The sequence below is a fragment of the Hyperolius riggenbachi genome, chromosome 11 (genome assembly GCF_040937935.1).
Source record: "Hyperolius riggenbachi isolate aHypRig1 chromosome 11, aHypRig1.pri, whole genome shotgun sequence".
Lineage (NCBI taxonomy): Eukaryota > Metazoa > Chordata > Amphibia > Anura > Hyperoliidae > Hyperolius > Hyperolius riggenbachi.
The window spans coordinates 103,966,769-104,038,857 of record NC_090656.1 but is presented as its reverse complement, the minus strand read 5'-3'; the positions used below and the strand labels follow the sequence as shown (position 1 = coordinate 104,038,857).

Genomic DNA, 72,089 nt, shown 5'->3' with positions numbered 1-72,089 from the left:
GGGCCTTGCGTCTGTCCTCTCGTCCCCCCCCCCCGCTTCTACCGCTCATGTTAACTTATTGGCTGCCTAACGTTTCCTCTTGGAGATCGCCCTCTCCTCTAGAGGTGCTAATAGGGCAATCTAAAAACAAAAAAAGACTCCAGCTCATAAGGTAGATAGAACAGTGGTCTCAAACGGATTGTGCTGTACAGGGGTAACTACAATAGCTGTAGTTTGAAAACGATACTAGCTATAGTAGTTCAACTATACTATCAATACAGGTTATACTGTGTGATACTATACATAGTTACAGGAAACAGCCTGTCTAACTACCTATCCTTAGACACCAAATCTGTGTGGTCTACGTATGCTACCTCTAACACCCCCCATTATAAAGACAAACAATTATATAGCGCTTTTCTCCTGGCGGACTCAAAGCGCCAGAGCTGCAGCCACTAGTACGAGCTCTATAGGAATTATCAGTGTTAGGGATACTTGTCTACGGCCTCCTGCTGAATAGATGCTGGCTTACTGAACAGGCAGATCAGAGATTCGAGGCCTGGTCTCCTGTGTCATCTGATCATAAGCATGGAGCACTTTATCAAACTACTCATAATATATCTTTGATCCATCTATACAGTTCTTGCAATTGAAATATGTAGTGCGCTATTGGCGGAAGTGAAACATGTTCACTTGGATTAGCAAACACCTTATTTCAAACAAAAATTACTTATCTGGTGATTTCCATTACTTTGTTTCTGTATTTTTTAATTAGAGAAATGTAATTTAAAAAATGAAAATGTTTCCTTCTTTTCAGGTCGAGTTATTACATGCGGAGATGAGGCGTAGAAGTGGCCAGGATCAGGAAAGTTACAGTTTTCCTGAGAATCCAATGCGTGACCCAACAGACCCAGATGACCAAGATGACTACGACAGACATAGAATCGGTCATACTTGTTGGTGCAAATGTAACAATTGTGTGCCGATGCCCACAGGAATTGAGTCCATCTGTTGTTGCGAGATCTCAAATGTACAAACTGTAATGGAAGATCTACCCTGCGTGTTGGATCATCCAATGATGCCACAGTTATGTGGAAATGAGGATTGGGCACGCATTTTCCTGTTTTTATCAAATGGATTCACTAGAATAAATCCTGCAGATTCCAATATTAACAGGTAGGAAAAAATGTATTCTACACAATTTATATTATTTTACATCAAATCATATCTTTTTTAAAGGGAACCAGAGGCCCCAGAAAAAAGATTCTATACATACCTTGGGCTTCATCCAGCCCCATACGCACGGATCGCTCCCACGCCACCGTCCTCCGCTTCCCGGATCCGCTGGGACCGGGTCCCGTCACTTCCGGCGGCCAAGGCCAATTGTCCGCATGAGCAGGGTCTCCCTCCATAACCTTACGCGTGCGGTTGCGCAGTAGGCAGCCGCATGCGTAAGGGTATGCCGGGAGCCCTCACCATGTGGACAATTGGCCGCGTGCTGCCACCGACTGTCCTACTGTTCAAAACTACGGGACCCGGTACCGCCGGATACAGGAAGCGTACTACGGCGGCGTGGGAGCGATCCGTGCGTATGGGGCTGGAGGAAGCCCCAGGTGTGTATAGAATCTTTTTTTTGGGGCCTCTGGTTCTCTTTAATAAGACACCCTTGTTTACACACCCGTCCCTAGCTACGACCAATCACTTTGAACGATTGTACCAATCCATAGGCACAATCACATGGCAAGCTAGGAACAATCACTTTCAACGATTGTACCAGTCCTTAGGCACAATCACATGGCAAGATAGGAACAATCACTTTGAGCGATTGGACCAATCCATAGGCAAAATCACATGTTAAATTCTGTAATATAACGCATATTTTTTTTACATTTACAGATCTTACCGAAAGGCAGTTTATCGTGCCTTTACCGCCTGGGTACATGGAGTGTTGGGTCGCAGAGATCGAAGGCCTATACCTGCATGTGTTGTAACCAAAGTACGAGAAGCTTTCCCTGACCCTGTTGGTGTTTATATGGGATACAGAGAACATAGAGATGGTGCAGCTGAGCACATGGTTACTGAATAATTTATATTCTTCTTAAAAGATGTTTTGTAATAGTTAGCTGGTTTTGTAAATTTTCTCAACAGTTTTTATATATATATATTTTGGGTAATTTTTCAGTTATTTAAATAAAAAGTGTTATTATTGATCAAGTTTGATTCTATTATTTTTTATTGAAATATACAATGTTTATTTATAAGTTATAAAAATCATGATTATTGATGTGTATTGTTTTAGAAATGGACAAATTACATTATGTATAATTGTAGAATGGGTTCAGTAAGCCACATAACATACTACTTTTCCGCAGGTATTCTAGGCATCTGTGTCATGTGCAATGCTGGCTCTTCTCCACCATGTGCCTAATATCATAAACTGTGTATCACTTAGGGTACATTGGGCATCCGACTTCTATATTGCATGCCTGTGGAAATTACAGACATTTGCAAGTATGGCTCTGCAAAAATGGTTGTAGTGAAAGGCTTATACTTTAGACTGTATCATTCAAAACCTTTCAATAAAGGCAGACTTGTATGTACGACCGATTTTTGCAATCCACGAGTAGAAATCCTTACTGTATGGATGACTAATATGAACAAGGGGACCGGATACACAATACAGAGAGTGGATACGTGGTATAGAAAAGCCAGCAATTCTACAGGAGACAGATGCCTACAATCCCGTTGTCCTTGGGGTATATAATCCAGCTGCAACATACACCTTCTACTATTGATGCAGGCAGGGTCGCCTTCAGGGCATAACGGGGGGGGGGGGGGGGGGGCTACTGTATGGGGCCCTAGTGAATCTGGGGACCAATAAACAGTGCCACACATCCAGGATTTACCTTAGTCAGTTAAAGATTAAAGTAAACCTGCAACAAATGGGAAAAACGGATTGTTACTTACCTGGTGTTCTTTCCAGCCCCCTGTAGTCCACCGTGCTTGTATTGGTCCATGGCTGTGTGGCTCTTCCATCATGCTCCCATAGCTTAATTAACTGAGCATATGCGGAACACCCAGGCATGGAAGCATATGAAAAGTGGTCACAAAGACATTAGTGTGTTCATGCCTTTCAATATAGTGATTTGTCATGTGGGCTAGAGGGGAGTGGGGGAATCCAGGAGGTTTGGACAGTATGGGCAGAAGGGAATGAGGGGGGCCCATTAGTTTTGCATAGTATGGGGTCCAAAAATTTGAGATGGCAGCCCTGGATGCAGGTGGTATGGATACATAGAGGATAGAGTGGCAGATCATTAGAAAAAAAGGATAAAAGGGCACATAGGAGTTGACATAATGCAACAGAGTAGGGCACATAAGGGATAAATCAAAGGAACATAAGTGAAACTGGTGCTGACATAAGGCACAATGGAGTGAGCACAATATTGGTTCATAAAATGTACAAGATCATACAAGCATCTTGATTCATCAGGGTGTGTGTGTGTGTGTGTGTGTGTGTGTGTGTGTGTGTGTGTGTGTGTGTGTGTGTGTGTGTGTGTGTGTTTGTGTGTGTGTTTGTGTGTTTGTGTGTGTGGTGTGTGTGTGTGTGTGTGTGTGTGTTATTTGAAACTCTACTTAGATTTGTTCCTGAACTGCATATCATAGCTCCTCTTCTCCTCAAAGCAAAACAATGAAGTAATGCAAGTACATTGGGTTTCAATGAGAAAGAGACAATCTGCGTTAAACAGAGCAGAAAAGCTAAAGGAATAGGTGAGTGATTACTTCCTTGCTCACTGCCAGGCACACATGCTGTTCACATAGCTGGAGGGAGACAGTTTATAGGGGGGAACCTAGTTATGGAGTCTGTGGATATGACCCACCTCTATCCACCACTTTTTCCACTACACCCTCCAGCTCAAAGTGGTTTGCCATATGTACTGGCAAGAGGATGTCATCTTGGTGGTTGCAGAACAGGCACAATCCCTTGTATATCACTGGCTTCACAAGAAGACATCTCAGTTTGCATAATAGATTTGACATGCCTTAGCCTATGAAGGTGCATACTTGCACCGGATGGTAGGACGATTGTTTACAAACAATAAATTTGTATAGACAACTTAACATTTTTTTGTTAATCATATAACTTTATTTTTTTTTAAAACAAATTAATAATATATTTAATAAAAATTGTTAAACGGAATAACATGAGAATAACAAGTCAATGTATAAAATGGAAAAGTAATGGTTCGGACTACCAGATCAATCAAATTTCAAACATATTTTTTTTTTTAATGAGAGGATTGGTACAAATAAATTGTCTATTCACTCCTGTGGAGAGTTTGAAAAACGCAGATTCAAATTACAATTACATTACAATGTGCTCATCATCATCAGCAGTGTAAGATACACCCTTTTTAAAAAATTCTATGCTGTTCATCCACTCTGGCAGTCCTCCTGGCTCTATTGCACGGCATACATCCTGGTTCATGGATGTCTCAAAACATACATGAAGTAGGCCGTGCACAACACCGTGTAGGAGACAGATTGGAGAGACAGGCCTCGGTAGAATTGAGGATGAATGTAGGGTCTGCGTTAGCGCTGCATAGTGGACAATGGGCACATACAAACAAAAGGTCAACAAGGAGAGAAATAAAGTGGACCCAGATATTCAGAAAGAGGGAGCACAAAGAAAGACACTGAGAGGAAACATAGAAAGGGGCCATCATTAGAGAGGCAAACAGACACCGAATGGGTACAAACAGATACATGTGGAAATTTACGCACAGAAGGGTGGGGACTTGACTTTCTAATAGTAGCAAAATATGAGTTCAGTTAACAATGACAGATAAAAAAAAATAAAAGATCTAAAGCATTTATGTATGAAATTGTTCATTGCTAATATCTGTTAGTTCTTTAAAAAAATGTAATAATAAAAACATATGAAAACATAAAAACTACAAAAATTGTCTTGTAGTTAAAATTAGAAAAAATACACCATTTAAAAGTTTTTGAATGTACAGAGCTGTCAGACATAAAATTGAAAAACATAATCTGTTAAGATGAGGTTCCAAATCGAGATTTTTTTTTTGCTAAGTAGTTCCTTTTTTTCTGGCATTGGTATTTTAGCAATATTTTCAGGTAAACTGTCTGACATGGACACCTATGATGAAGTAACTGATCCATCATGTATTTGTAATGTATCAATTAGAATGTCAGGTAGATAATCAAATGTACGTTCTTCATAGACATTCCTTGTTGTCCACTTCCCTTTACCTTTTGGTGCAACGTAACTGACACGTTTAGTTCCAACTTCTCCACTGCGTTTAGATTTCTTCTTTATAACTGCTTGTTCTTTGTTAGTATTGTAGTTGTTTGAAAGAACTGCTAGAATAGTTCTTGCTTCCATGTCGTCATAACCGAAATGAATGCGTTTTGTACGGTATTTCAAAACCGAGCTGTGAAACACCTCCAATGCCCCAGTGTGACATGACCACGTTAGATGTTTGAGGTCCATGATAATGTCATTGCTCTCAACAATACTGACAAGTTTATCGTAAGCTGTGGTGCTTGTATGAAGCCAGTTTCCATTTTCAATTTCTTGTTGTGATAGAGGCAGATGTGCACATTTGTGAAGAACTCCATCCTCATACCACTCATTGGGCAGCACGGTGGCATAGTGGTTAGCGCTCTCGCCTTGCAGCGCTGGGAACCTGGTTCGAATCCCAGCCAGGGCACTATCTGCAAAGAGTTTGTATGTTCTCTCCGTGTCTGCGTGGGTTTCCTCCGGGCACTCCGGTTTCCTCCCACATTCCAAAAACATACGGATAAGTTAATTGGCTGCCCCCTAAAAATTGGCCCTAGACCACGGTACTTACACTACATAATATAGACATATGGCAATGGTAGGGATTAGATTGTGAGCTCCTTTGAGGGACAGTTAGTGACAAGACAATATATATATATATATACACTGTACAGCGCTGCGTAATATGTCGGCGCTATATAAATACTTAATAATAATAATAAAAAAAAATGTTCATTACGAACATGATGAAGTACCGACAGCCAATTTTTTTTTGAGTTCATCGTTTCTGCAATTTTGCACACTCCACCAGAAGTGGTTGTTTATCTTGTCTATCCACTTTTTTAAATTACTACATCCTCCTTTCCTGCTTCCTTCACGAATTTTTTTGGAAACATTTTTTGCAAAATGCCAGACATCGAACTGATGATCGATGTCTGTGTAGTTTTCCCTCATGTATTTTCGAATGCTTACATGTCGGTCAGTAGCCAGATGTTCAATGTCAATGTTATTCTCCACTACTCGACTCATCATTTTTCAAAACCATATTTTTCCATGGCTACTGAAGATTTACACTGCGTGACTTGAACAACTTCAAAGTCAACGATTTTGTTGGACATTAGATCCATCATTGTATACACGCAATATTTTGCATTGTGCCCTGGGCTGTCACACTGCCCATCTCCTCCAATTGTGACTGGTCTTCTTGCAATTTGTTGTACTACAGAGTTTCTTTCCTTTTCCCAAGCAATATGAATTGCAGGAAAACAAAGTGTTTTTTGATAGTGATGAAATGTTATCTCAGAAAAAAAATGTAAACCAAATACTTTACAGAAATGAGCAATTTTTGAAAAATTAGAACCTGAACATATCACAGAAGCTGATAATAAAATGTTTTCGGCATAGCTTTTTTTGACCTTGGGTTGTGACTCAAAAATTTTAAACCTATGTCCGTCTTCACACACTCCACGAACAATAATTGCGGACCCTTGAAATTGTTTGTTGACACTTGTTACAGTTTTTTGACATGACTGATCATATTGACATTTAACCTTTCTCAAAAGGTCATCCAAACATGAAAACTATAAAATTTCGCATATCAACGTAATTTTTGAAGCTATCAGATTCGGATTCTGCTCTATCTAAATAAAGATCTTGATCATCTTCAATGATGGTTATCATTTCTGAATCTGTTTGAGTTTCATCTAAAGGATCATACTCCTCTCCACTAGATGCTTTTTTTGGTTCTGAAATTGCAGAAATGTCTGTAGACATCATTTCGGAGTCATCATGTTCAGTAGTAGGTGGATTTACTGTTGGAGTTTGATCATGTTGAGTAGTAGGCTGATTTATTGTTGTAGTTTGTGCTCCTACTTCTCTATCACCTTGCTGTTCCTGTAGTAACGGTGTATGCTGTAAATGGAATTGTGGTGGTCCAAAAGAGATTGGACTTTCTTGGAGTGAGGACAAAACAAAGGGGGAAGGTCCAGAAACCACAGTTGCATCCTTCAATGGTGTGGAGAAAGATTCTAAAGAAAGTGTATACGGTTGATTTAAATTTTCACTCTGGCTTACTGATTGCCCTTGATTAGCAAAATCCATTTGGAAATCTTCAGTTTGTGTGCTTGATTCCACTAATGTTACACCGGATGTCAGCGATTTTTGACATTTTTTACATATTTGTGAACTTTCTCCTGTCTCTAATGGCTTTTTTTTTGGAGGAGGCCTTTTTTTCCCAGATAACACCCATTGTTCATCGATAACTATATTATTTTCAACTTGAGGAAAAACTGATGGTAAAGCAAGTCACTTTAGTACTTTTCGAGTGCCTTTGTGTTCATAACTGTCGATTGTAAAGTGGCTTAACAAATCTGGAATGAGTCATTCTTCTTCCCTTCGACTATTTTATCTATGACACTCTCAATGTTATTGAAAAATTGTCCTGTACTCTCCAACCAACGTCTTATTGCAATCGGTTCACTTGGAAAGACATGTAGAATTATTCCTTGTTGTGTCAAATTTTGGCCAGATGTGTGAGGACAACCATTGATTATGCAGCTCGGCATGATTTGTATAACTGTGAAAATAATAATTGAATATAATGAATGTACAATTCAATATAAATCAATAATTTTTACAATTAACTTTTAATATCATAAGAGTATTTTAAAATATTTTGTTGTATAAGTTAATACAGCTTTACAGGGCAGGTAGAAGGAAATGTACTGAATGATGAGTGTAGACGTGTGGTGGGGGGTAGTTCATTGTGAATGAATGTGGTAAGAGTTGTAGTTGATCGGACAGGCAGTGCTGTGCTGTACTAAAAATGATGAGAAGTCAGCTTGATAGTAACCTTTTTTTTTATTTTGGTGAGTATCACACTGCCTGGACGAATGCCTAAAACTTTTACCAAATTTCTTTGCATTACAGATAGAAAAAATGGTGAAAACTACCTGCTGGAAAAGGGGCATAATCCTGGGAACACACTATGAGATTTTATCGCTGATTTATTGTCAGATCAATTATTTCCAACATGTTCGATTTGCTTTCCGATCGATTTCCGAGTATTTTCTGATCGATTTCCTATTCAAGTTAACAGAAATCGATCGGAAAATACTTGGAAATCGATCGGAAAGCAAATCGAACTTGTTGGAAATAATCGATCTGACAGTAAATCTAACATAAAATCTCATAGTGTGTACCCAGCATAACATCCATGGTTTAAAAATACAATATACAAATGTTTAAAAATACAGTAGATTGCGCTCAACTGTTTAAAATCCCCCCAGACAGGAAGAAGTGAAGCATGCCGGAGACCATACCAGAGCTAATAAGAAGACAGCGGAGAACTGTGGAGTGGCGCCGGCGGAGCAGGTAATGTATAGATGTAAATAGGGCTATCACTTTAGGAGTACTCCTGATATTACTGTACACCAATACAACTGTGATCACACTCTGAATAAAATACTGACTACTGATCTGATTGATCAAGATCTGAACAAATGTTACGCCACTGATCATTAAAATTTCCTATTAAGACTGTGTGTTTGATGTCAAACATGCACCCTTACCAGTAAACAACGTTCAGAGGAATGAAAGAAGCCAGTAGGGGGCAAGCAAAAAATGAGGATAGGTTATGTATACTTTGCACACGAGAAAGAAAAGTAACACTGCATTGAAGGGCACAGACCTTCTGGGGTACCTGGGCCCTACAAAAGCGCTTGAAGTGCCGCATGTAATTGCTGAGGGCCTTTGGCTTTCTAACCAGCACAACGCATCACAGCACTAATACAATATTAACATCAGCGTTTGAACGGTGGGAGTAAATGAGTGAGCCCACTACAGCGCACTTTGAATACTGCTGTACTAACTACATTATATGTAGCTAACAGACTACCTATACTGGGAATGGAACCACCTATACCTACATAAGTATACTGTGGCTGAAACCACATAGACCTAGCTACCGATAGTGTGGATGTAAAGTACTATACAAAGATAACTATAATGGTGCTTGAACCACCTAGACCTGGATATCTATACTCGTGCACAACCAATACTTGGCAACCTATACTGGTGAATAACATGTACCCGGCTACCTCTACTGGGGTACCACCTGTACTTGGCTACTTATACAGGGGTACCTATAGCTTTCTACCTATACTAGGAGCACCTGGCTAAACTATACTGGTGAAACCACCCATACCAGGCTACCTATACTGCGGAACTGTAGTACTCCTAAAAAGGTACCCTGTAGTCCAGGCTTTCTCAACCAGGGTTCCCTGGAACCCCAGGGTTCTTTGAGTACTCTGCAAGGGTTCCTTGGCATTTCCCCCTATCGTGAGGGTAGTATAATAGAGCACATTATAATAGGTGATACTTCAACAAGAAGCACTAAATTGGGGGGTCAGGAGACAGTATGAGTGGTAGTGTAATAGGGGTAGTGAAATAAACAGCCACACATACTTTTAAAGACCATATCTCCTCCAAAATAAATGCAGGGGTTCCTCGAGATCAAAAAATTGTTTGCAGGGGTTCCCTGATATCCCAAAGTTATTTGCAGGGTTCCTCCAGGGTAGAAAGGTTGAGAAAGGCTGCTGTAGTCTGATATGTGTAATTATATGTATGCTGTCAATCTTATTTATGTTCCTGTCCACGAAGGTTTGTGCACTGTAGTGCAAACAACAATTCCTTGTATGATCATGTACTTCGCGAATAAAATCTATTATTTTAAGAATCTGATTCTGGTTCAAAAGTGAGAGTAATAAAGAGGGTGCCATTTTACTTCCGTTAGAAATAATCTCAATATGACACTATTGTATTTATAACAGAATGAAGGTGGGAGCCTCTGCATTCTTCTCACTTCCCTTTCAATTCATTTGCTGGGCCTGGACTACAGAGATGAGATGTGGACATGCAGCTGCAGCATTTATACTTCCGCTGCGATTGGATTTGCATTTAGGGACTGATTTAGGGTTAGATTGCTGCCTGAACGCGGGGGGTGGAAGTCCACGCACTTTTTATGGAGAGTGTACGCCGTCCACCCTAGCACCCTGGAGGGGAGCAGCGCAGTGGAGAGGAGCATTGTGCGCAGTGTTGCGAAGGGCGGACATCTCCCCGCCCTTCCATCACCTTGGGGCCCCTTTTATTCGATCTTCCCTCCATAACTATTGCGGCGGTGTCTGTCAGCGGGCATCAGTGGTCGTGACATACCTCCTCCAGTGTTCCGGCGAGTTGACGCTGTGTGTGCCGCTGCTCTGGTCTTTAATAGACCAGACAAGCTGCACGAACAGCGTCAACTTGCCGGAACACTGGAGGAGGTAAGTCCCGCCCACTGATGCCGCTGCAAGTCATTGCCAACAGCCACCGCCAAAATCGTTATGGAGGGGACAGCCAAGGAGAGGAGACCCAGGGAGAGGGAAGGGGGTGAGACGTCCGCCCTTTCCCACTGCTCTGCCCATTGCTCCTCTCAACTGCTCCCCTCCAGCCGTGGGGAAACCTGGCTACGTATACTGGGCACATATACACCTGGCTACACTAGGGGCACATATAAACCTGGCTATACTGGGGACACCTATACACCTGGCTACATATACCGGGGACACCTATACACCTCGCTACATATACTGTGGACACCTATACACCTGGCTATACTGGGGACACCTAAACACCTGGTTACATATACTGGGGAACCCTGGCTATACTGGGGACACATCTATAGACCTTGCTACCTATTCTGGGGACATCTATACACTTGGCCACCTATTCTGTGAATATCTTTACACCTGACCACCTATTCTAAGGACATCTATACACCTGGCTACCTATTCTGGTGACATCTATACATCTGGCCACCTATTTTTGGGACAACTATACACATGGCTACTTATGCTGAGGACACCTATAAACATGTCTAGCTAGACTGGAGGTACCTATTTTGGGGGAACTGCTGTCAGATCTGTATTTTTAGGGAACCGCTGATGCCAGATTACGTGTATTTTGGTGAACCGCTGCCAGATTGTTTATGTTGGAGGACCACTGCTGCCAGATTACATGTATTTTTGGAGTTACGTGTATTTTTGGTGATCCACTACAAGGTTTTGCGCATTTTGGTGAACTGCTTCCAGATTATGTGTATGTTGGGGGAACTGCTGCTGACAGATTGTATATTTCGGGGGAACCACTGCAATATTATCTGTATTTTGGAGGAACCTCTGCCAGATTATGTCTATTTTTGGTGAAATGCTGTCAGATTAAATGTACTTTTATAGGGATACACTACGACAGAGCTAAAACGTCCCCTGGCAGACCTTTTACACCACTGCTAAGGCCATGTACATTTTGCCCCACGCATGACCACGCCCACGCTATGCCACGGCTATTCTTTAGGCGCACAGCGCAGATGTTTTTAGGGTGAGAACACTCACTTCTTTTTACAGGACTACAGTACCCCTGGAGTGATTGAAACCAATAGCAATTTCTATAAACAGTCAGGTAATGTTAATGGATGGTCAAAATTCTAGGAGCAATTTCGATTACCAAACAGCAAAACGCAAGACATGCTGTATTTTTGGCGTTTAGCAATAGCGTTTCTGCAATGTAAGGTAGGCCCAGTGCACACCAAAACCGCTGGCAGATCCTCAAAATGATACCTGTTTTTAATTGCAGAAATTTGCCCCAGCGAACACGGACCGGATTTGAATGTGATCCGCCGTCCACATCTGCCTGTAAATCAGCTTTGCTAATGTATTTCAACGGGCTGTCGAACACCGACTTATTGAGGTTTATAGCAAAAGGAAAACGAGCAGCAGGAGGCACGTTTGCGGTTTGCAAAAAACATCAAACCGCCGGAGTGCAGCAGCACATTGAAATACATTAGCCAAGTGGATTTACAGATGGATGCGGCCGGTGGATAAGCTCGGTGTGCAATGGGCCTATATAAACACTGGCACGATCGTTCACCGCTCGTCCCCGCTAGCGGTGCTTATCAGCAGCTCGATTACCTGACATTGTACGCCGGCGGGAATAGAGCGGCCCCGGGTGGAGCGGCATGATCAGGCCAGCTCAATATTATCAGCTGGCTGGATCAGCTGGTCGGTACAAGGTTCAGAAACGTACCGTGTATCCCCAGCATAACATGTTGTAAATAATCGATCCTGCAGCAAATAGACCATAAAATGTCATAGTGTGTACCCAACATAAGGCCCCATTCAAACAACAGCATTTTTATGGCGATTTATTATGAACGTTGAAACGCTAGTGATTTTTAAAGCGCTGCTGTAATAAAACCCTATGAGCCCGTTCTCACGTGGGCAAGTTGCGTTACTAGCCGGCGATTAACGCAAATCACCAAATGCAAACGCCTACACCATTACCATGTGATTTCACTACTATTGCGTTTTAGGGCCCTTTTCCACTAGCAGTCGCTAGCATTCACGCTGAACGCTAGCGATTGCTGAATCGCAAACGGTAAAAAATTACCGGCGATTTCACGATGTTTGCAGCCGCAATTTTGCTAGCAAAATCGCGGCAATAATCACTCCGCCGCGCGATCGCAATCAGGTCAAAAACGAATCGCGGTAGTGGAAATGACCTACCACGATTCCTATGTTAAAAGCAAACTGTAGCGATTTGAAAAATCACTAGCGGTTTGCGGTTTTGCGATTAAGCAATCGCAAAGGCTGTAGTGGAAAAGGGCCCTTAGTGGTATAGAAGCGATAAATTATATCGCCAAAAAATAGACGCATTGATCATTGATTTTAAAACTGAAAAATCACTAACGCACTTTTACTTTCAAGTGTGAATTGGGCAGTATTCTCGTACTAATGAATGGTGATTATAAATGGAGAATGTTCCACAGAATTTTAAAATGTTACAGCGATCATGGGTAACCGATGCTCAAAACACAAAGTGTGAAATAGCCTTCATTAACAATTGGGGTGAACACAATTGGAGCACAATTTAAAGTGCGTTTTACATTGCACATTATGCTAACCTGCAATACATCTTTGCAAACTAAATGAAATATACAGTGTACATATACGTCATATAAAACATGGTTTGATAATCAATTACTTGTTAATAAAAATTATGTATATTGTATATGCATTATAAAAAGTAAAAATACCAATTTTTGATAGGTACATTATTACTATGTAAATAAATTAATATTATGTAAAATAAATTCATATATATATATATATATATATATATATATATGCATATATATATATATATATATATATATATATATATATATATATATGTATATATATATATATATATATATATATATATATATATATATATGCATGCATATATATATATATATATATATATATATATATATATATATGTTTATATAAGTATATATAGAAATATATATGTATATATAAGTATATATAGAAATATATATGTATATATAAGTATATATAGAAATATATATGTGTATATATAAGTATATATAGAAATATATATGTATATATAAGTATATATAGAAATATATATGTATATATAAGTATATATAGAAATATATATGTATATATAAGTATATATAGAAATATATATGTATATATAAGTATATATAGAAATATATATGTATATATAAGTATATATAGAAATATATATGTATATATAAGTATATATAGAAATATATATGTATATATAAGTATATATAGAAATATATATGTATATATAAGTATATATAGAAATATATATGTATATATAAGTATATATAGAAATATATATGTATATATAAGTATATATAGAAATATATATGTATATATAAGTATATATAGAAATATATATGTATATATAAGTATATATAGAAATATATATGTATATATAAGTATATATAGAAATATATATGTATATATAAGTATATATAGAAATATATATGTATATATAAGTATATATAGAAATATATATGTATATATAAGTATATATAGAAATATATATATATGTATATAAGTATATATAGAAATATATATTTATGTATATAAGTATATATAGAAATATATATATATGTATATATAGAAATATATATATGTATATATATATATATATATATATATATATATATATATATATATATATGTGTATATATATATATAAACATATATATATATATTTATATATATATACATACACACACATGTATATGTGAATATATATATATATACAGATATATATACAGATATATATATATATATATATATATATATATATATATATACGTATATAGGTAATCAATATATTTGATGAAATTGACACTTACATTGAAATAAGTAATACAATGCTGTCCACGGATGGCTGGGTCTCTTTCTGCACGCTGGGTCTCGCTGCAATGTACAACAGGGCAGAGCTGAGAACAAAGAGCTTAGTGTCCCTTATGTATCTATTCATTGTTGCACAATGTGAGTGCACGAATAAGCGACCATGTGCGCATGCGCGCGCTAGCACAGCGCCGCGCAACCCACGCGCCGCGCTCCCTGCGTGCACGCGTGCGCACGTAGCCGAAATGCTACTGCTCGCGCAGATCAGGAACTTGAAGTGCGACTGGCGGTATTAGGACCCAGCGCAGGAGGGAGCCTGCTACTGTTTATGATCCTGGGTCATTCGGCGACAGGCGCCGACAGGGGAGACTGACGGGGAGGATTGCCAGGCAATGAAAGGCTGCAGGAGATAAAAGACACTGCAGTAAGTGTCTTATGACAGTAATCTGCCATTATGTACATTTGCAGAGATTTTATATTTGACTTAAGTGTTTCTTTAATTCTATGTCGCATTGATTCAACAAGGTGCTGAAAACATTCTTTAGAAATGTTGGCCCATATTGATAGGATAGCATCTTGCAGTTGATAGAGATTTGTGGGATGCAGATCCAGGGCACTAAGTTCCCGTTCCATCACATCCCAAAGATGCTCTATTGGGTTGAAATCTGGTGACTGTGGGGGCCATTTTAGTACAATGAACTCATAGTCATGTTCAAGAAACCAATTTGAAATGATTCGAGCTTTGCGACATGGTGCATTATCCTGCTGGAAGTAGCCATTGGAGGATGGGTACATGGTGGTCATGAAGGGATGGACATGGTCAGAAACAATGCTCAGGTAGCTCGTGGCATTTAAACGATGCACAATTGGCACTAAGGGGCCTATAGATGAGGGAGCATACAAGTTTTATTCATAACTGGGGCTTCCTCCAGCCCTTTCCGTGCAAATCGTTACCTCACCACGATCTGATTCAAGTCGGGCGTACTGCCCACGTGCGGCCCAGCCATGCGCACCCACCCTGCTGCACTTCTGTTGCCGGGAAGCAAGATGAGAGAGCTCGGTTGGCCGCATTGCGCCTGTGCTGACTGGCCTCGGCTGACCATGGAGAACAGGGCTGCTATGGGAGAATCTAGGAGCCTTTAGACCGCAGCGAGGGAGCGATCTGCACGGAAGGGGCTGGAGGAAGCCCCAGGTATGTATAAAACTTTTATGCCTCCCTCGTCTCAAGTACACTTTAGGGCACACTTTCTTTAAAGGCAACATTATCTTCATCTTGCAATAATAGACATGTGGCCATGATTTCTTCTTTCCCTTTAGGGCTTGTTTCCACTGTTGCGACGCGATTTCGCCGGCATTCCGACGCTTGTAAAAACGCATGCGGATGCGTTTCCACATGCGTTTTTACCCGCGATTTCGCGTGCGATTTCGCATGGCAGGGTGCCATGCGAAATTAACCATGACACTTCCAGGGCAAAATAAAATTGAAAAAAATGCGAAATCGCACGCGAAATCGCGGGTAAAAACGCATGTAACAAACGCATGCGTTTTTACTATTAAATACATTAGCGGCGATTCGCATGCATTCCACTCGCAGGCGAATTCGTTGGCTCTTTTGTGCGTTTTTTTACCGCTGAAAAAAACGCACCTCAACAACGCTACAGTGGAAACAGGCCCATCCACTTGCATTACATGTGCGAATCCGCATGCATTGGACGCATGCGGATTCGCGATAGTGGGAACGAGCCCTTACTGATTAACGCTGCCTGTTTAGATTTGTTTATTTTTATGTTTACACCAGAGCTTCTGTTGGTCATGTAAAAGGTACCCATGCAACTACTGACTTCGATCGACCATCCAATTCAATAATTATTATCAAATCAAATTTCTTTTGATTTGATAATTATTATCGAATCAAATGAAAATCGGTGACGCCAAGCACATGCCTGATTGATACGACCAATATTGGGCTGAGCATGTTGATCAGACATGCTGACAGATGTCGGGCCATTGTGGTCAATCAGGTGTGCAGAGGTAGCGAAAAGTGATATTGGAATGAGCGATGAACCCCCTAATGATGCTGTCCCCCCTAATGTTAAATGTGCCTCCCCCAAGCCATGTGCTCTATACTTTACCTGTCTGTCTCTGGTTCCAGCCTCTGCTGCAATACGTACACATGCGCCCCGCTCCACGTGCTTGCCAGAGTATCCTGTGCGCTTGTTTTACGTCATACACCCGTCCATATATACACTGGCAACCATATGGGGCACGTGTATGCGGATTGCGGCAGAGCCTGGAGTCAGTGGCGGATGCGGACAGGTAAAGTATAGTGCACTGGGCACATTTAACATTAGCTGGCACAAAGTGGCAGATTTGGCGTCACAAGGCCGATTCCTTGGGATTTGATTGGGAATTGGCCTGCAGCTTATGGGAAAGCAAAAAATCAGATATGATCTTGGTCGATCTACACATACATCATCTGATGTTCTTCTCAGTAATAAAGTTCATTATTTTCTGTAATGTACTGATAAACATTAGACTTTCATATATTTTAGATTCATTACACACAACTGAAGTAGTTCAAGCCTTTTATTGTTTTAATATTGATGATTTTGGCATACAGCTCATGAAAACTTAAAAATTTCTATCTCCAAAAATTAGCATAACATGACAAGGTTCTCTAAACGAGCTATTAATCATCTGAATCAACTAATTAACTCTAAACCCCTGCAAAAGATTCCTGAGGCTTTTAAAAACTCCCAGCCTGGTTCATTACTCAAAACCGCAATCATGGGTAAGACTGCCGACCTGACTGCTGTCCAGAAGGCCATCATTCACACCCTCAAGCAAGAGGGCAAGACACAGAAAGAAATTTCTGAACGAATAGGCTGTTCCCAGAGTGCTGTATCAAGGCACCTCAGTGGGAAGTCTGTGGGAAGGAAAAAGTGTGGCAAAAAACGCTGCACAGCGAGAAGAGGTGACCGGACCCTGAGGAAGATTGTGGAGAAGGACCGATTCCAGTCCTTGGGGGACCTGCGGAAGCAGTGGACTGAGTCTGAAGTAGAAACATCCAGAGCCACCGTGTACAGGCATGTGCAGGAAATGGGCTACAGGTGCCGCATTCCCCAGGTCAAACCACTTTTGAACCAGAAACAGCGGCAGAAGCGCCTGACCTGGGCTACAGAGAAGCAGCACTCGACTGTTGCTCAGTGGTCCAAAATACTTTTTTCGGATGAAAGCAACTTTTGCATGTCATTCGGAAATCAAGGTGCCAGAGTCTGGAGGAAGACTGGGGAGAGGGAAATGCCAAAATGCCTGAAGTCCAGTGTCAAGTACCCACAGTCAGTGATAGTCTGGGGTGCCATGTCAGCTGCTGGTGTTGGTCCACTGTGTTTTATCAAGGGCAGGGTCAATACAGATAGCTACACTCTGGATGAGCTTAAGGCCGCTATCGAAGCATCCCAGGCCTCCATAACACCTGAGCAGTGCCACAGCCTGATTGCCTCCATGCCACGCCACATTGAAGCAGTCATTTCTGCAAAAGGATTCCCGACCAAGTATTGAGTGCATAACTGAACATAATTATTTGAAGGTTGACTTTTTTTGTTTTAAAAACACTTTTCTTTTATTGGTCGGATGAAATATGCTAATTTTTTGAGATAGGAATTTTGGGTTTTCATGAGCTGTATGCCAAAATCATCAATATTAAAACAATAAAAGGCTTGAACTACTTCAGTTGAGTGTAATGAATCTAAAATATATGAAAGTCTAATGTTTATCAGTACATTACAGAAAATAATGAACTTTATCACAATATGCTAATTTTTTTAGAAGGACCTGTATAGGCACCAAAAAAAACTATCCACTGAACAGGAGTTTTCAGAATTTTTAACCTGCTGTGTGCAGTCACATCCCGCAAGTACCGGTAACATTCACCTATAAGTGATTTCCTACCATCTCTTCATCTGTCCTGGGTGGATTTAGTGTAAAGTGGAAGTGGATCTAAATCACAAAAATATTGGTTTTCCCTTGTACTTCAGCTATGCCATGTTGTATTAGATATTTAATTTAGTTAACAATAATCCCTTCTTGGTATTTAATTTCACCTCCATCTTTAACGTTGTTAAAGTGGATCCGAGATAAACTTTTACTCATTGCATGATTGTGTTCCTTTCATATAGTTTATAGGGCATTCCTCAAGCCAAATACTTTTTTTGTTTTGTTTTAATACTATAATTCCCTATAAACAAACAAGCCTCGCCCACAACTTTTTCACAGTGCCTTGGCACTGTAGCAAGGGCTTATGGGAGCTCACTCTGGGCAGGAGGAGGAGAAGGTTACTAGCCATTGATTTCAGAGGCAGAGGGGAGGAGGAGAGGGGGCTGAATTTAGACACAGGCAAGCTGATAGCATCTCCAGCCCTCAGCCTGTGACAATGTAACAAACAGAACATGGCTGCCCTCAGTGTATCACAGGAATAAATAATCATAAACTGTTGAAGCCTTTGGCAGCTAGATATGCTGCGTAAACTTTAGATAATATATATAGACAAGTTACTTGCTATAGTTAGTTTTTAAACTCGGATCCGCTTTAAGTCTCTTCAAGATGGTTTAATCCTAACCTCTGGCTTTAACATTAGCCTTTCTGACTTTAACATCCCTCTTAAAGAACAACTGAAAGATAGTAGGAGGGGAAAAAATATATCAAGACATAGTGAAGTTAAAATGAAAGGTAAATCAAGAAATGATTGATACTCGCCTTGTAATTGCTTCGTGCTGTTTGACCCTCCGGTAACTTGCAGGTCAGCATCTTCAGTGCTGATAGGCATGAAAACAAAAAAAAAGCAGACAACAGAAAATGCAGTTACCTATCCTCTGTGAGACTGCAGGTCAGCATCGTCAGTGCTGGTAGGCATGAAAAAAACTAAGCAGCGTTACAGGTTATTTTTTTAATGCACAGAGGGAGGTATGTGTTGCTTGGCAACAGCATGTTATCTCACATAATGCTTTGAGATTCACAGATAGAAAATTGTCGTAGTTGAGGCTAAAACCTCAAACTGTGGGAGGGGTTTCAACTCCTTATCAGCTACACAAAATTCCCTAATGAACAACTGAAAAGGTAAACACTTGTGAGAAATGAGAATGGGCGTATCAGCTATCAATTTGCACAAAGTTCAATCCCTTGTTAAATATGCTGTTTAATCATAATTCCCAACTTTTTGAGTAAAGCCAGAGGGACACATTAAGACACGCCCTGTTACACCTCTAATCACGCCCAGCCCCACCCTTAGTTTCACACACCACAAAGAATTCACTCAAAAGATCTAGTTTTAGCCTTCAAACCACACTGGTCCATTTGTCTCATTCCTAGTTTTCTTTTATATTAACATTTGAAAATAAGAAATATATCAATTTAAAGAATAGGAACAACGTTAGGAGTCGATTAAAAACATTTTGCAGTAGAAAAAGACATATATTTACACAAATCTATACATCAGTCCTGATAGAGGGACAAATGAGTAAGAAAGAGGAACAGAGGGATTGGGTTCCCAAAGAGGGACTGTCCCTCAAAAAAAGGGACAGTTTGGAGCTATGTTTAATGCTGGCCTCCTCATGAGGCCTAAGCTTCGCCTTATTACCAAGTAAGACCTCTTTTCCCACTGAATTCTGCACTGTACTCTTGCCATGCGGTTCAGCTACCAATCTGCAGATAAATGAGTGACATCCATTTGCTATGTAATATAACTAAATGACAACATTTGTACACACATGTCAGCAGTTACTGCACAGCAGGAATCCACCACCTGTAATGTCATGTGAGCAGCTGCCTGCTGCTTCGATGTGCTAGGGCTTATTTTCAGGAGATGTCTTATATTTCAGTTCCTGTGCTGTGTGTCCTCCTGACTTCCCCACTGTGACACCTTTTCCTCTGCTGGATCCACCTCTTGTGTGCCACTTTTTTTCCCCTTTGTACCTTTAGCGTCTCCTTCTGCACCTGTATCCTCCTCTATCCACTGTCCTCCTGTGTCACGTGTCCATTTGCCCGCAAGACTATGGGCTCCAGTAATAACACAAGTTTCCATATTTTCCCCCTTACTGCCACTAGGGCTTACTTTCAGGGTAGGACTTATATTTTGAGTATGCTCAAAATTCCTACTAGGGCTTACTTTCAGGGCATGTCTCAATTTCGGGGAAAGAGGGTATGTTTATGCAGTATGCAGTAAACGGGTGCCACTTCACTTCCCATGTCCAATGTTTGCAGCTGCCTGCAATGCAAGTGCCTGGCAACTCCATGGGCTCAGGTGACAGTCAGTGGGCACATTGCTGTCAGCTGCCCGAGTGAAATAGCCCTAAAGCTAACTCCACTTACCCTGTCCCCAAACATTAACCTTCCTTCTCCATGCCAAACCCTAATCAATACTCACCTTTGGGATTTGTTTCAATTTCTGCGGCCAGTCTTGTCTTGTCATTAACTGTAGCACCATGGCTCAATCATTCCTCCTCCAGGTGATAATGCAGCCAGACTTCCTACTGATGAATCTGCCAGTAACATAGCTATAGCCAGTAGCCTAGCACAGGATCCATGCAATCAGTCCTAAACCAGTGGGCTCCAGTACTATATCCAACTGCACTGACCAGAATTACTTTATCGTCAGAACCTGCGTGCTCCTTCCTGCAATTCATTTAGAGGAGGTTTTGGTCCATGTGTATTAAACATTTTCTCCCGAGTTATCTCCTAGAAGATATTATCTTTAAAAAAAAACTTTTAAAGAGATTCAGAAGCCTTTCAAAATGCCTGTTTTTATGCTGCAGTCCGCTTCATCATTATAACCCACGGTTATAGGTCTTAATCCCCCCAAAATCCCTGTGGCAAAATTTGGGACTCCTTCCAGGTAGAGGCAGAGCTTTGCGCAGTAGCTACTGGTGTCAATCTCCACCTCTCCCCGCCCCTTTTAGTCGTCTTTCACTGAGAGGGGCGGGGAGAGGAAGTGATCGGAGCAGATTGGCTGTTCTGGAGGCAGAGCTACATCGCAAAGCTCTGCCTCCCCTTGGCACCAAAATCCACGACCTGGAAAGTCGTGGAATTTTGCCCCAGAATTTCATGGGGATAAAGACCTCATTCTGCTGCATCCCCAATCAGCTTGGGTTAAAATGATGAAGCGTCCTGCAGCATAAAACAGATATTTTGAAAGGCTTCAGACTCTCTTTAAAGAAAACCTGAACTGAAAATTTAAAGACAAAATAAACATACACAAGTCATACTTACCTCCTGTGCAGTCTACTCCTCAATCTATTTTTCCTCTCCTGCGTCCTGTTTGTCCACTGTGATCAATGGAATTCTCCGTCCTCCATTTTGAAAATGGCTAGTACCCCATAACAGCTTCCTGGTCAGCACACTGTTAAACTGTAACATCGCCGACTTGAGCCATATGGAAACATGGACTCATCAGTTCTCCTCTCAGCTGTAACTGACAGCAACTGATATATAACTGACAGCAACTGATATATTTCAGATCTGACAAAATGTTGTCAGAACTGGAAGGGATCACTGTAAGAAGAAAATGGTGAGCTTCTGAGAGGAATTGATCGCAAGGTAACTAGGTAATGTTCATTTGAAGTTACCTCATGTGTTTATTTTAAATAATTTTACTCAGTACAGGTTCTCTTTAAAGAGACTCTGAAGCGAGAATAAATCTCGCTTCAGAGCTCATAGTTAGCAGGGGCATGTGTGCCCCTGTTAAAACGCCGCTATCGCGCGGCTAAACTGGGGTCCCTTACCCCCTGAAATCCCCTCCGTGCAGCCTGGGATCTCTTCCGGATTGAGGCAGGGCTAACCGCCGCAGCCCTGCCCCACGCGCGTCAGTCAGCGCGCATCTCCGCCTCTCCCCCGCCCCTCTCAGTCTTCCTTCGCTGAGAGGGGCGGGGGAGAGGCGGCGATGCGCCGCTGATAGACGCGACTAGAGACAGGGCTGCAGCCGTTAGCCCTGCCTCTAGGAGCAGCAAAATCTACGACCAATTTGGTCATTGATTTTGCGGGGGGGGGGGGGGGGTGTTTGGGGGTGAAGGGATCCCCGTTTAGCCGCTTTACAATTGAAATATTACTAAGCGTTGGTGAAAAAGTACTATCAAAATTATTTTGAGTTGTTTCTTGCTTGCTGGTGGCTTAACCACTTAAGGACCAGGGCTTCTCTCCAGCCCGCAGCACAGATCAGGTTTCAGCCAGGGCGACCAGACTTCCCCCCTTTTTTCCCCACTAGGGGGATGTCCTGCTGGGGGGGTCAGATCGCCGCCGGCTATCTGCGTGCTGCGGGAGTGCGGGCTCCTCAAAGCCCCCCTCCGCAGCGATTTCCAGCCTCCCTCTCTTTTTCCCTCCCTCCCCTCCTTTCCATGGGCGGCACAGGACAGCGATCTGTCCCACCGCCTCTGATAGGCTATCAGATGCTGGCGATCCCCGGCCAATTAGAGGCCGGGGATCACCGATCTCCTTTACGGCGCTGCTGCAGCTGCAGCGCCGTACGATGTAAACAGCGGGGATTTCTTCCCCGCGTGTTTACATTTCGCCTGCGAGCCACGATGCGAGGCTCACAGGCTGTTCACGGAGACACCCTCCGTGAACTAACATGAAAAGGCTGCTCGAACGCCATGGAAACCCACTTAACACCTAGGTCCGCCGATCGACTGACTGCGGTTGTTAACCTCCCTGCCGTTATAAAAAATTGCTGCGCACGGCAGGGAGGGTGTTTTTTGGCATTATTTTTTTTTTTTAGCATGTAGCTAGCCTAGCGCTAGCTACATGCTTCCCCCCTCCCTGCGGCGTCCTCCTGAATGCGCCGATCGCCGCCGGCGCATATACCCAACCGGAAATCCCGTTCTGAACGGGATTTCCAGGAGGGCTTCCCCCGTCGCCATGGCGACGGGCGCGATGGCGTCACCGACGTCGTGACGTCAGAGGGAGTCCCGAACCACCCCTCGACGCTGCCTGGCACTGATTGGCCAGGCAGCGCACGGGTCTCGGGGGGGGGCACCCTCTGATGCGGCGGGTTGCGGCGAATTGGCGCGGAGCGGCGGCGATCGTAAGTTACACGCAGTTAGCAAAGTGCTAGCTGCGTGTAACAAAAAAAAAATTATGCAAATCGGCCCAGCAGGGCCTGAGGAATCCTCCGCGGCAGGTTACCCCGAGCTGAGCTCGGGATAACCGGCAGGGAGGTTAAGTGGTAATGCATTTTATGTGTGAAAATATCAGCTAGGAGAAAACTCAGGAGAATTTAATTAGCTGATAGATTTGCAAAGCTCTGATTTTATGTAATTAATTCCTTTTACTTTCTTGTGGAGCACTAAGGATAGAGCTACAAGCTAAGAATACATGCATTTTGCAAAATAACTGCACATCCTTTAATACTAGGTAAATAGCATTATTTTGCATTATTTCTCCCTCTGTATGCTGTTGCTGCAGCATACAGGAGGGGTTAAATAAATGGAGGCTATGTTACAGAAGAGGACTTTATAGACAGCTGCTGTTTCCATGGATAAACATTTGTCTGATCACTCATTTTTCGGATATATATTTGGATCAGACTCAGTGCGTACAATAAACAAGGTTTAGTAGAAAGATCAGTTTTCTGTAGTGTCCTCTGCAATCCATCCACCTCCTGCCTTTTCTGATAAAAGCATACAAGGGCAGAGGTGGTCTGTGTCTGACTGCTTTTATGTCTGACTAGTAGACCCAAGCCCATTTAAAAACGGGCTCTAGGTCTTTTTTTTCCCTGCAAGTGCGCATGAGCACGCACGCAACTGCCGCGCGCATGCCCGCACCCTCGCTCGCCCGCCCGCCTTGCTCCCTGGTCCCGTCCAGCTGTCCATGTCCGTTACTGCGCACATGCACATTAGGCAAATAACAGGGACACAGGGACAAATGCTGGACGCAGCGACACAGGGGTTTTATAGTATAGGAGTATAGATGCATTTATGGCTGCCTGATAGATGGCGGAACTATATGAGTACCATGCTGTTACCAATCAGTCAGTGGCCACCAATTGTGCCTTCCGTCCTCATCTCACTATTAATAGCATAAAGCAGACGCAGTGATCAGAGGAGCTGCACAAGTTGTATCTTAAGAATCCTACCTAATAAAAGCGCAGGTGTCTGTGTTCAACTGCGTCCATGTCTGCCGCCTTCGTACTGTGCAGGCCCAGGGCTGCACGTTATGCACGGGACATCTGAGGGTGGGCGTGTGAGCAGGGCATGCCCATGCAGAGCCGTGACAATTGATTAAAACCTAGTGCCCGTTAATAAACAAACTGGCCTAATGCCTAGTATAATAATAATTTCCAAGTCGGCCGCTGTGTATGTGTGTCCTGTCATCACCTGTACACCTCCTTCTACCCCTCCCTGATTGGCTAAATCCCCTGCCCCACTATGATTGGCTGGGATTGGCTCCGGTGCTGATTAGATGGCGCATGGCATGTTGGCATAACTCCTGCCCCTGGCAGAGTAGCATGCGCTCCCAGCAGATTATACAATAATAGTTCCTTTTTCAGAACCTTTGTTCCAGCTGTTCCTGCCAAGGCCTGAACTAGCACCAACCAGAATTCATTATCAGCAGTATTCTATTGACCACCAATACATTTCTGATAATTTTCAGGGGATTGTATAAGGTTTGATAAGATACAGCCGTGAGTTTTGATTGACAAGTTGATTGAGGGATGCAGTCTTGTACTGCGCTGCGTAATACAAAGCCGGTGCTCACCAGAGACACGTTGACAGCAGCACAATAACGTAAATAGTCCATCACTCCTCAACCAAAAGTCAGGAACTTGATCAATAGGTTGCACCACTGCTCTGCTTTTTCTCTAGTGCTGGGACCCACTTGGGCATTTTTGGCAGCTTTTCGGGATCGCCAACAATCGCTGGCAATTCCCCAAAACACTTGCCAATGAAATTGTGTGCATTAGTGCAATTGTGAGTAGGCTTAATCGCAATCGCAGGACATGCAGCATTTTGAGCATGTTTCCAAATTAATAATGGATTTTGCAGTGCTTTGTGTGTGTGTGTGCGTGTGTGTGGGGGGGGGGGGGGGGGGGTGAGTGATTACAATTTAAATACAGTTTATTATAATCAACAACAACAAATAACATTTGTATAGCGCTTTTCTCCCGTGGGACTCAAAGCGCATAAGCATGGCTCCGACCATCGTGGTACAGAGGAAGATTTGTATAAGTCTGGAAATGCCAGGCTAAACAGGTGGCTTTTCAGTCTGGATTTGAATAGCTCCAGGGATGGTGCTGTCTTCACTGGGTGTGGCAGGGAGTTCCAAAGAGTAGGGGCAGCATGACAGAAGGCTCTGTCTCCAGAGTTTTCGAGGTGCACTCTGGGAGTGACCAAGTTTATAGAACTTGCTGATCTGAGGTTGTGAGAGGTGTGGTGCAGCTTCAGCAGGTCCTTCATGTATCCAGGGCCCAGATTGTGCAGGGATTTGAATGTCAGCAGTCCAATCTTGAAGAGTATTCTCCATTCTACTGATAGCCAGTGCAGTGAGCGAAGGATCGGTGTAATGTGACAGTGGCAAGGCTAGCTTGTTAGCAATCTGGCAGCAGCATTCTGCACTAATTGCAGGCGACGCAGGTCCTATTTGGGGAGGCCAGCATAAAGGGCATTGCAGTAGGTATCCGGATTTCCTGCTTCCCTCCATAGCCCCGCCCCCTAAAGGAAGTAGTCACAGCAGCTTCTCTGATTGGTCCTGAAAAAGCACCTATGACCTCTGCCGTTGAGGGGCGGGGCTTTGGACGGAAGCCGGACATCTGACACCCGGTAGGTATAATTGGGATTGCTGGCATGAGCGCTTTGCAAGATCTAGTCCGGCATTGCTGTACCGCATAATAACGTAGATAAGCTGATGCGTGTGCAATGAGGGGAGGAACTGCAATGTGAGCTGGCACCGCCCTCCTTCCACCACTGATGCCTGGTCGCCTCCTGTGCACAGCACCCAGTGATCACTCCCGTAGCCCCACCACACACACACAGCAGAAAAGAGTAAGGGCTCTTTCACATTAGGCAACACGTGCACGAACCCGATTTCGTGCACACGGTATGTGACGTTAGGAAGTTGCGTTGCAACGGTGATTAGCGGTAGATCTAATTCACCTGGCGGGAAAACGCCGGCACCAGACGATTAAAAGCTTCCGGGAGCATCAATCTGCAACGCACCAAAACACAGCGTTAGATATGAAGTATAAAATGAAAGTCTATGGATCGGGCAACAGGCTGCAATAAATGTGGGTTGCCTGGTGCATCTTGCGAGTTATGGTCCATATACACCTTAGATTAAACTTGGCCCGAGGCGACCACTAAAAACTGCCTCAAACGAGAATCTCAGGTGTGTGCAGCTGCCCCAATATGACAATGAGAGATCCATCATTCTGCGTCACCTCGATCTAACGCAGCCCAACATCATTGTTCTCACCCCTGCTCCTCCCCCTCCATCGTGCACTGTACATTGTCCATACACCGCTCTTGACAGTCACAGAACATGTTGCTAGCCTACAGGCTAGGGAAATGTCTGTACAGCCTTGACCGCAAACTATCGCCCATCCCTGCTGAGCGACAGTTGTCGGAAATGGGTATGAGTCTTTAGACAGCCCAGATACATTACTAGCATTAGTGAGTAAGTAAACATGTGAGTTGAAAAAAGGAGAACGTTTAACTTAGACCAGCATAGGCAAAATGCAGGAGGGATTACAGCTGCCAAGAATCCCCCCGCAGACCAGGGCCCGTGCCGTGTCTGGGGACAGGCACAAGTTGAGACAGCAGAATATCTGCAGGCATCCTGCAGCTCACAGGACTGCCCCCTTTCTTTCTCTGCTACAGTTGACTTTGGATGGAGCAGCAGCTTGTGTACAGAGCATGGAGCAGCAGTGTGTGTACAGAGCATGGAGCAGCAGTGTGTGTACAGAGCATGTAGTAGCAGTGTGTGTACAGAGCATGTAGCAGCAGTGTATGTACAGAGCGTGGAACAGCAGTGTTTGTACAGAGCGTAGAGCAGCAGTGTGTGTACAGAGCATGTAGCAGCAGTGTGTGTACAGAGCATGTAGCAGCAGTGTATGTACAGAGCATGTAGCAGCAGTGTGTGTACAGAGCATGTAGCAGCAGCGTGTGTACAGAGCATGTAGCAGCAGTGTATGTACAGAGCATGTAGCAGCAGTGTGTGTACAGAGCATGTAGCAGCAGTGGGTGTACAGAGCATGTAGCAGCAGTGTGTGTACAGAGCATGGAGCAGCAGTGTGTGTACAGAGCATGTAGCAGCAGTGTATGTACAGAGCATGTAGCAGCAGTGTGTGTACAGAGCATGTAGCAGCAGTGGGTGTACAGAGCATGTAGCAGCAGTGTGTGTACAGAGCATGGAGCAGCTCAGGGGAACTTAACAGTCAGGTATGAGCACAGCCCTGTGCCCTGCTGTGTGAATGTTTCACTTTCCCCTTTATTACCAATGATAGCTGTCCTCATTATTATCTGTATCCAAACTGCTTTTGAACGATCCTGTTGTTGGTCAGTTGGACGTGAAATTGTATTATGTGTACCCAGCATGATGTCCTGCCATATTATTATACTGTATTGTGTGTGGCTAAGGGAGACCTTTCAGGAATTCCCTCCTTGCAAATCCTGAGTTTGTCCCTGTCCAGGGAGGGCTCTGGACGACCAGAGGCTTCTCCGATCCTCTTGCAGCCCCCTAATCTTTTCTAGGATTCTTTCATTTTTTATGTCCGTGTACAAAAATAGTCACACTGCACCGGCGCACAGTTGGCCCACGACTACACAGCAGCACGGAGCCAAAGGCCATGCATAAGAGGCTCTGTGCTTCATCACAAGCATCTGTAAACTCTGGGCGCATTCGAACATGGGCGGGAGTGCGGGCGCACAAACCTCTCCAACAATCCCTGTTGGTAGGGTCGGGGGGTCCCGGCGCTGGAACTGCAAGTTCGAGGGGGATGGGTCTGGATTATCTACAGGATTCCCACTGCGAAGGTATCTAACCTTCACTTTAAGGCCTCTTGCACACTACATGCGATTCCGATTTACAGTTTTTAATCGACTTTACCATGCAAATATGATTTTTTTAATCGTTACTGCATGCTGCGTTTTTTTTATAGCAACTAGGGAAAATCAGAATCGCAAATCAGATTTGCAGTGTGCAGGGGGCCTAAAGGATACATGAGGTGACATAAGCATATAAAGCTTTACTTCCAGCTCCTACAAGTGTCTGATTCCTTGCTGCAGTTCCGTCCTCCTGTGAGCCCCATATCGGCCTCTTACAATCATGATCCCATGGCTCGGAGTGTCCTGCATACAACTTCACATGCGCATAACATTCCCAGCTATTGGATCACAAGAGGTGCACATGAGCAGCGCAGAAGCTGCCAACAATGTTGACAGCAGGACCCTGGAGGAATCCAAACATGTGTCCAGGAGCACCCACACCAGGCTCAAAAATGTCAATGATGCGTGCCCAAATCCTCACCCTTGTACCAAAGGGTCCACAGGTCAAGCTTCCACAAAGATAGGCACCGCACTCCAGATGTATTTATCAGCTCTTAGGCCCCGTTCACACTTGCGTTTTGGCAAATAAAGGGACCGGATCCTGACCTGATCAGAACCGTACGGTTCTGATCCGGATCCGGTCCGTTTGTATCAGGCATGCATCAGGCTGCCATCCGGATCCGTGGGCAAAAAATAGCGAAATTTGAAAAAAAAAATGTTGGGGTCAGCAGAAGGTGCACCTGGTGCACCTGTAGAATCAGGTTCCTCCGCTGTAGGCCTCACCTCCACCTCAGACATTCTTCCAAACAGCTCCAGCACGTCTGTCACTGCTGCTCCACTCCAGACATGCTTGGCCCATGTGTCCCCATCCGAAATGGCCGCTTGCATACGCATAGGAAGTGGGGTAGAACGTCAGGTTTTTGTAGGCAGTGTGTTCTGTGCCTGCCGTTCCCCATTGGTTTCTGTGTTCCTGATGGTGCTGTCAGGCTCAGGTCCGGCTCCGGTCCGGGTGCGTGGGCCGGAGATCCGGACCCAAAAAATAGCGCATGTTGGAAAAGAGTCCGGATCTGATCCGGCTCCGTACTGTACGGAACGGACGCGTGTGAACGTCCGCATAGACTTTACATTGCTATGCGGAACGTACGTTCCGTTTGTACAGTATGCGGTCCGGATCAGATCCGGAAAATCCGGATAGCGAACGCTAATGTGAACCGGGCCTAATGCTTTATTGCATGAAAAAGCTGCCTGTCACTTTTTTCATGCAATAAAGCATAAGGGCTGGAACCCACAGGAGCGCTTTTGGCAGCATTTTGGCAGCACTGCGATACGCTAGCAGTTTGCCAAAACGCTGGGCTAATGTTAATGGATGGGGCAACTTCCACAGGAGCGTTTGCGTTTCCCAGAAACGCAAACGCAGGACCTGCAGCATTTTGGGAGCGTTAGCGCTTCAATGTAAAGTATTGAAACGCTAGCAGAAACACTCAGCAAAACCTAAACTGAGCGGTTTTGCTAGCGGTTTGCGGTTCAGCACACTGTAACAAAATTAAAAATAATTAACAGGACCAATCAGGATAAAAACACAAAACGCTACGCACCCGCTGGGCAAAAAAATACAATGTTGCAAAACACAACCAAAAACGCGCATGAATCCGCTTGCAAACCGTTCAGACAAAACGCTAGCGGGTGCGTTTTGCGTTTGCTGATTTCAGTGGGTTCCAGGCCTAAGAGCTGATAAATACATCTGGAGTGCGGTGCCTATCTTTGTGACAGCAGGACACTGGAGGAAGACAGAAGTGCAGGGAAGAATTAGAGGCTTCTAGGAGCTGGAAGAAGCCCCTAGGTAAGTAAAGCTTATAGGTTTATGTCACCTTCTGTATCCTTCCTAACTCTCCTGTTCTACATCCTCCATTGGAGGTGACAGCTAGTCTATTACTTATCATGCATACCCATTGTACAACCATTTATGCCACTCTGACACAAACAGAAGGCTTTCCTGCTCTCCTGCTCTCGCCTCATTATTACCAGCCATATTACAGCATTGTCATTGTTAGCTCCTCCCACCACCCCGGTCTGTGAGCAAATAGAAAACACAGAGCCCGAGTCTCCTCCGTCCCCATTGCTTGGAAGGTCTGCTGATAGCAGCGTGGGGGAGAAGCAGCCAGCACGTGATCAGCAACAGCCCAAGACTGCAAGAACCCCTCCTCCTCCTCCTGTGCCTGGCCTGCTAGAAGTGACCTGCAGTGCAGAGCAACAGCCATTCCAGACATCAGGGCTGCCAGCCTGCAATCAGCAGTGAGCACAGGGTGTAGGAATGCTGAATGGTAAGGAGGCTCTGTGTTTTGTGTTCATTAAACAGGATTTGAAAATGGTCATAGTGGAAGAAGGATCTCTGATCTCAGAGCTGAAGCAGTTGCTTAGATCAACTAATTCATTGTTTAATTCAGGCGTTAAAAATTTTAAATACATCGTTCTGGGTCACTGCTCCACTTTTAGAATGTACCCATAGAGAGAAAAAGTGACTCATTTAGACACCTCAGTAGCCATCCCACCCCTCCTAGCCCATAGCTCCCAAGTGTCCCTCTTAAGGAGGGACAGTCCCTCTTTGGGAGCCCTGTACCTCTTTCCTCCTCATTTGTCCCTCTTTCAGGACTTTATCTCTCTTTCTATGTAAATATATATATTTCTCTACTCAAAATTGTGTTTGACTCTAAACTTCTCATCTTTTAAATTGATATATTACTAATTTTAAATTATCAACATAAAGAAAAATGGACCAGTGTGGTTTGAATTATAAAACAACATATTTTTCTTATGAAATCTTTATTGTATGCATGACAGGGGCATGATTAGGGGTGTGACAGGGGCATGGCTTAAAGGGAATGTCCAAGCAAAATAAAAAAAGGAGTTTCACTTACCTGGGGCTTCTACCAGCCCCATGCAGCCATCCTGTGCCCTCGTAGTCACTCACTGCTGCTCCAGTCTCCCGCTGGCAGCTTTCTGACCTCGGAGGTCGGCTGGCCGCATTGCATACATTTTTACGCATTCCCGCTAGTGCAGGAACATTAACACATACATTTTTACTAGAGATGGGAAGTTCGGATCTTTTCAATGATCCGGATGATTCGAATCGGATCATTGAAAAGATCCGGATCTTTGATCCGAATCTCGGATCATTTTACTACCGCAGCATTCGGGGTGAAATGACTAGCAGGACAGGTCTTTCCGTGCTGTGGACAGGAGAAGGGGAGGGGGGCGGACACACAGAGAAGGGGAGAAGATGGACAGAGGGCAGGGAGTGGACAGAGAAGGGAGGAGGGACGAGCAGAGAGCAGAAATGTTTGCTTGCACACAATACCCACATGCTGCAATCATATGTTTTACATATATTTCACCTATATGCTCATCTGTATACTTTGAATGGAAACTTCGCACAGTGAAAGAAAGCATTCCCAGAAGTGTAGTGCAGGAGGATCATATTGCCCTGCAATCACAGTGCCTGCAAAGTTACAGAGCTGTGCTGAGCTGAGCCAAAAGTTTCCAATGTGCTTCCAAAAGCGTTCACTGTGCACAACTACGAACAGACAGCCTGTAATGAGCAGCACGTTATAGCCAGTTATGTGCTCTACACATATCTGGCAGTGGCACCCATGTCCCCTCTCTCTCATCTACCTGTCTCCCTGCAAGGCTGCCTCCCATCCAACAGAGCGATCCATCTCAGCTCTGCTTCCAGGACCCCGCTGCCCGCTGAGAGGGGGCGTGTCGCTTCTGGCCCCGCCCCTTTTGCGATCCGAATCACTCATTTTGATGATTCGGATGATCGACTCATAAAATAGATTCGGATCAAAGATCCGAATCGTTCATGATCCGGACAACACTAATTTTTACGCATTACTGGTTTCAATTTACGCATTGAACCAGAAACGCGTAAAAATGTATGTGTTAATGTTCCTGCACTAGCGGGAATGCGTAAAAATGTACGCAATGCGGCCAGCCGACCTCCGAGGTCAGAAAGCTGCCAGCGGGGGACTGGAGCAGCAGTGAGTGACTATGAGGGCACAGGATGGCTGCATGGGGCTGGTAGAAGCCCCAGGTAAGTGAAACTCCTTTTTTTATTTTTCTTGAACCTTCCCTTTAAGTGTCCCTCTTTCTCATCTCAAAAAGTTGGGAGGCATGCCCTAGCCTGCACTGGTCCAGCTCAGGTATTCCCCTCAAACCGGCTTTGTCGAGAGGTGCCCAAGCGTGGTAACAAACTTCCAGAGGGTCCCAAAGCTTGATCGGTGGTCTTGAAAAGGACGTGGGAAACTTCTGGAGGATCCAGAGGCTCCCCTCTACTGGGGTAAGTATGTGAGTTTCTCTGTTTTTGAAGGGCATGTTAAGCGAAAAAGTTTAGTGGCCATTTACTTATTTGGGGTTTCTTCCTGGTCCCTTGCTGTCATTCTGCGCTGCTCAGTTCACCTGGTGTCCCCCTCTCTAAGCTGGGGGAAGCTCCAGTCACTGCACATGCCTCCTCCATTGCGCTCCTGTATCCACCAGCAATTTTTACTTATTTTGCAAGTGCACCAACGCTCTCAGGACCAGGATGGAGGAGGCGCGGGGCGATGCATGCAGCATTCAGAGGGTGTGGAGGAATGGAGTAGCACAGAATGATGGCGAGGGACCAGGAAGACTTCAGGGGGGTGGAAGAAGTCCCAGGTAAGTAAATGGCAATTATACTTTTTTTTTTTTTAAGTGATAGGTTTTCTTTAAACAGACATTTTTGTCTGATTTATTAACATGAAATAAATCTAGTTAAAGTACCCCTGATTCTGGAAAAAAATGAGTGAAAACCAAGGTGGGCAAGATGATCTCCTCCTGAGTCTCCAGATCCTGCTAGTTGTTCTCAGGATTGCTCCCGCTCTTCAAGTATTTGACTGGTTTCCCAAAGTGGTGCGGTGCGATCTGAACTGCACAGGTGTGAGTTCTGAACCATGTGTGTACACTGAAAGTTAGAGTTTGGCCACAAGTACTTTCTTTCACTGCACATGTGCAGTTTTCGAAATTTGCGCAGTTCAGAATTGTTCTGCGCCTTTTGGATGAACTTCCGTGATTCTTGGGCAATAAGAGGACCAGGCACAGGAGGGTCCCCAAGCACAACAAGCAACATCCGGAGACTCAGGAGATGTAATCCAGCTCACCATGGGCTTCAGTATTTTTTCTCCCTGATTCAGGGGTACCTTAAATAATTTGATCAACCATTTGCAGTGAGGTCACATGATTGGAGAATGCATCGATAGGTCCCCGATCACTGTCCAGAGCCTGAGGCTGCAAGCAGCAGCACAGCTTTGGAGATGGCTAACAAAGGGACCCCCAGATGCCTGCCACCCAGGTGAAACGGGCGTAGGAGTACTGAACCCATTTCCACAAAGAGCTAAAAAGAAAGACACAACCATGAGAAAAGTATTTTATTGTTAATTAGCCATATTTCTCTGGCAATGTCCTGCGCTTATATCCTCTCGTTATGTTGATCAACCGCTTCCAGATGTTGGTAATTGAAATTTACACCCTGTTTGTAACTCCACAGCCCTGGTAAGTAATAGATTAAAGAGTCGGAGCAATTTTGGGTACCTGGAGTCTGAGTCAGTGGTTTCATAAAATGAGGAATTGGAGTCGGATGATTTTTATACTGACTCCACAGCTCTAGATTTCAATTACGGGGCTGCACGTTCCCACGAATCGCGCTGCACTCCCGTTGCAGTAGCCCACTCGCTCTTCTATCGGTATGACAGCAGAACTTGTGAGATGGTCAGGAGCTGACTTCATTGACTTCTGAATCTGTGATCACTGTGATTGGCTCATAGTGATCACAGGGTCAGGAGCCATTGAAATTGGCTCCTGGCCAGCTGACAGAGCTCTGCTGTCATACCGAAAGTGGAGTGAGTGGGCTGCCGCGAAGGTTGAGCGCCGCGAACGACAAGAGAGACAGGTTCGTGCGGCGTTATGTCATTGAGCCCAATTTTTCTACCAGAAAATCTCTGGTCTTTAAAGGGGCACTATGGCGAAAAATTGTAAAATTATATTTCTTCCAGAGTAAAACGAGCCATAAATTACTTTTCTCCTATGTTGCTGTCACTTACAGTAGGTAGTAAAAATCTGACAGAAGGGACAGGTTTTGGACTAGTCCATCTCTTCATAGGGGATTCTCAGCAAGACTTTTATTCTTTATAAAGATATTCCAGACAGAGCAACTGCCATTCACTAAGTGCTTTTGAAAATAAATAAATCCCTGAGAATCCCCCATGAAGAGGTAGAATAGTTCAAAACCTGTCGCTTCTGTCAGATTTCTACTACCTACTGTAAGTGCCAGCAACAAAGGAGAACAGTAATTTATGTCTCATTTTACTCTGGAAAAAATGTACTTCTTATTTGTATATGTTTGCTTATATTTAAAGAGAATCTGTATTGTTAAAATCACACAAAAGTAAACATACTAGTGCGTTAGGGGACATCTCCTATTCCCCTCTGTCACAATTTCGCCGCTCCCCGCCGCATTAAAAGTGGTTAAAAACTGTTTTAAAAAGTTTGTTTATAAACAAACAAAATGGCCACCAAAACAGGAAGTAGGTTGATGTGCATCTCTCATGCACTGAAGTTTCAGGCTGCTCTTTTCTTCCTGCAAACAGCTTTGCCCTTGTCTGTAATTCCTCACTATGTGAAAGCCCAGCCAGCTCAGAGGACGATTTATCCAGCTTGTAAAAGATAAGAGAGAAGAGAGAAGCTGCTCTAATCTAAATAACACACAGGCAGTGTGCATAGAGGGGCCTGGAAGGCGGAGTTCATAGCAGAACCACAACACTGAAGAACTTGGCAGCCTTCCAGACACAGGCTAACAAGTCTGACAAGAGATAGATAAGTTGATTTATTACAGAGACTGTGATAGTACAAAGTGCTGCAGTAAGCCAGAACACAGAATAGCTTTTGGAACTTGTAGGATGATAAAAAACAGGATGCAATTTTTGTTACGGAGTCTCTTTAAATTTTTTCGGCATAGTGCCCCTTTAAGGGGCCAGAGACTTCTTGTACTTAAATGGCTTATGATTGTTAATGTTTAAAGGACTTACGATCCCAAATAAAAAAAAAAAAGTTCTGTACCTGAATGATTTTTGAAGGCACGGAGGAGGTCATCCGTGCAGTTCCGCCGGGTCCCCGCTGCTTCGTTCCCCCCGGACCGGATCCCGATCTCACAGCCCGGGTCGGGCTCTCCTGCCTCCTCAAAAATGGCCACTGGAGGTTGCCACGGCTGTGCAGTCCGCACAGACGCAAGTGCGACTGTGCAGCTTTAGGGCCTCCCCCCCGATCCACGCTACAGGACAGCCTGTCGGGATCCGTCCCGGGGGGGGGAATGAAGCAGTGGGGACCCCGCGGAACTGCATGGACGGCGCGGATGGCATCCTCCGTGCCTTCAAAAATCATTCAGGTACAGAACTTTTTTTTTTTAATTTGGGCTCGTAAGTCCTTTAACTTAAATATTTATTTACATACTCCAAAAGTGCTGTGAAACGTGTTTCACAGATGTATCCTGCTTCATCAGGCTATAGACGGAGCATATAACAATTGCAAGTCAATTTCTAAGCAAAGGCGCTTTGCTTAGAAATAGACCTGCTATTGTTATATGCGTTGTCTATAGACTGATGAAGTGGGATACACCTGTGAAACGCATAGCACAGTACTTTTGGAGTATGTAAATAAATATTTTTGTTGAACGTTATCAACAGTATATTGTGTCTGCTTGGAGGAGGTAAGTCCACCACTGGCGCCTCTTCTACTTTTAAAAATATTTATCCTTCTGCTTCCTCTGTTTCCTACATATTTCGGGTGTTGCCCTTCATCAGGTAGTGCCCCGAAACATGTAGGCCTTGATTCACAAAGCCGTGCTAATGCATAATAATGCTTGTAGTGCGCAATGTTACTCGCACAAAGTTTTACACGTGCAAAGTTTTACGCACGCTAACAAAGCTCTTCGCGTGTTAACACGTAACAATGTGTGCATTGTGCCATGTTAACACGTGAAGAGATTTGTTAGCACGCCTGTGTAAACATGTGCGTGCGTAAACTTCACGCGAGTAAAATTGTGCGCTACAAGCATAGCACGGCCTGCTATGCATTAGCATGGCTTTGTGAATCAAGGCCGTAGTGTGTAAGACTGCAAATAACCAAAATGCAAGTACTAGCCTATAGTATGCCTCCTTCTAGGTTCCTGAAGTATCAGTTTGTGTTGCGGGAGTGGTGTACCTGCACTGGCGTCAAGCTATAAGCCGCCTTCCTTCTGTGTTCTGCTATCTTAATTGTAGGGCTGTGCCCCCCCTTCCCCCAGTCCACACACCATTGGGAACCCGCTGCAATGCTGCTTTGTGTTGGAACAATTCTAGTGCATGGGAGCCCAGACAAGAAGCATCTTTAAACCTCCCACTGGGACTCCCCCTTGGTCACTTAATCTAACTGATGGGACTGCTCCTTAAGGTGCCCTTTATTGGTACAATTTTTAATTAAACACTTCAGGTTCCGAGGTTTTTACCCCTCAAGGTTCCTGACAATTTTGGCATATCAGCTGTGTCTCTCTTGATACAGCAATAACTTATTACTAATGCCATGAAACTGTTACATATATTTTTTTTTTCTGGACAAACTAGTTAGGCATGTAGCATATCATTATTGCTAGCCTGTGTTGTCTGTAGTGATTACATATGATTGCTAGGGGCAACAGTTTGGGGACCCCAGTACTGTATAGATGCACTGCTAGCAGGGCTGTGGAGTTGGTACAAAAATCATCCGACTCCAACTCCTCATTTTATGAAACCTCCAACTCCAGGTACCCAAAATTGTTCCGACTCCAACTCCTTAGTCTAATTTTTACAAAGGCTGTGAATTTGGTTCAAGAATCATCCGACTCTTCAGTTTATTGAAACCACCGACTCCAGATACCCAAAATTGTTCAGACTCCTCATTCTAATTTTTACAAAGGCTGTGGATTTGGTACAAAAATTATTCGACTCTTCAGTTTATTGAAACCACCGACTCCGGATACCCAAAATTGTTCCGACTCCTCATTCTAATTTTTACAAAGGCTGTGGATTTGGTTCAAAAATCATCCGACTCTTCAGGTTATTTGAAACCACCGACTCCTGGTACCCAAAATTGCTCCGACTCGACAGCCCTGATTGCTAGGCAACAACAATTACTGTAGATCTCCAATGGCCAGCGGGAGCAGACAATGCAGTGTCCTCTCAGTTCCCACTAGAGCTGGATCTCTAATGGCCAGCGGCAGCAGACAATGTAGTGTCCGTTCATTTCCCACTAGAACTAGATCTCCAATGGCCAGCGGAGCAGACAGTGTAGTGTCAACTCAGTTCCCACTAGAGCTGGATCTCCAGTGGCCAGCGGAGAGCAGACTTAGGAAAATTGTATACTTACCTATCGTTAATTTTCCTTTCCTGGTAGTCTCCATGTCAGCATACTCATGGGCAAAGTCCCTCCCCTTTTGCCCCAGTAGGATGTCCAAAGATGTTAAAAGCTATGCCCCACCCCACACTGCCATTCACGTAACTAGAACGAGCCGACAGCATAGGGTGGGACCGTATGCTGACATGGAGACTACCAGGAAAGGAAAATTACCGATAGGTAAGTATACAATTTTCCTAATTCCCTGGTATCTCCATGTCAGCATACTCATGGGCAATAACTAGACCAAACAATAGGGTGGGATGCAAAAACAGAAAATAATTTTAATCAATTCGAGAAACATACAAACTAAATCATACTGCAGAGGCAACAGTGGAGGAAATAACTTTCTTTCCAAATTCCACACATGACAGCAAGGCTGGATCTACACAATAATGCCTTAAAAAGGTATGTCCAGAGGCCCAATATGCTGCTCTGCAGATTGTGGACAATGCCACCTTACCCGCTTTAGCCCAGGAAGAAGACATGCTTCTCGTTGAATGGGCTACTATTTCCTGCGGCGGCTCAAGGCCTTTAGCCTTGTATGCGCTCTGAATCAAAGAGACTATCCATCTAGCTATCGTTCTTGTTGAAGCTGACTTGCCTTTCCTGTAACCCCTAGGAATTACAAAGAGTCTCTCTGACTGACGAATATCCCTAGTTTTTTCAAGATAAAGTTTTACTGTAGATGGTACATCCAGCTGGTGTAACAGAGATTGATCTTCTTGAGTTCTGAAACTAGGCAAAGTCCACTCCTGGTTCAGATGATAGGCTGTCGAAACTTTGGGAAGAAAAGACTGAACTGGATGGAGAACCAACCTATCGTCATACAAAACTAGATAAGGCTCTCTGTATCCTAGAGCCTGGATTTCCGATACCCTTCTGCCAGATGTTATTGCGATTAGAAATACGGTTTTTAAGGTTAAGTCGTACAAAGTCAATGGTTTCTCCGAGGATAAACTAGTCTCCAAGTAATGCAACACAATGGGGAGATCCCACTTAGGAAATTTGGGTTTAAATGGTGGCCTCATCTTGATTGCTGCTTTAAAAAACTGTCTTATCAAGGTATGAGTTGACCATGACACTCCAGATATGGCCGAGATAGCTGACACATGTCTTTTCAGCGTGGAGTAGGCTAGACCTAACTGAAGTCCTTTATGCAAAAAACCTAGAAGATTGGAAACTTCGAAATTCTCAAGAGAAAATCCTGAGCCTCTAGCATAATCAGAGAAAGTCTTCCAGACTCTATTGTAAGAGAGAAGGGTAGAGGGCCTCCTAGACTTTATTAAGGTGTCTACCACCTCCACAGAACAGCCAGAGTTTAGTAGCCTAAGCCTTTCAAATTCCACGCCATCAATTTGAGACGTCCGGGGTTTTGATGACAAATCTCCCCCTGTGACAATAGATTTTGAACTTGAGGAAGCGGTAGGGGCTTCTGTGTGCTCATCTGTAGAAGCAAAGGGAACCAGGGCCTCGCAGGCCAATAAGGTATCACTGCCAAGACCGTTAGTGTTTGCGTCCTCAATTTTCTTAGGAATCTGGCAATTAGAGGAGTTGGGGGAAAGGCATAAGCCCTGTTGAAGCTCCAGGGTTGAAGTAATGCATCCGTTGCTAACGCTCCGGGATCCGGCCACCGAGAGAAGTACCTGGTCAACTTGTGATTGGCTTGGGATGCAAATAAATCTATCTCTGGCCACCCCCACCGTTTTGTTATGATGTGAAACACCGACGGTAGAAGTGACCACTCGTTGTTGTCTACTCTGTATCTTGACAGATAGTCTGCTGTTAGGTTTTGAACTCCTGGTATGTAGAGTGCTGATAGGTCCTGTAGGTTGTTCTTCGCCAGAGACATGATAGGGGCTAATTCCTGAATAAGGGATTTGCTGTGTGTCCCCCCTTAGTTTTTTACATACGCTACCGCTGCCGTGTTGTCTATTCTTAGTAGTACAGACTTGTTTTTTATCAGAGGTAGAAAATGTGTCAAAGCTTGGTGGACAGCTCTCAGCTCTAACACATTCGATACTATGTCCTGAGTGTGGAAACTCCAAGTTCCTTGCACCATACGATCTAAGTATACTGCCCCCCAACCTGTCGCACTGGCGTCCGTCGTTATGACTTCCCAACATGGCTGTTGAAGGAGCCGGCAGTTCTTTAAGTTTACATTCCTCATCCACCATTGGAGAGACGTTCTCGCCTTCTGAGTTAATATTATCATCTGTCCCAGATCCTCGTTGTTCCATTGGTCTAGAAAACAAAGCTGCAACGGACGTAACTGCCAGTGGGCCCATCTCACCATTGGAATTGCAGATGACATTAGTCCTATCATCTGCATGCATGCTCTGGCTGTCACTATCCGACGTTTCCACAAACTGAGGATGTTTTGTTTTATCTTGACTCTTTTTTCTTGGGGAAGAGCAATCGTACCCCTTTCTGTATCTAATTCTGCCCCTAAAAAGATCATCTTTCGTGTAGGATGAAACTGACTTTTTTGATAGTTTATTAGCCATCCAAACTTTTGCAGTGTTTGTATCAAAATTTCTCTGTGTCGGATTAACTGCTGTCTTGACGCGGCCAATAGCAGGATGTCGTCTAGATAGTGGAAGACGCGTATTTTCTGTACCCGTACCAGAGCCACTACTGCCAAAAGGATCTTTGAAAAAGTTCTTGGCGACGTTGAAAGACCGAACGGGAGACAGACGAATTGTAGATGAAACCTCCCGACCGCAAAACGTAAAAATCTCTGGTAGTCTGCATGTACGGGTACATGAAAATACGCGCCTTTTAAATCCACGGAGCACATCCAATCTCCTGGCTGTATAGCTGAAATTATGGATTGAAGACTCTCCATTTTGAATTTTGGGACTAGGATGTATCTGTTTAAACTTTTTAAGTCCAGCACTGGCCTCAGTTTCCCGGTTTTCTTTTTTATCAGAAACAGCGGTGAGTAATAACCTCTTCCTCTTTCTGAATGCGGTACATGAATCACTGCTCTCTGTTGAAGTAACTCTGCCACATAATCTCTGAGAGTTACCAATTTTTCCTGATTCCGTGGAATTTTTGTTTGAACAAAACGTTTTCCTGGAGGTAAAGTCCTGAAGTCCCACAGATGACCCCTTGAAACAGTTTCGATCACCCAACTGTTTTGCACTTCTCCCGCCCAGATTTCCTTGAAATATAGAAGTCTGGCTCCTACCGGAAAACCCTGGACGGGCAACACATCAAAAAGGCTTTGAGGCTTCTGCCGAAGTTGGAATTGACCTGGACTTATTTGACCTCTGGAAAGCCGTCTGTGGCCTACGCCAATTTTTCCTATACTCTCTACCTGGTCTGTATGACTTGGCCTCTGTATATCTGTTAGGCTGCTGTTTTCTAAACTGCGAATAATTCTGTCTTCTAAATTTTCGGTCTTGGGGCAACAGTCCCGATCTGCCACCGGTCACTCTGGAGATTGCCGCATCCATTTTAGACCCAAAAAGATTTTTGCCGTCAAAAGGGATCTTTATCCAGGACTGCTTCGATGTGGGATCAGCCGCCCATGGTTTCAACCATAATGATCTTTTTGCCATTACACTATACAACATAGCTCTGCTTGCGGACCTAATAATGTCTACACTTGCTTCACTCAAAAAGTCCGCTGTTAGACTTAAGTTTTGTAAAGTATCTATAATCTCTTCCATACTTCCTTTCCTACGAATCCTCCTCTGAGTGTCCTCCACCCAGATTTTCATTGCTTTCGCTATTGATGTTAGAGAGATTGCTGCACGAGAACATTCTCCGGAGGCTAGATATGACCTTTTAAGATCTTGATCGATCTGCCGATCCATCACATCTCTGAAGTAGACTGAGTCTTCCAATGGTAGAGTGACGTTACGAACGATCCTGATTACAGATGCATCCACCACTGGAACCGATTGAATTAATGATTCATCCTCTTCCATCAAAGGATATAATTTTTGAAACTTGTTTTTAAATGATGGTTTTTTAACTGTCTTGTCCCATTCATCCTTGATCAGGTCTCTTATTTCTTCCATCAGGGGAAAAGACACCTTCACTTTGCGCAAATTCTTGAAATATCTCCTTTTTTTAGGCTTTGGAGAAGATGCGTCTTCCTGCCACTGAATAGTGTCCTTAACTTTTCCCACATAAGAAGGCACCAGCGAGAAATCAAAGCTTTCTGTCTCTTCTTCCGAATCATCTTCCGAACTTCCATCCTGAGAGGAATATCTCGACTCTCTAGACGTTGGAGCTCTATGATCCAACGTCATTTCAGCTACCGTGTCTTTAACAACTTGCTTAATGAGAGTAGATACTTCTCTATCCTCACGGGCAATGTCCAAGTGGCATACGTCACATACTTTCTTATTGGCCAGGGATGGTCGTCCACAAATCCAACAACCCTCCCTCGGAGGCAAAGACTTAGATGATGTGGAGGCAATAGGCTGTTCAGATTCTTCACTAGAGGACAAAATCCTTCTACATGAGGATTTACGGATTGGTTTAGGTGCTGACCAAAGCCCTTTATCCGCCTCTGAATCACTTGAAGAGGATTTGGAATCAGGATGTTGACTGGTAATCGTATCCAGTAATTTTTGTTTGGATCGGTTCTGTAATCTTCTACGTACGCCATCTTCTTGAGGACGTCTGAAAGTAAACCAACAGAGCAATTTTGAGCTGTTGGATCCAATTTCTCTCTTTTTTTTTTTTTTTTTTTTATACTTACCACCCTTACCTTATAGCTTTAGAGCTTTCTCCCTTATTTTTCCTCATTACAGCTGTAATCAGAAAAAAATGCCAACATGAATATGGTGCTCAACTGCTCACCAAAAATTATTACTCACTAAAAAAGACAATTTAAAGAAATAATCGATAATATATATCTAGTACTATGTGTATATATATATATATACAATCCCCAGACCCTTTCTCTAACAATCCTATTCCAATACCTGAACAAAATTATGTGGCCCAACAGCACAGTACTCCAGCGCTCCTGCCTGCAGCGATGTCGCTGAAAAAGTGGCCGCTTATATAGCGTCTGAAGCCAATTTCCGGCTCCAGACGCTGTTTGCCCCAAACAAAAATGGCCGCCGGGGAACTTCCGCCCACAGTTTACAAGAAAGCCGGAAATCTCGCGCGCCCGCGCGAGACTTGCTCACAATGACGGCCATTAGAGGCACACGCCGCACGGAGCGGAGGAGGAAGAAACACCTAGCAGTACAGCACGCCCGCGCCAGAGCAACCCTGCCTCGCGCTAGCATGCGCTCCCCCTCCTCTGACGAGCAGCAGAGCAGAACACTAGAGGTAAGCACAGACAACTTGCTGAGCAACCCAGTGCAAAAAAAAAAATGATTACAGCTGAAGAGGCCCACAACACTATTTAGGTGTATAGCGTGGTAGCAGGAATTGTTTTAAACAAGAGTACCCCCGGGAGAGAAAAAGGTTGTACAATAGTACAAGGGGTTCTATGCCTCATAGGATCATTTAGAAACCTAAGACATAGACTCCAACAGGAGAGGCTGAACCTGTTGGTATCCGCACAAGGCGGAGGTAAGGGTCCTGTAGACATCGATGGAATCCTTGCTGGAGGCGAGGACGAAAAAAAGAATGGCAGTGTGGGGTGGGGCATAGCTTTTAACATCTTTGGACATCCTACTGGGGCAAAAGGGGAGGGACTTTGCCCATGAGTATGCTGACATGGAGATAGCAGGGAAAGTGTAGTGTCAACTCAGTTCCCACTAGCGCTAGATCTCCAATGGCCAACGGGAGCAGACAGTGCAGTGTCCGCTCAGTTCCCACTAGAGCTAGATCTCCAGTGGCCAGCGGGAGCAGACAGTGTAGTGTCCTCTCAGTTCCCACTAGAGCTAGATCTCCAATGCCCAGTGGGAGCAGAGAATGCAGTGTCCGCTCAGTTCCCACTAGAGCTGGATCTCCAATGGGCAGCGGGAGCAGACAGTGTATTGTCCGGTCATTTCCCACGAACTCCAATGGCCACTGAGAACAGATAATGCAGTGTCCGCTCCAGTGGTCCTTTGTGGTCCAATTGCTGTTTAGAGATGATGAGTTTCCACCATAGGCTTCTATGGAAAATGCATGTACTGTCCAGGATATATGCAGATCCCAATTTTGTGTTCGGCTTACTGCAATTAATCCACCAGATCTGTTGTGGACTGACAAGTGGGAATAGATCCTATATTAACTTTATAATCATATCATTTAATCGTATCATTCAAACCAAGGTAATATAGCAATATTCCAATTCCAAATATTCCGCCTAAGATAGCGTGGCGGTCTGGCGCATACAGCCTTCTTTTAAACAGGTAAAGATTCTCCATCTTTTCTCACACTCTTACCTTTGCTTACCTATGCAAACTCTTTGGCGTCAATTCACCAGAGGTTACCAACCTATTTATCTCTTGGGAGGTAATTTACCTCCTGTGATATCTCCAAATAGCAATTCTCCAGAAGTATAGGGGAAAATATCGACAGAGAGAAATGCAAGAGATAAATATGAGATAAGTATGAGATAAATAAGTGATAGTAGTTAGTTTTTCTCCAAATCACAATTCACCAGGGAAGAAAGGGGGTGTGGCCATTCGTTATTTTTTCATCTCTTTATCCCCTGAATGAACCTGGAGATATTGTGGTTTTCACACAGCAGCTGCTGCTGTGGAAGATGGAGCCTTTTGAGCTTACTCTGTTAGGCCTGGTGCACACCAAAAACCGCTAGCAGATCCGCAAAATGCTAGCAGATTTTGAAATGCTTTTTCTTATTTTTCTGTAGCGTTTCAGCTAGCATTTTGCGGTTTTGTGAAGCGTTTTTGGTGTAGTAGATTTCATGTATTGTTACAGTAAAGCTGTCGCTGAACAGCTACTGTAACAAAAACCGCCTGGCAAACCGCTCTGAAGTGCCGTTTTTCAGAGCGGTTTGCGTTTTTCCTATACTTAACATTGAGGCAGAAACGCCTCCGCAATCCAAAATCTGCAGCAGCCCGGGAGTATGCGTTTCTGCAAAACGCCTCCCGCTCTGGTGTGCACCAGCCCATTGAAATACATTACCCAAGCGTATCCGCAGCCGCAAGCGGATCGCAAAACGCAGCCGAACCGCTCTGGTGTGCACTAGGCCTTAGAGCTTGCTTCTATTATGAGGAGACGAAGGCGCAGGAGGAGGGTCTGTTTAATCGCCCCTCGTATTTTTCGTGAGAGAACAGTTCTTGATAATTTTACTGAGACAGAGTTGGTGAAGAAGTTCACACTCACTCGTGATATGATTTATGATATGATCCGGCCGTACTCTAATGATAATTTCATTTGCTAGATCTGGAAGCCGTTTGTAGTTTGGAATATTGCTATATTACCTTGGTTTGAATGATACTTCATACTTTATATGATTATAATAGGATCTGTCAGACGCTGCTGTTGTTTTTTTAATGTTTTTATATATTTGGGATACGTCCTTAACCACTTTGTCCTCCTTGACGTATAAAAACGTCAAGGAGGACAGGCGCGCTCCCGCGGCCGATCGCGCGCGTGCACGCGCACTCCTGGCCGCGGAGTCGGTAGCCACGGAATCAATTTATCGGGCTATGGAGCCCGATCATTGATTCCTCTCCCCCGCTGAAAAAGCGACAGCTTCTCTCGGAAGCTTCGCTCTTTCTGAAGCTGTGTCTCTCTAAGCGTACATTGTACGCTTAGAGTGACGTCATGTAAAAAAAATCGAGATTGCCATCTTGTGGCCAAAAAGTAAAACTACAAGAAAATCCTCAAAAACATTACAATACACCAATATTTCCCCAAATTAAACACTTTTATATCCCACCCTCCCAAAAATGCCCACATAAAATGTTTAATAAAAAAAAAACAAAAAAAAAACATTACTATAAAAAAAAAAAAAAAACATAAATATTTACCTAAGGGTCTAAACTTTTTAAATATCTATGTAAAGATGAAATATTTCTCTCTATTTTTTTTTTTATAAGCTTGTAAATGGTGATGTATGCAAAACGGAAAAAATGCTCTTTTATTTCCAAATAAAATATTGTCGCGATACATTGTGATAGGGACATAATTTAAATGGTGAAATAACCGTGACAAATGGGCAATAACAATACGTGGGTTTTAATTATGGAGGCATGTATTATTTTAAAACTATAATGGCCGAAAACTGACAAATAATGAATTTTTTTCATTTTTTTCTTTTTCTTCCTGTTAAAATGCATTTACAGTAAAGTGGCTCTTAGCAAAATGTACCCCCCAAAGAAAGCCGAATTGGTGGTGGTAAAAACAAGATATAGATCAGTTCATTGTGATAAGTAGTGATAAAGTTATAGGCTAATGAATGGGAGGTGAACATTGGTCGGATGCATAAGCTGAAAACGACTGAGATGTTAAGTGGTTAATAAAGGGTGTGATTTCTTTTTGAATCATGCAGTGGTCATTGAGTATTATTGTGCCATGGACACTTTGCTTCTTTTTTGACTAAAGGGGCCCATACACTGGTCGATTTCAGAATCGATCGATCAGAAATCGATTCTTTCAAATCGATCGATTGGTGGCCGTTTTCGATCGATTTTGTTGGATTTGATCGATTTGTGACCGGTTTCGATCGATTTCATTGGATTTGATCTATCTGGCAGGATGTAAGATGTAGGTCGATCTGCTGCTGGTAGCAGGACGATGACCCATAGAGTTGCATTGCATCTAATGGTCCAATAATGCATTTGGATAAATTGTATGTGGCACACTTCAGATAGATTCCTGTCAGATTCGACTTGACAGCCATCTGACAGAAATCTATCTGATGGTCGAATCTGCTGCAAATCTATAAGTGTATGGCCACATTAAGTCTTATACACATGTCGTTATGGCTCTACTAGGATCATTTGTGATTGGTTGGCTCTATTTTTTTGTTTAGATCCTATATTAACACATGATCCGTCGACTATCAGTTTGTCTGTTTTATGCTATAGTGGGAATTGTGCCTGATGGAAAATTACTGGGCAATAAATAATGTTTCAAAAAACTCATTTTATGTGCAAGTTTTTCACGTTCCCTTGTCTGTCTTGTTTCCAGGGATGGCTTCAAAAGTTCAGAGAAGGGACCCGCCATTTGCAGGTCTTGGACAAAACTTCAACTGTTCCATCTGCCAAACCATGTACACCAACCCTGTAAGCCTACGATGTGGTCATAACTTCTGTCGAGTCTGCATTGTTGATCAACTGTGTGCCCAGAATGGACGTTATTCTTGTCCTGATTGTGGAAAAAGGTTCTCAAATTATCCTGAACTCCATAAAAACATAGTGCTGCGCAAGATCCTGTTGGCTTTCCAGTCTCCACAGAAAAGTCAGGACAATGTGCTCTCCTGTACCAACTGCATTCATTTCCCTGCACCTGCTATTAAAGCCTGCCTTCATTGCGAAGCTTTGTTATGTGATAATCACCTGAGTGTCCACAGCAAGTCACCAGAACACATTTTAGCCGAACCAACTACTTCCCTGGAGAAAAGGAAATGCTCCTTACACAAAGAGCCCTTGAAATATTATTGCCTTGCAGATGCTGCCTGTATATGTGTGTCCTGCAGATTGGATGGAGAACACAAGGGGCATGAGGTGGAGTCACTGGATAGAGCAGCTGACATTAAGAAGAAAAAGCTTAAAACAGTCCTGCAGAAACTGACCACAGAGAGGGACGAAGTTCAGAAGAAACTCAATGATTTGCTGGAGCGTTGCAGAAACATACATGTAAAAACAACTGGTACAAAACAGAGCGTCACTACTCTGTTCAAGGATCTTAACGTGCAGCTAGAAGCATTAAAAGACAAAATCCTGACAGAAATCACCTTGCAGGAGAAGCAGCTTTTACACCCATTCTATGGCTATATGAAGCAGCTGAAAAGAAAGAAAGACCAACTGTCCAGAAAGATGGGTTGTGTTGTGGAGTTGAATAACCTGACTGATCCTGTCGCTGTCCTACAGTCTGACACTGGTGACGTGGACAATTCTGGGGAGGGAGCTAACACGGATGGAATGAAACATAATGAGCAGAACCTTCATGAACATCTGGATTTGGTTCAGACCTTACACACGCTACACCTAAGTTTAGCTGACATGATAAAAGCAGTTAATGACTGCTTCGGTGTGCAGGAAGCCAAATACATTTTATTAGATGCCAGCACAGCTTATTGCAACCTTTCTATATCCGATGATATGACAACTGTTTCCTGGTCAACCATGAAGCAGGAACGCCCAGGAACACAGCACAGGTTTAAGACTTACGCCCAGGTGTTGAGCTTCAACATATTTTGTTCAGGCCGACACTACTGGGATGTGGATGTCAGTAAGTCGGGACATTGGAAAATCGGGATGAGTTATCCCAGTATAGAGAGAAGGGGCGCTGAGTCAGGGATTGGAAACAATGACAAGTCTTGGGTTTTGTACATGTGTAACGGTCAGTGTTGTGTGACACATAGCAAGAGAGAAATCCAGTTATCTGCAACTGTTTCTGGTGGCACAATCCGAATTTATCTGGATTATGAAGCTGGGCAGCTTTCGTTTTATGTGAGAAGCACCGAGACAACACACTTGCACACATTCTTTTCCACCTTCACTGAGCCCCTCCATATTGCAGTCTTGGTAAAAGAGGGCCATATAAAATTTCTTGGGGGACGTCAGGAGATGTGATAGGTGACACTTGCAAGAAATACACCCAGAAGCCATGATGTCACAAAGAAATACTATTTTTTTTTTAGGTACTAGAAGGATGTAGTTAGTATGGTGGACTTGCTTTTTTTTTTTTTTTGTATATGGGTTTGTAGCCGGTTATAAAGTTGAGTTATGAAACGGTACGATAGGTTGTGTCATGTCTGCAGCTGTGTGTTACTGCACACAAATTTGCATGGCAATGCGTTTAAATGGGCCTGCTTACGTTAGATGCAAAATCAGCATATAGGAAAAATCTGAACAACAGTGCTAGAATTTTCGGGCGCCGCTTTCGGGTTTTGCGCGATTTAGTGTCTGTTTTTGCATGCATTTTTGTGTATGTCAATAGAAACTAAAAAGATGGGCAATACAAATAAAAAAAAGTGATTGTGCATGTGAATTTTCATATAAAAACAGCATGCATCTGCGTACTTGTAGTGCAAACATGCCCTTACATCTAATTTTAGTTTTAGGCTACTTGCACATCAAGACGTTGCGTTAGGTGCTACGTTAAGGTCGCATAACTTGCACTTAACGCAAGGCCTGGTGCTCTTCGATGTGGACGTCAGAGTGAGCCGCGTTGTGCAGCTCACTCTGGCGTCCGTGATGCGTACTCTTGGACGCATGCGGCATCATGTGGTCCCGCCGGTCAATCGCCGCACAGAGCGGCTGCACCAGGAAGTAAACACTGCACGTCACAACGTGCAGTGAATATTAATTAGCCATGTGCCTGGCCGCTCTCCGCTCCTCCCCAACATGGCTGAGCATGTGCAAACAGTCTAACGCGGCTTAAGCCGCTGTAACGCCGTAGCATGCTGCACGTTCGGAAGAACGTGCAGCGTTACATGTAACGCAACGTGGGCAGTGTGAACAGCCCACTTGTGTTACATTGCTGTATGTTGGGGGAGCGTTACAGGCTGCACTAACGTGCGCCTGTAACGTCCCTGTGTGTAAGCAGCCTTAAAGTCTATTGAAAGATCTTTGCAAACATATACATTACAACCTGTATTGAAAGAAAATCAAACACAAGTATTACCAGCGGTACAATTTACCATAGTGAACCAGATATAACATCTTGTCTAATGACTTTGGCTGGATTCACACTGTACTGCTTGGTAGCTGTTGTTGTCACATCCTCTGCTTTAGCGGTAGTTCGGGTCCTCTGCATACTGGAAACACTAGTACACCGATGCCAAAGCCCTATCAGAAGAATCATGCTTCCATTGGTTTGCAAAAGATCACTGGAAATCCTCTATTAGAACCAGGGAAGAGTTTTATTAGACCACTGCTCAATGAACCGATGACAAACCTCCCAGGGCAGGAATGATTCCCATTAGTCTATGGCAAACCTGATTAGTCTCTGATCAGTGTACAGGCGTTTCCTCCATGCAGGAACCCAAATGGACGGCAGCAGCAGCAGATTTTGTAAAACATACGCATCGAGCAGCGTGAGAACGCACACCAACCATTCTCATAGGCAAGTATTTATTCAGTTCAGTTCCAATAAACAAAAAGTTTTTATGTGCGGTGTGAAAGGAGCCTTAATCTCCAGAGTTCCAATATTTAAAGGGAGGGTTCACAGAGAAATAAAAATACTAATCCACTTACCTGGAGCTTCCTCCAGCCCGTGGCAGGCAGGACGTGCCTTCGACACCGCTCCGGAGGCTCCCGGTCTTCTCCGGTGGCTCACCCGACCTGGCCAGGCCGGCTTCTAGGTCGGGCTCTTGTGCGCTCCAACGTGTGTCTCACGCGGTCACGCTGACGTCCTCCAGGCTGTACTGCACAGGCGCAGTAGTTCTGCGCCTGCGCAGTACAGTCCGTAGGACGTCAGCGTGACCGCGTGAGACGCACGTTGGAGCGCAAGGAGAAGCCCGACCACGAAGCCGGCCTGGCCAGGTCGGGTGAGCCACTGGAGAAGACCGGGAGCCTCTGGAGCGGCGTTGAGGGCACATCCTGCCTGCCACGGGCTGGAGGAAGCCCCAGGTAAGTGGATTAGTATTTTTTGTTTTTTTTAACAACTTCGTGGATCTTCCCTTTAAGTTCTCACCAGAATACCGTATATACTCGCAAGCAAGCCGACCCGCATGTAAGCCGACCCCCCAACTTTTACCTAACAAAACATGAAAAAATGAATGACCCACATGCAACCCGAAGCCCTGGGGGAGCAGAGCAGGAGCAATGAATGGCCACCCAGAATCAGTGAGGGGTGTGCAGTGCGGACTAACCTGCTGAGGAGAGCGGCTCAGAGTGCAGCGGTGATGCGGCAGTGATCGGGCCGAAGGGGAGCCGGCAGCTGAGAGATCGGGTGCGGAGGGCGGAGAGTATAGCTGCAGCCGCCAGAGCAGAGCGGATGGATGGCCACACAGAAGTCTTTTAGAGTATAGCTGCAGCCGCTGGATGTCCACGGCGAGAACAGAGCGCATGGATGGCCACACAGAATAGAAACACAGCAGGAGCGCTCTTCCGTGTTCATAATCGCGCGCTTCCTGCTGTGTCTGCACCTTGTACACCCATTGGCTATTACCAGCCAATGGGTGTACAAGGTGCAGACACAGCAGGAAGCGCGAGATTATTAACACGGAAGAGCGCTCCTGCTGTGTTTCTATTCTGTGTGGCCATCCATCCGCTCTGTTCTCGCCGCGGACATCCAGCGGCTGCAGCTATAATCTGCGCCCTCCGCACCCGATCTCTTAGCTGCCCGCTCTCCTTCGTGACTCACAAGCAAGCCGAGACCCCCACTTTTGGGCCACTTTTTGGGGGTCAAAAATTCGGCTTGCTTGCCAGTATATACGGTAGTTACATAAAAAAAGCATAAATTTGGGTTATGAATAGTAATATATGGAGTGATGTGGGTCCTACTTGAATAGACTCAACCAACTAGGGCTTCTTGAGGCACCCATAAGGCAAGCTGATCTAATCTAGGTAGATCTGCAGAACTGAGAAGGAAAACATAGAAAAGTATGTAAAGGGTAGTAAAAGACACAGGTAAGGAAAAGGCTGGGCTAACCCAGGAGTTGACAAAGGCACTATCGTGCTGTCGAGCAAAAGATTGTAATGGAACTTTTTAGTATTACATTTCCTCAGTTTATGGCTAGACCATATACGCTCCTATACACTAACACTAGCATTTCGTATTGGTTGTTAGAAAAATAATGTGTTTTCTAACTTATGGGAGCGAGTCATTAAGTGTTACTCTGAGCACTGGAACTGATTGAAGTCCTTGGGGTCTGTTCACACGTGTCTTAGGTCTGCTTTCTTCAGTGCTTCACCAGCCTATCATAAGTATAGAAAGCACCAAGCAGAAAGGGGCCTTGGCTGTAATTTGTTTAGCTACAGCATGGAGGAAGGTGTTACCATTAGGTTTTCACCTTTTTTCAGGTGGTAAAAGTATAGGGGAAGAAGTGTTTGAGTTTGTTAATGCCAAAATAGTTTGTACAAAAATACTTTCTAAGAACCTGTGACTTGAAAAAAAAAAGTTTTATACTCGCCCACGTAGAGGGAAGACTCTGGATGGTCCAGTTGCTTCCTGTGTCCCACTCGACTCCACTGCCATCAGTAGTAACAGTTTGCGGCCATACTCCCCTCAGTGTACGAGTGTGGCCATTCTTACTGCGCAGTTGTGTCCATACTAGCGCCTGCACAGTATGGATTCACTCACACACAGCCCGCGAGACCATTTCTGACAAGCTCTTGTCAGATATGTTCGGAGGGATCCTGCAAAGCATGGGTTGGCACCAGTTTGGACCAGGAAGTTTTCCCTCTACGTGAGTATCTATTTTGTTTTATATTTATACCTTTAAGTATATCAGTTATTCCATTTGCAATCTTTGAATTATGTGTTTTATGACGTGCTTAATTTTATGACAGTTTTTCCTCATCTCCTGCTATGTAAATAAAAAAGTGCCCTTGGGGGTACTTACCTTGGGAGAGGAAAGCCTCTGGATCCTATTGAGGCTTCCCCTGTCCTCTGTCTCACGGTGGTCTCACTGGGCCCCTCTGAACGTCGGCCATGTAAATATTTACCTTCCCGGCTCCAGCGCAGGCGCAGTAGCGGCTCTCTGTTTGGGATCAGGCGGAAATAGCCGATCCCAGTCGGATCCACTGTACTGCGCAGACGCAAGTCGCCTGTGCTGCCGAGCGGACCTGACTGGGATTAGCTATTTCTGCCTGATCACAAGCCGAGAGCCGCTACTGCGCCTGCGCTGGAACCGGGAATGTAAATATTGCAGGCGCTGCTGCACCACAGCTTGACAAATTGTAAGCTGTGGCTTACGAGGGGAACAGCGAGATCACAGTGGAACGGTGGAGGGCGGGGGAAACCTCGATAGGAGAGACAATTAGTAACTTTTTCCATTCAGAGCCCAGCTACTTTAATGATAGCACTATTGTCCTCAAGATGATAATGAAAATAAACTGTGTCTACAGTCATCTCCTTGCTGACTCATTTATATAGATGAGTTGTTCAGCTGGCCAGATAGTGTTTAATACTCCAGTAGCTAATACATTTGAACTAAATTTTGCTTGTCCACTAGTTCAAACAGTATTCTCTGCTGAGCAGTCTTGCAGGCCCTTCCGATAACTGAATAATAATATGCAGAACGAGTGTATTTTGCCATTGTGATGACGTCACAGATTATGATTCTCGCTGGCTTCAGTGTCTCTTTAGCGCTACATGACCTCATATAAATGTGAACGAAAACGGCTCTTATTATAAGTTAGAGGGTGTGGACAGCGTGAGGTAGGTCTTGATTACTCTTCCTGGACCCTCTGTTGTTTAAAGCTGGGTACACACTGTACAATTTTCCATCAGATCGATGGATCAAACAGATAATTTCCGATCAGTCTGACCGATTTCCGAACGATAGCGCGATCGATTTTGGGTAATTATCAATGCAAAATCAATAGCATTATCGACCGGGAGCAATTTGGATGTTTACACACGAAACACCTTATCAGATCAGATCACCCATCTATCTGATAGAAAAATTGTACCGTGTGTATGAGGCTTAACATTTTAAAAGAGAATCTGTAAAAAAAATAAAATAAAGCCCCTAGAGGGGTACTTACCTCGGGAGGGGGAAGCCTGCGGATCCTAATGAGGGTTCCCCTTCCTCGTGTGCCGCACTGATCAAGCGCTGGGACCGCCGGACAGCAGCAGACGATAATACTTACTTTTGCGATCCAGGGCAGGCACAGTACCAGCTTCACCCTTGGGCTCTGGCGGAAATCGCTGAACCGATGATACGCATCCCTGGGCTGGATCATAAAGGAAAATATCCCTGTGTGCTGCGGGTGCTAAAGCGCCTGTGCGCATTTTGTCGGCAGATTTTTGGGGGGAGCCAGCGCTGGATCAGGGCTACTGCAGAGGACAGGGGAAGCCTGATTAGAATCCAGAGGCTTTCTCCTCCCATAGGGGCACTTTTTTCTTCAATGCTTTATGCACACGATGCAGTTTCCCGTCCGATCAACGGGAATCGGACGATTATTTCCGTCATGTCAGATCTGCTCACTTTCAATAACGTGATTGATTTTCCGAAGTTTTCACAGGAAAATTGATCCCATTATTGATTGGCAGCAGTTTTGTCATGTACATATGATGCAACTTCCTGTCAGATTACCTGTCAGTTGGATGGGAAATTGCATCTTGTGTACACAGCATAAAATAGAATTGTGAGGAATCTGTGAGTCTCATCAGCAGTGCTTAAAGGCAGCAAATGTACATAGAATCCCATCGGTCTGGGCTTAAGGGCTTTTACTTCTGGCTATTCAAGGAGAACTCAACACACTGTCTGTGGATTAGATATTGACTGAGAATAACATTTGTAATTTTACCTATAAAAAGTATTTTGATCTTGTAAACATTTCTCCAACGTCCCCTAGCTAGTTGCTCATCTCACGCTGTTTTGAGTACGTTGACAGATAAGTAGAGAAAGGGATTGCTTAATTTACAGCTCCAAAGTGTTATCTTTTAAGACATTATGATGACTAGATTGTCCCTGGCATATGAAAGAAGATTGTAAGTGAGGGATTAAATAGTCAATTGATGATGGCACTTTGTGGCAGTTTACAGGGTGGATCAGGCAGCTGAATAGAGGGATTGGAGGCAACACATTACTGAGTATGGGTCTGATTACTGGGTCTGAGGATGTCATACACATGGGGGGCTAGGCAGCAGCCTCCGAAGGTACTTAATACTTGCTGCCCCTCTCCCCCCACCCCACATCAGCCCACTTCATTTATGAACCACCCTTAGGGGTCGTTTTGTTTTACATTTTATACTAAAAACACTGCTTATATCCCTTTAATGTGGGGTTAAACTCCCCAAGGTAAAATTTAAAGGTGACAATAAGGTGGTCAGTTTAACTTACCTTGGTCTTCTTTAAGTGCCCTGCAGTCCTCCTGGCCCCTCACTGTTTTTCTACTCTTCTACCTTTAGCTGCTGTGCCCTTCCGAAATCTGGCTGACTTAGCCAGTTTTGCACATGTGCCTATATCCCTCCTTGATCATGCTCTGTTGGCCGAGAGCATTTTGTGCATGGACAGATGCAATTTTTTTAACTGCAAGCGCAGAATTCTCCGGGCCATGGAAGTACGATCAGGAGGTGCATGCAGATTTCAGAGGAGCACAGCGGCTGAAGGGTGAAGAGCGGATCGACGGCGGGGACCAGGAGAACTGCAGGCAGCTGGAAGAATCCCCAGGTAAGTTAAACTGGCCACCTTTTAAGTACATTATTACCGAGATGCACCTCATTCATGACAGGCAAAGGGCTAATAGACCACACCCCACTTTTTAACCACTCGGCTGAAAACATTTCTGGGGCAAAAACTGTAATTATAAGAATACAATTGGCATTGAATGCATTTCAAAAGTGTTTTGTACCACTTGCTATGTTAGTGGCAAATCGTGAGGTGCCAACTATTCTTCAGGGTGGAGCATGAAAACCAGGCCATCTGCCTGCCAGGAGTGCTAGTATACAGACAGATGCCATCCGGCCTGTCTCTGTGTGCCTTTTCTCTAGCCCTGCTGTGTGTGTGTTCCCTGCATTTTTTAAAGCCTGTGTTACCTGTGTCTGCCGGAGTATGAGAGCATTACCCATACGCAGGGCCGGACTTCGACTTTTTACTGCCCAAGGCCCACTGTTACCCACAGGATCAGTGCTCAACTGCTCGCCCCTGTGGAGGCAGGGCGGCCCCGGACTGGGTTTGCGAGTGCTGCAGTTTACATGTTTGGCAGTTTAAGTGCCTCAGTGTTCCAACCCGCTGCCCGCCCCCTGCTATCTGGTGCTTTAGGCCATGGCCTTTGTGGCCTTGCATCAAATGCGGCCATGAGCATACAACAGTAATTGCAGGCTACACAGGCTTCAATAAACCCGGAGAGCTTGAATACAGCACAGAGCGAGTAACAGGCACATGGGGATGGGACAGCCGGTATCTGTCTGTATAATTGCGCTCCTGGCAAGCCGATGGGCCAGTTTTTGGTGCTCCAACCTGTACTAACCTTAAAGATAACATAATACATGGAACTGTGAACCTGAATCTGCATGTCTAATTATCTGTCAGACTTCGTGAATTAATTTAGTGCCGGTTTCCTCTGGCAAGACGAGCACGACAGCACTTGTAGTGATGAGAACACACACACCCAGATCGCTTAGCCATGCTATGCACAGCTAGGGATTCAGGTGCGTGCTTCAGAAACCTTCAGCATGCTGTCGAAACGACATGTGATCTGGATGGAAAGTCATTGGCCACATAAGCAGTGTTTCCCCGTGTGACCCGCCTGCGGGGAAACACTGCCAATTCCAACTGAATTTGTCCCTAGTGGAAACGGGGCCTCATTCTATTACAAACACATTTTGGTTTTGTTTGTCATCTTCATGTGACATTTAGCCTGTGTCTCTGTAGGACTAATGACTCTGCAGCAAAAGAGGTGCATGTTTTTGTGGTTGGTGTTTCATACTTCTCATAGTATTCTGTGTTTTTTTGTTTATCTCCTGTTAAATAAAGTTGAAAAAGAAACATTTTTTTTCTGACTTTTTGGATTCATATCATGAAGATCACATGTTCAGCCTCTTATTTATATACTTTAGAGTCCGCTTACGCCTCTGAAATAAGAATCAACTTTAAAGTGTACCCAAGCCAAAGCTCGGGTACAAAATCACATACTTAAGAGGCAAGCCTCTGGATCCTATAGAGACACCCCATTGAATCTTCCTGTCCCCCATCACTCATGCGTTCAAGAGGAGCGTGACCCCGATCAGATCACTGATAAGCCCTGATAATCTTTGGAGGCTTCGCGCTCCTCTTCAAGCACAAGCAGCTCTTTAAAGGGGAACTGAAGTAAGAGGTATACGGAGGCTGCCATATTTATTTCCTTTTAATCAATACTAGTTGCCTGGCAGCCTTGCTGGTCTATTTCTCTGCAGTAGTATCTGAATAACACCAGAAACAAGCATGCAGCTAGTCTTGTCAGAAACACCTGATCTGCTGCATTCTTGTTCAAGGGCTATGGCTAATAGTATTAGAGGCAGAGGATCAGCAGAGCTGCCAGGCACACCCCATACTGGGCCTGCGCAGTGCGCTCCTGGCGACATCAGCAGGAGTGAGGACATGGCAACGCAGGCGCGGTGGTTTTCAGACTTTAAAGTCTGAAATTCCAGAAGTGAACTGGAGGCGGGGCCAGAGCATCTGTGAGTGGCTGCGTGGGCACAGGATGTCTGCAGGGGATCAGTATTCCTTTAAGTTCAATACATGGGCTATTATACTATGAGAGAAGTTTGAAACTGTATTGGAGATAGTCCATAGTGACTGTGATTGAGAATAAGAGGATCCAATCTAATAGCAGATATAATAGAGCTGAGGCAGCACTGGAAATACAATTAATCTGGCCAGGGTTTGTGTGCTGATAGATGTGGATGGTATGGGTGAGAGGAGCGTGCCATGGTTTCAAGTCGGCATTCATTTTTAATTAGGGAGGGTGATGTCGTGGGGTAATTGTGTGTTTTTTGATACCAATCAATACAATTGTTATGCATGGTGGTTGAATTTCTACATGCAATTTCCTGATTATACCTCCGTAGCACTCCCCTATTGATTAGGGTATATGCAGAAATTGAATTAGCAGGTTCACCAGAGTTTATAAATGATCTCTGAATATAACGGAATGTTGTCTTCTTAAAACAGAAGGTATATGCAAAAATTCAGCTTTATGTGAGCAACTGTAATTTCCCATGGTGCACCACTCCAAAATATGCAAATTATCTTGCTATGCTCCTGAAAGCCAGGCATGCATCCAGAACAGCTGTTGTATTGTGAGCCCCCTATAGCTTATACATTTCTGCTGAACCACATCCATCCAACATTTATACAGCCCGTTTCAGACTTTCTGGTCCTCATCAGTGCATGGTATGGACTGCTGTGGCTCTGGGATTTCAAAGGGCTGTCGTTTTTGATTCAGAACTTGCGTGTGGAAAAACAGGGAATTCACATGAAGGGTGCTGGGTTTGCTTTAGGTTCCTTATACACTTGAATTGCAAGTGTGTTATTCGTTACCCTGGTATACCGCAGGGCTGTGGAATCAGAGTTTTGGGGAGTCTGAGTCGGTGGTTTCATAAACTGAGGAGTTGGAGTCGGATTATTTTTTTACCAAATCCACAGCCCTGGTAAGTATTAGACTAAGAAGTTGAAGTCGAGGAGCCGGAGCCATTTTGGTTACCTAGAGTTGGAGAAGGTGGTTTCATAAACTGAGGAGTCTGAGTTCGATAATTTTTGGACCGACTCCACAGCCCTGGGGTAACGCAATGGCAATGCAAGTGTATGGGCCCGTTTACTGTATCACGTTGCACCAGAAGCTTCCAAATTGTAGCGAGCCAATGCTAAGTCTGGAGTGCGTTACAATATGTCTTCCCCAGCAACTAAGGTAATTGAAGTCAATGGGCGATACAAGAATTTAATTGACAAGAGAACAGGGTGGACGACTGGAAACCCTGTACTTTCTCTCTAGCAGGGAGTACATCACTGAGGGGGGGCTACCTTGTTGGCGAACTCCGCTGTCAGTGTGTTGCGGTGCGATGTGTCAGGAGCATCACTCCGCAATGCGTAAATTTAGTGTAAAACCGACCTTAATGGACAACTGAAGTGAGGTATATATGGAGGCTGCCATATTTATTTCCTTTTAAGCAATACCATTTGCCTGGCTTCCTGCTGATCCTCAGCCTCTAACACTTTTAGTTATAGACCCTGAGGGCTCAGCCACACTATAAGCGCTTTTCTGAGCGCTTGTGATTGATTCGTACTTTGTGAGTGCTTTTTAAAAATCGCAGCCATTCACTTTCAATAAAATCGCGGTAAAAATCGTTGTGATTTTTCGCATACAACGCGATCGCATGATCTCTGATTTTTTTCCACAATTTTAATGAAAGTGAATAAGAGCGATTTTTTTCAAAATAGCGCACTGAAAGCGCTGATGAACCACAAACGCTCAAAAAAAGCGCTTATAGTATGGCTGAACCCTTAACAAGCATGCAGCAGATCAGGTGTCTGACATTATTGTCAGATCTAACAGGATTAGCTGCATGCTTGTTTCTGGCATGATTTAGACATTCAGATACTATTGCAGCCAAATAGACCAGCAGGGCCGCCAGGCAACTGGTATTGCTTAAAAGGAAATAAATATGGCAGCCTCCATATCCCTCTTACTTCAGTTGTGTTCCCCAACCCTGTCCTGAAAGCCCACCAACAGTGCATGTTTTGTGGAAATCCACACATGTAGTTAATCCGCTCTGCTGAGACACTAATTACCCCACCTGTGCATGTTTGTGGTTTTCTGCAAAACATGTACTGTTGGTGGGCCTTGAGGACAGGGTTGGGGAACTCTGCTTTAGGCCTCTTTAACAGTGCAACGTTAAAGTTGCATGTTAGAAAATGTTTTAACGTGGACTAACGCACAGCAATATTAACTTTGTGCAACAGTCACAGTGCACACGCTGCGTTGTGTGTAGCGTGTAGCAATATTTAGAAAGTGCTGCATGCTGTGCGTTTAGCAATACATTTGCTGCGTTGTGTGTTGCACATGCTCAGTAATTTTTTTTTTTTAAAATGTAACGCATGCGCTGTTTTCATTCCATCAGTATGCAATGAAAATGGCGCACCAAGAGACACAACGCAGTGCAAAATAACGTCCAATTTCATAACCTACATGCGCTGCGTTAGGGCCATGTTGTGCGACCTTAACCACTTGAGGACTGCGGCGTTAACCCCCCCTAGTGACCAGGCCATTTTTACTTAACGTAAAACGTGTCACACGGCTGTCCCCAATACAGTGCTGCTGCAGATCGCAGAGCTGTACAAAGTAATTAGACGGCGGTGATTGCCGCTCGGAGACTGACGGCGGGGCGGAGCTCCGCCCCCCCCCCCCAAGCAGGAGATGCGCACGCATCCTACGTGCGATCTCCTGCTAGCCCCATAGAAAACCGTTCACGCCAATGGGCATGGTGCGGTCCTGCGGCTGCCTCACTGCTCACGCCAATTGGCGTGGAGCAGACGGCAACAGGTTAACGTTGCATCAAACGCAACGTCTTAGTGTGTAAGTGGCCTTAGGGGCCAAACACTCCCATTATGTTGCTGAGTTCTGCCTGAACAAAAAAAAATCGTTGAAAATAAGGACAAGGGTAAGCATCAAAAGAAAAGTCATAAGGAGATTCTGCAACTCATGAACAGGTTATTGTCACTTTTTTATCTAACGATGACAGCTGACTGAATAATAAAGCTCATTCATTCATTCAAAATCCTTAGTTTTAATCTTTTTGCAGCATCCTTTCATTTCAGGATGCCACATTCATGTCCAGGCATACTTTGCTTATGTAATTGTGTATCAAAGTAAGTTACCCGTAACATGTAAAGGAGGGACATGGACATCAGCGGATTAGGAGGGAACATGGAGAGCACTATTCATCTAGTCTGTGATCCTCTGTCTGATAGATACTTCTTGAAAAATATATCCATATAATAAAACGAATTAGATGGAGTGAGAAGAGGACAGACAAACAGAAGCCACGTAATGAGTTTCCACCATTCACAAAGGCAGCTATTATAAGCAAACAAAATGAAATTGTCCCCAGCTGCTGTGAAGGCGAGTGCAGCTTTATCCAGGGCCTCTTCAATTAACCCTCCAATTTTTTCCTAGGTGGAGATATTTTCTATTTATTTGTCTGGAATTATTGTTTGGCACATCTTGATATACTGAACCTCTCCATGCATTATGCAGAACTCATAGTCAATTCCAACTAGAGTTTGAAAAGTCCACATCCACATGTTAATTAATGTGAAGAATATAAACTAGGTTTTAAAGAGGAGCTGTCAGCCATCATATCTCAGAAAAAAAATAACCAACAAATACCTGTATATAAGTAGATAAATACTTGCTCTATTTACATAACAAATGTATTGCACGGTCCACATTTTCATTTTAGTGATTTTTTTACAGTAAAAAAAAAGAGAAAATCCTTCTTAGCATTTCCCATTTAACTGTGTCTATTTTGAAGCCAATCCTGATGTAATTTCCTCTTTTGCTATCATCTGCCTGATTGTGTATGCATTGCCCACCCTCCACTGTAGAAAGTGCATTGTCTCAGCATGAGAAATATTGGCCTCAGAGGTGTGGGAGGGGAAAACAGGAGGAAAGGTGCTTCAGCTAATCAGGCTGCATTAGTTAAGTCGGAGGGGAAAGTAGAGACGAAAAAAAAGAACAACCCAGCATGTCTTCAACTTCCTTTGTGCTGTAGCATGCACTACTAACTTACTCGCCCTCCAAAACTAACAGCTGCTCCAATTGTCCCACCCTGGACCCTGTCAGGTTCATTGACTTTGTTGGACGAGATCCCCGCTCTTTCATTGGCCCAATAGGCTACCTGTCCCTTAAAGAGAACCCGAGGTGGCTTTGTATAACGTTAGTGGGGCACAGAGGCTGGTTGGGCACACTAACACCAGCCTCTGTTGCCCCATCGTGTGTGTCAAAGACCCCCCTGCTCGCCGCTATCCTCCCCGCAGTGCTGGCGACACGCAGCGCGTCGCCAGCACAATGTTTACCCTAGCGCTGTCTGTCAGCGCCGCTCCCCCGCCTCCTCCGCATCGCCGCTACCCGCCCTCGTCCCTTCCCTCCAATCAGCGTGAGGGAAGGGACGAGGGCGGGTAGCGGCGATGCGGAGGAGGCGGCGGAGCGGCGCTGACAGACAGCGCTAGGGTAAACATTGTGCTGGCGACACGCTGCGTGTCGCCAGCATTGCGGGGGTATAGCGGCGAGCAGGGGGGTCTTTGACACACACGATGGGGCAACAGAGGCTGGTGTTAGTGTGCCCAACCAGCCTCTGTGCCCCACTAACGTTATACAAAGCCACCTCGGGTTCTCTTTAACTGGCAGCCTATTGGGCCAAAGTGCAGGGGTCTTATCCTACAAAGTGATATAACTACCAAGTCAGCTAGCTAACTGAACAAGTTGTTAGTCGGTATACCTCCTGTCTGGCTCTCGTGGAAATTGCTGGCGTTGCTGAAACCCAAGAAAAGCTGAAGACGTCTGCAATTCCGCTGCCTGGAGGATCAACTGTGTACACATCACCATGGCAACAGGGACGTGAGTCCTCTGCTGCGCATGTGCACTGTCCCAGTTTGTATGGCTCTCACAGAATTACATTTTAAAATATGTGGTGTTTATGGCTCACTCAGCCAAAAAGGTTCCTGATCCCTGGTTTAGTGAATTGTAATTTGGGAAGGTGATTGGTAAAACGGCTGTTTTCAGCATTACCAAATGCGGTAATGCTATGTGAATAGAGGCCATTGTGCAAGTAAGCTCTCGTACTACATGGAAGTTGTAAAATGGCCAATATAAATGAAAGTGTGTACCAGGTTTTAAGGTGACAACACACCATACAAATTAATTTTAATTTTGATTCAAATCGAGCATTCCAATCCAATTTTCTGATTGATCGGAAGTTTCGATCAGAATCTTCGAGGTACCCCACGTATTTTCGAGATTACCACAATTTTGCAATAAAAATGGGAAATTTGATCCTTTAACTGGCGTCACAATTACTATTTTTAAGGCCCTAAAAATGCCTCAGTGTGCCACCTGCGTGCCTGTGTCTATTTGAATGTAGGCTGCATGAGCCTCAGAAAGCCCAGGCACAATGCTGTACATATGAAGTTCCCTTTGTACTCCGGGTAGGGTGCAGAGTAATTGCGCTAAGGTCTGTCTCTCAGGGTGCATATATCCCAGCCAGTGATCTAGAGCAGCTGTGTCCAACCTACGGCCCGCGGACCATGTGTGGCTCGTGAAGCCGACTTCTGTGGCCGGAAGTGTCCTAAGTAGGAGGATTGGGGATTGCGTCATAGGTTTACACAGCGTATTCGCGTTCTCCGCAGTAGCGCTGTGATAGTTAGACTCTCATCAATTGGTTGCTGCAGGAACCACCCTCCAATAGGAATCAGCCTTATTTCCACTGGAGGGAGGTTCCTGCAGCAAACAATGAGCGAGAGTCTCTAACTATCACAGCCCTACTGCAGATAACACGAATACGCTGTCTAAACCTATGACGCAATCCTCGATCCTCCTCCTCAGCATGGATTCTTGTTCCGGCTCTCCTCTCCCAAATGCTTTGCCACTGCTCCGGCCTCTCATCTCAGGGGACAGTGTGACATCACACCCTACCAACCGGTCAAGCTGTCTTCACTCATGGCTCAGTTGCCACGGCAACTAATTGGGACCCCGACTTCTGCTGTTTAGTAGCTCACACAGCACTTGTGCTGGGCTAGGGGATCACCCAGAAAACGTCTGCACATACACCCAGGTACCCCAGAAAACGGGCATCAAATGGTGAGTACAACAATTCTTGGCTTCCATTTTCTTTTCTTTTCCAACACCATGTTAACTGTTACTAGAAAAATGTTAAAGATTTAAATTTAGCATGTATATGTTCCAGCACGCAAAATTTATCTTGATATGAAGTGGCAAAAAAAGGTTGGGCACCACTGATCTAGACCATCCTTAGCAGTTGGCAGAGCCATACATGGAAGTATACCGCCTGGAACAGCACTGTGCCTGGGTTTTTTGTGTACACATCAATCTCTAGTGGCCACCGATGAACAGCCAGGACACTTGACGCAATTACACAGGATCAGTCCACAGCATTAAAGTGACAACTGACCGGATTGCCGGGCCAGATATTGGCAGAATGGAGCCGCTGGAGAGGACGGCAAGGGACTCCACGGACCTCATGGGGCAGGAGGAAGCCCCAGGTAAGTATAAGTACAGGATAATCGTTGATCTCGGGCTCACTTTAAGGTGTTCCTGGGCTGGGAAGAGGCTTTTTTGTGAGCGCAGGACTTGTTTTATGTTTATATTTGCTAATCTGATCCCTGTCTACATATAGTAACTGGGGCATAACTTTTTTTTAATAAAAGAGAGAGAGCTTCATCCAGAGTTTTGCTTGGCAGGGCAAAATCATGCACATTTGGGCCTGCCCATGATGACCACGCACAGTTTGTGAGTTATTATGCGCACAACCAATTTATGCTGCACCCACCGCAGGTGACCAGCTACAACACCAGCACCTGCACAGCACCCTCACTACAAAAATCTTGGAGCCGCCCCTTTTATAATCATGACACTGGTTGTTGTAAGAGGAGCTCACAATCTTATCCTACTCTAGTCTTACCATAGTATTATTATTATATTTACAGTATGTAACGCTTACATCCTCTGCAGTACTTTACACGGTACATTGATAAGTGAGCTCTTAATCACGGGGCGTATGGACCCTCAGTACCCTGTCAACATCTATGTATTTACATGTATTATAACAGGTGGGTTATGCAACACTCAGTGTGAAACAAGTCTAAGGCCTGGAACCCACTGAAAACCGCAAACGCAAAACGCAACCGCTAGCGTTTTGTCTGAGCGGTTTGCAAGCGGATTCATGCGCGTTTTGGGTTGTGTTTTGCAACATTGTATTTTTTTCCTCAGCGGTTGTGTAGCGTTTTGCGTTTCGCGTTTTTATCCTGATTGGTCCTGTGAATAATTTTTAATTTTGTTACAGTGTGCTGAACCGCAAAACGCTAGCAGAACCGCTCAGTTTAGGTTTTGCTGAGCGTTTCTGCTAGCGTTTCAATACTTTGCATTGAAGCGCTAACGCTCCCAAAATGCTGCATGTCCTGCGTTTGCGTTTCTGAGAAACGCAAACGCTCCTGTGGAAGTTGCCCCATCCATTAACATTAGCCCAGCGTTTTGGCAAACTGCTAGCGTATCGCAGTGCTGCCAAAACGCTGCCAAAAGCGCTCCTGTGGGTTCCAGCCCTGAGGGCTGGAACCCACCAGAGCGTTTTTTGAGCTGTTAGGGAGCGCTTTAAATAGCTAGTGGTTTCCCTAAATGCTCTGCCAATGTAAATACATGTAACAAATTCCACAGTAGCGATTGCGAATAGCAAAATTGCAATTGCAGGACATGCAGCATTTTGGGAGCATTTTACAGCGCTGGCAAATTGCTCATGAATCACTACACATAGCGATTTGTGTGCAATTTTCAATTACTGCAAACTAAAAAAAAAATAATAAACTGCAAGGACCAATCAGAATTAAAATCGCCAATCACTATCACAATCATGGGCAAAAAGCTACACTTTTTAAAATCACGGTGGAAAAAGCTCATGAAATCGCTTACAAATTGCTAATTAAAAATGCTGGCGATTGCGCTACTGATTTGTAGTGGGTTCCAGGACTTATGCCTACTTCACAATGCTTAGGTGGGTTGTAGGATAATTCTTCATGTCAACTCACTGCCCATACACTTCTATGGGCCTGTTCACCGTACTGCATTGTAACTGATCGTGTTATTTTATCATGCATGTAAGCTTTGTATTAAAGTCTGTGGTCAGTTACATAATGCACACATTATGATGACTGTGACCTGCAATGCAGCCATAGACTTTAAAGTCAGTGGGAATCGATAAAAAAAAAAATCACCCAGATACTTACCTATGGAGACAGAAGGCTCTGGGCCCTATAGAGCCTTCTCGCACCTCTCTCAGTCCCTGTTCCAGAGCTGGCTCCCCAGTAGCAGTATTCAACCAATTTTGGTCAAATACTGCTCTATCTGCCATTGAAGGAGGCTTCAGAAGTCTTCAGGAGCCCGAGTGCTCTCGAAGACAGGCCGCTCCATACAGCGCACGTGCGAGCGCACACTCACGCATTTGCAGTATGAAGGTAAGAAGGTGGGGGTTCAAACAGGGAAGCCAGCGTTGGAAGGCAGGGACCAGGAGAAGAGCAGGAAGGCTCTATAGGACCCAGAGCCTTCCCTCTCCTTAGGTAAGTATCTTGCTGATTTATTTTTTTTACCTATTCCCATTGACTTTAAAGTCTATGGCTGCATTGCAGGTCACAGTCATCATAATGTGTGCATTATGCAACTGACCACTGTGAATCCAGGCTAAACAAAATGAGGTTGGGGGGGGAACACCTGACCCAAGATAATAAGGTTGTTGCTTCATTGTGGACAGACCAAATTCGATCAGCTGGACAGTCACTGTTCTTCTGTCATTGAGCGACCTCAGCCCGACCATATGGGCTTGAAAACCGCCACGGCCTGCACTCTCGCCATGGTGCGCACCAGTCCAGCACGGCCATCACTACACAAACAGCTGTTTGCGTTGTGTTACACAGTGAGTTTGGTCTGTCAGTGTGAAGCAGTACACTACTTACACTACCTGCTGATCCATGTCTACACACGCAAGATTTTTTCAAGCACTTTGTCTCCAATTTAGCAATGCAATGTGACTTCTGATCTTTAGGGATTATAACGCTGCTGTGCATCAAATCCATAATTTTCCCAGGGACTTTTGGCGTGTATCCTACTCTGCCATGCCCCCCTCCAGGTGTTAGACCCCTTGAAACATCTTTTCCATCACTTTTGTGGCCAGAAACAGTGTTTGTATTTTTCTAAGTTTGCCTGCCCATTGAAACCTATTGCGGTTCGCACGAACGTGAACTTTTGCGGAGGTTCGCGATCGAGCCATCTCTATGCACGAGTGATGTCACGTGCAGGCATGGGATCATGAGTACTTAGGAGTGGCTAAGCACTCGAATTCATGATTTAAATGAGGCTTAATTGCCTCAGGCGTGCTGTGGAAAAACAAGGGGTTATTTACCCATAAGTCCGTCGTATATCATGCGCTCCAAACAGCTTGCACTTGTCCTATTGGAAGCATTGCAATCCTCACCACCGCACACCCTTCCTCCTTCCGGCTTGAGGCTTGCAATGCGTCCAATAGGACACATGCAAGCTATTTAGAGCACATGATATATGACGGACTTATGGGTAAATAACCCCTTGTTTCCCTGCTGCACACCTGAGGCAATTAAGCCTCATTGAAATCACGCATTCAAGTGCTTAGCCACTCGTGAGCAGAGCAGGGACAAGGTCCTCCAGCACCCAAGGCTGAGACACCAAAGTGCGCCCCTCCATCCCTCCCACCCCAATCGTCACACACTGATTGCTATTAGACTAAGAGGGCCACAGGGTCCACAACCTCCCCAACACCTTAATATCTAGTTATATGGCTTGCAGTCACTGCTATGTATCCCCTTTTCTTATTTCTTTCTGCTTAATACACAATTAGGAATGACAGCTCAATTAATTGTGCGCCCCCTCCTACACTGCGCCCTGAGGTTGGAGCCTCTCCAGCCTATGCCTCGGCCCGGCCCTGCTCGTGAGTACTCGTGAGCCCATCACTGGTCACGTGGCTGGCAGTGTAAGGGCTGGTGCACACCGAGCGGCTTTTTCCGCGTTTTCAGATCCGCTTGCGGCTGCGGATCTGCTTGGTCAATGTATCTCAATGGGGTGGTGCACACCAGAGCGGCAGGCGTTTTGCAGAAACGAAAAATGCCTGGGTGAGGCATTTTTTGGATTTCGGATGCGTTTCTGCCCCAATGTTAAGTATAGGAAAAACGCAAACCGCTCTGAAAAACGCCTGTTCAGAGCGGTTTTGCAGGCGTTTTTGTTACAGAAGCTGTTCAGTAACAGCTTTACTGTAACAATATATGAAATCTACTATACTGAAAACCGCAGCAGCAATCCGCAAAACGCTAGCAAAACGCCTCATAAAAATAAAAAAAAGCGTTTAAAAATCTGCTAGCGTTTTGCGGATCTGCTAGCGGGTTTTGGTGTGCACCAGCCCTAAGTGGGGAGAAAAATTCTCTCAGCCAGCCGTTGACTGAGTTGATCTGCCGGGCTGATCGCTGGCCGAGGCGTCAGGTGGCATTGGGGTTTCTGCACACACACCAAATTCACACAGAGGCGGTCATTATTGCCGCTGAATGTTCCACATACGCACAATCGGGGGTGCACACGAAACCTCGCATGCACAGTGGCCGGCGAATGGGCCAATCAAGGAATTTATCAGGCCAGACTACGAGAAAACTGAGGGGACCAGATAAACTACAGGGAGCTGAAGGAAGCAGACAGGTTTTGGACTAGGCCATCTCCTGGGGGTTCTCAGGGTTTTCTTTATTTTTAAAAGCTTTTAGTGAATGGCAGTTGCTTTGTCCAACTGCCAAAAAAGTGTACGGTGAGCAGGGAGGCTGGCCAGCATCTTTATATAAATCTTTTTTAGGGAGTGTCTTTATAAAAGTATTAAGATCATGCTGAGAATCCCCTATGGAGAGATGGACTAGCACAAAATCGGTTCTGTCAGATTTCTACTACTTACTGTAAGTGACAGCAACGAAGGAGAAAAGTAATTTATGGTTCATTTTACTCTGGTAAAAATGTATTTCTTATTTGTGTGCGTTTACATATATTTAAAATTTTAAGATTTTCGCGACAGTGGTCCTTTATGTAAATAACATTCCTTTGAAAGGTGTCTGAAAAAACGCACCGCAAAATTGCTAAACACTTAGTGGTTTGCATTGTGCAATATGAACTAAGGGCTCGTTCACATTGGAGGATCTTTTGGAGTTTTTTAAGCGCTGGCGATTTTTCCAGAGTTCACATCTTAGCGGTTCGTTTCCGATCCGCTCAGAGAAATGCTGCATGGACCATTTTTGAGGCGATTTACCTCAATGGAAGGTATAGGAAAAACGCAAAACGCTCACAAAATCACATTGTGCAGAGATTGGGTTCGCATTTTTTGTAATAAATACATTGGGTACTTATCCGTTAGCCGGGCGCATCCGGCAGGTGGCACTAATTACAATTCCCCCTCCAGGCCGCCATGGATAGTAGGGAAAGATGTAATTCTGGTGGAGTTTTGTCGCCACCTAGAGGATGTGCCCGGCTAACGGATAAGTACCCTACAATGGGTATCATTCATAAACAGGCTGTCGGTAGTGCGGGAAAACACCGTTCTTCTCCGCAACCGGTAATTAAGACTTCTGGGTGGGCATTCATAAAGAAGTCTGCCTGTTGCGGAAGAAGTGCAGAGGTTTTCTGGAGGAAGCTGGCGGCAGCGTGGCGGAAGACATGCGGAAACTTAAAAGCTGCCCGATTCCCTCCCTGCGCTGCTCTGTCTGATGCTGCTTGGGAGGTCCCTCCCATTCATTTATATGTATTCCGCCCGCCTATCGCTACTGTCGAGCAAGCGGTATTTTCCTTCCGGATACCGCTTGCTCTAATCTTTATGAATGGATGTGTTTGTTACTTTTTCTAGATTAATCTAGAAAAACTCCGCACAAGGCGGAAATGTATCGCTCTGTCACCTTTTCATGCGGAAAGAGCCTTTATGAATGGGGCTTATGCTGAGTGGTCGGGAAAGTCACCGGTGTTAAGCATTTCCGCATGCGGAAATGCTTTATGAATGATACCCATTGTATTTACTATTTTCTGGATCACAGAGTACACTTCCTGACTGATGTCAGGAAGTGAAAAAACGGAATTGCTCTGCAAAAGCGCTTACAAAACCGCTTACCAAAACTGCCCAACTCAAGAAAATTGCTGGGAAGGGAGAAAAAAGTGTCAAAAAACGCCCAATGCAACCGCGATCGGAACGCAATGTGAATGAGGCCTAAGGGTGCATAAACACATCCTAGTTTGATTTTACCACCTCTTAGTCATATGAGAGCAAACAAATATTGAACATTATGAGCAGGTTGTTTAGGTAAACCGTCACACTATGTGAAGGTGGTGAAATTGGTCAACGACTGGCCAATCAAAATGGAATGTGTGTACCAAGCGTTAGGCCATGCTTGCCTCCTCTACACATATTTCTAGCTGGAATATCAAGAAGATTGTCAATCCTGCTATCTCATTCACTACTAATGGCATCTTTTTTTTTTTTCTTTAGGGCTCGTTTCCACTGTTGCAGTGCGGATTCGCCTGCATTCCACCGCGGACGAAATCGCATGCGGGTGCGATTCCGCATGCAGTTTTGCCGTGATTTCACATGCGATTCCGCATTGGTAAGGGTATGTGCGAATTTAACCATGTCACTGCCTGTGTAAATTAATATTATACCTATGCGAAATCGCATGCGACTTCGCGGCAAAAACCGCATGCTCAACCCGCATGCGGTTTCCCTATTAAAAGCATTAGCGGCGATTTGCGTGCATTCCTCTCGCACGCGAAATCTGACGGACACCGCATGCAGATTCGCTATAGTGGAAACGAGCCCTTAGATTTCAACTTTTTATTTATTTCCCCTTTTTAAATATTTTTGACAGAGGAATATGAAAGCTGCCATATTGATTTCCTTTTAAATAATACCAATTACCTCACAGCCCTGCTGATCTTTCATGCACAAGTAGTGCCTGAATCTGAAACAAACATGCAACAAATCCAGTCAAGCATCTGATCTGTATGCTTGTTCCGGGTCTATGGCTTAGGCCTGGTTCACATTAGCGTTCGCTGTCCGGATCCGGACTGTATACTGTACAAACGGAACGTACGTTCCGCATAGCAATGCAAAGTCTATGCGGACGTTCACATGCGTACGTTCCGTACAGAACGGAGCCGGATCGGATCCGGACTCTGGACACTTTTCAACATGCGCTATTTTTCGGGTCCGGATCATCCGGCCCACGCACCCGGACCGGAGCCTGACTGCACCATCAGGATATAGAAACCAATAGGGAACGGAAAGCACAGAACACACTGGCTATCAAAACTGGACGTTCTACCCCACTTCCTATGCGTATTCTAGCGGCCATTTCGGATGGGGACACATGGGCCCAGCATTTCTGGAGTGGAGCAGCAGTGACTAACGTGCTGGAGCTGTTGGCAGTATGTCGGACGTGGAGGTGAGGCCCTAAACAGCGGAGGACCTGATTGTACAGGTGCACCTTCTGCTGGCCTCCCACACCCCAACAATTTTAATAGTTTATTTCGCTATTTTCGATCCGTCCGGTCCGTTTGCATCCCAGAACGCAAGTGTGAACGGGGCCTAAAGCTATGAGAAACACAGGATCAGCAGGACAGCCTGGCAGCTTGCAATGACTAAAGGGAAATACATATGTCAGACTCCATATCCGTCTTGATGAGCAGAGGCTCTCTTAGGCCTCTTTTCCACTGACTGTTAAAGTGAACCTAAAGCCAAGAAAAAGAAATGAGATTTAAGCTGGCCACTAACGGTCCAATTTATAGCGAGAAGAAATTCTGATCGGATTGGTTGTAAATAATCTCCATTGGTGGACACAATCGATTATGAACGAGTGAAAAAAATGTCGCCCGAATGAATTTTCGTCGAACGAAAATTTGGATTTTCTTGGTGGTCACGATAGATAGGAAGCAAAGATTGGTTAGTTGATGGTGTAGTGAACGATTTTTCGTCCGATCAGAATTTCTGATCGCTCGAACGATTTTTCGCTAGAAATTGAATCGTTAGTGGCCAGCTTGACTCACCTTTGGTTTCCCTCAGCCCCCTGGAGCCAGGCGGCCATAATAGCAGCATACAGGCTGGGAACGCGAACAATCACTCGCGTTCCCATGCCTGTCGGCCGGTGACGGCCAAACCAGAAGTGGTCACCGGCGGGTCCTGGACCATTGGAGCGGGGCTGCGAGGGCACCGATCGGCTGCAGGGGGCTGAGGGAAGCCCCAGGTGAGTTAATCTCATTTTTTTTTCTTGGCTTTAGGTTCACTTTAAGCTGTGTGCTCAGCAAGCAGTTAACAGGCAGCAGTGAGCCATTACCAGGCAGCAACAAGCAGTTCCCAGGCAGCAACAAGCAGTTACCAGGCAGCAACAAGCAGTTACCAGGCAGCAGTGAGCAGTTGTGAGAGTTTGAGAGGCATTTCACTACCTATTAACAGTCTGTAGAAAAGAGGCCTACATTTCTCATTATTCAAACTGGAGTTAATTGGAGAGCGCCTGGT

The 72,089-nt window shown here is 44.5% G+C and overlaps 1 protein-coding gene across 2 annotated transcripts; it reads left to right on the top strand.

Moving 5' to 3' along the window:
- Positions 1–30,740: 30,740 nt before the first annotated feature.
- LOC137537617 (tripartite motif-containing protein 75-like) lies at positions 30,741–51,032 on the top strand. 2 transcript variants are annotated; one of them, XR_011024632.1, is made up of 3 exons: positions 30,741–30,901; positions 47,124–50,322; positions 50,726–51,032. XR_011024632.1 is itself a non-coding variant. In XM_068259501.1 (2 exons), the coding sequence occupies exons 1-2, from the start codon at positions 30,892–30,894 to the stop codon at positions 48,728–48,730; spliced, it is 1,617 nt and encodes a 538-aa protein (XP_068115602.1). In that variant the 5' UTR covers positions 30,741–30,891; the 3' UTR covers positions 48,731–50,327. The 2 variants fall into 2 exon arrangements, 1 of the variants encoding a protein (XP_068115602.1); XM_068259501.1 differs by lacking the exon at positions 50,726–51,032 and having other exon boundaries at positions 47,124–50,327.
- Positions 51,033–72,089: the final 21,057 nt, after the last annotated feature.